Source organism: Condylura cristata, unplaced genomic scaffold (assembly GCF_000260355.1).
Source record: "Condylura cristata isolate star-nosed mole 26May11 unplaced genomic scaffold, ConCri1.0 scaffold00001, whole genome shotgun sequence".
Lineage (NCBI taxonomy): Eukaryota > Metazoa > Chordata > Mammalia > Eulipotyphla > Talpidae > Condylura > Condylura cristata.
The window spans coordinates 51091292-51163380 of record NW_004567102.1 but is presented as its reverse complement, the minus strand read 5'-3'; the positions used below and the strand labels follow the sequence as shown (position 1 = coordinate 51163380).

At 42.5% G+C, this 72089-nt stretch overlaps 2 protein-coding genes across 2 annotated transcripts in view; one reads left to right on the top strand and one right to left on the bottom strand.

Moving 5' to 3' along the window:
- The window catches only part of SNX3 (sorting nexin 3), a 38827-nt gene extending 26639 nt beyond the window's left edge, over positions 1-12188 (top strand). Inside the window, exons 2-4 of the mRNA XM_004673749.2 lie at positions 3031-3126; positions 9657-9781; positions 11112-12188. Of these exons, the coding sequence (XP_004673806.1) occupies positions 3031-3126; positions 9657-9781; positions 11112-11217 (327 nt within the window). The 3' untranslated portion in view covers positions 11218-12188. The remainder of the gene's footprint in view (positions 1-3030; positions 3127-9656; positions 9782-11111) is intronic.
- A 14917-nt stretch (positions 12189-27105) lies between these two features.
- On the bottom strand, positions 27106-48539 carry NR2E1 (nuclear receptor subfamily 2, group E, member 1). The gene is made up of 9 exons (XM_004673748.2): positions 47799-48539; positions 42944-43089; positions 39095-39182; positions 37353-37588; positions 35951-36097; positions 33829-33925; positions 33292-33441; positions 32932-33037; positions 27106-28563 (listed from the first exon to the last, which is right to left on the bottom strand). Exons 1-9 carry the CDS (start codon positions 47821-47823, stop codon positions 28401-28403), a joined length of 1158 nt encoding a protein of 385 aa, XP_004673805.1. The 5' UTR covers positions 47824-48539; the 3' UTR covers positions 27106-28400.
- Between the last annotated feature and the right edge of the window lie 23550 nt (positions 48540-72089).

The window sequence follows — 72089 nt, the reverse complement described above, 5'->3', positions numbered from 1 at the left end:
AGTTTATCATATTTTTAAATGTGTAAATTTAACTTTTTATATACTTACAGTCTCTGTAATATTAGCTTCATAAGGGCTAAATTACATCCTGTGTTTCATTCAGTTCCCTACTTTATCTAGTACTATGCCATTTTACGGATGTTCCCAAATTGTAGTAAGAGTTGAATCCTCCCAAAACTGTAGGGAAAGAAAATTATTCTTAGCTCTTCTCTCTTTAGAAGACCAAAATACAACATTTTATAAGAATTAAGAAAATTGAAAGTGACCAGTCAGTGAGAGTTTTGTGATTAATGGTGAAAGCTCATTGGCTTTCACAAAAAACTCAGCATTTTCTATGTGTGTATGTTGAATATCATTGTGATGATTAGGAAGAAGTAAGTAGACAAATTTACTATAAACATAAAAAGAAAATAGAATTAAGAATTGGGCCTCTCTAGTGGTGCAAGGTGTTAAGTCTCAGCACTATGAAGCAATTGCTAGCTAGACTAGCTTCATGACCCCACCTCGCCAGGGAGCTACCTAACCCACGCGGGACCGCTGACCTCTGCTGTCTCATTAACTGCACCCTCAGCAGTGTATTTCAGTAGATCTGCCTGTTTAGCTCCCCAATCTGTCTATGGCAAATCTTCCCACTCCCCCTACACCCTGGCCTAAACCCAGCTCTTGTATGCATAAATAAATAAATCTTAAAAAGAAAAATAATATCAACTCTAAAGCAGTCCTCATATAAAGAGAAATCAGCTATCTGAGAAAACTAAGAGAATTTTTTATATATGATCTATCGAATGATTGATCTTAGAAAGAAATGAACTTCTCTCACCCACCCCTCTTCTATTAAAGTGAGATATAATCATGATTGTGTCAAAAGTTCAAAAGGGAAAATTGAAGGTAAAATGAGCTGAATTGGCACTCTTCCCTCAACATTGTACCTGTAAGCTTGATATGTTGTTTCAGAGATTAACTTTATAGACTTCCGTACCCAGAAGTATGAAAATTCTTAGGGAACTCTTTTCACAAGCTTGATCTTAACATTCTGAATAAAGAGAGCAGCTAATCCCTTTTGTGAAGTAATTTGAGAGGAGGGAATTCAAAATGTAAAATCTCACCTGCAGAAAACACTCAATTCTGTAAAGGCCTTTCTATCTTTAGACACTTACAAAGACTTAATATTTTAATGCGGAAGGGTGAACTTGGTTAAAAAGCCAATGGGTGAAATTAGAGAGAAATAATCCAGTGCTTTCTTTCTGGGAATTATCATCCTGCTCTCCAGGGGACCTAATTTTATTCCCTATAGGGAATGAGAATACCCCTCTGTACAGCAAGCCAGCATCTCTAAATATAAGCTTGACTTTTAGTATAATAAGAGTCTTGTTAGGTGCAATTTTGCTCTTAGTCATTAATACAATGAACAAATGTTGTGGTTACCTGGGAAAGAAAATTCAAGTGCTTTTAAACCTCTTGTGAGATTTGGTTTCACGATTGAAACCTATACAGTGTTGTGCCCAATACCATTTGTAGAAGATTTCAAGCTATAAGGTATACAACATAGAGAAGTTAATACACTTTGGGAAAAAAAACGAGGCTACTACAAAATGGATTTGAGGTCCTGAATAAAAAGCTTTTATCTTTTGCTGAATGACAATTACTTACCAAGTGGCATTAAGTTTAACAAATGATTGAGAGTTTCTTAGGAATGAATTTTATGATGGAGCCTCTGTATACAAAATAGGAAACCTTTTTAACCTTTTTTTCAGCTGTAAAACAGTTTGTAGTTCTGCAAATGCTTAATTAAGTAAAGAATATAAGGGCACATAATATTAAATGTCATTTTCAGTGTGGTATGGCTTTACTGATGACAGATAATTTCTGTTCCTTGTAAACTTTGTGATATGTACATTTTAAAGTCGATTCTTGATAAAGTCAAGAACTATTAGCTTTGCTAATAGTTCATAATCACAAGCCATGTTAAATTGGATTTGGCATGACTTTTCTTTTTTATAGGGATCAGCAAAATATAATAGGAATCTTGGTATTTTTTTAAAGTTAATAGTAGTCTTCATAATTTTTTTTAAAGATTAATTTATTTATGCTTACTGGGGTACAGGCCAGAGGTGTGGTGGGTGAGAAGATTCACCAGAGACAAAGTGGGGAACAGAACAGGTTGATTGGCAAAGTACACTGCTGAGGGGAGCAGTGGGCAGGTCAGAAGAGGTCTGCCACGCCATGTGGGTCACGTCACCTCTGGGGTGGGGATCGAACTCATGCTTGCAGTGCTTCTGAGGGCTTTGTAATGTGGTGTTTTAATCCATTGCACCACCAGGGAGGAACCAGTCTTCGTAATCTTTTATAGGACAATATCAAAAAATTTTCTTCCATTTTTATGTAACTTTAAGGTCCTGGGCATTACATTTAGTTCTTAAGTTTGCACTCAGCATGTAAAAATATGGATCTGTGAATCTTATCTAATGGTGTCACTACTAGTTTCCATCTGGTGAAGAAACGTACTCTTTTCCACTCCTTAGTAAGATTTTTAAGACAACCATGAAGAATAATCCTCGATTCATTTCTTTCATTATGTATTATCTAATTTAGTACTAATCAAATATTTTGATTACCATTTCAATGTAGTTAAGGTCTTCTTCACCTGTGAATATTGTACACTAAGGTACTGTCTAAACTGGCTAGTAATCAGAGCTAGATGTATCTCACCCTATTCAGTGACATTTTTATAGCTCGTTGAAATAGGAAAAATGACCTTTATTTATGTAATGAACCTTAAACAAAATGACATTAAAAGCATATTGCAGACATTCATTTTAAAAGTTGTAATCTAGTTTAAATAACATACTTTTTAACAGCCAGGTTTTGTTTCTTTTGAGGTAAAACTGTCATATTAATAACGTGATGTTTTTCTTATCTTAAGGTACCTGAGCATGTTATGTTATTAATTTGACAAACAGGTTCCCCTTCCCCCTTTTTGAAGTCCCTGTAACGTGTTTCAACTTGGAGTGACATTTTTGTTTATTTCAGACAAATCTACCTATTTTCAAGCTGAAGGAATCTACTGTTAGAAGAAGATACAGTGATTTTGAATGGCTGAGAAGTGAATTAGAAAGAGAGAGCAAGGTAAGAATTATTTGTAATGTGATTTTTTTTCAAGATTTATTTATTTATGCATACAGAGTTGGGTACAGGCCATAGGTTCAGGTTCAGAGGATTCACCAGAGACAGATTAACAAAGTATACTGCTGAGGGGAGCAGTGGGCAAGACAGGAGAGGTCTGCTGTGCCATGTGGTCACCTCCAGGGCTGGAATCGAACTCATGCTGAAGTGGCTTTAGCTCCTTAGTACTGTGCTTTAACCCACTACGCCACCAGGGAGGGCCCTGTAATGTGATTTTTAAAGCAAAACATTATGAATTTTAATGTTTAGGACATCTCAGGAAAATTATCTTGAGTAAAGTTAATAAAATCAATGATAATTTCCTTTTTTCCCCCTCCCAAATAGTCAGTTTTATCATATTTCACGAAGATGGGGGAAATCTTTGTAATTTTTCTTACAACTCTCTTCTTTCTTTTGTTTACTTCAGTGAGCTAATGGAGACCTTTGCTGACTCACACTAGGGTAATACTTACATATTTTTAAAAGATTTATTTTACTTATTTTTGAATAGATGAACTAGAGTATAGGCCAGAGGGGTAGTAGGTGGTGAGAGGATTCATCAGAGAGAGTAGGGAGCAGAACAGGCAGATCTACTGAAAAACACTGCTGAGAGGAGCAGCAGGAAAGACAGGAGAGGTCTCCTGCACCATGTCAGCTCCCTGGCCCAGGATCAAACTTGTGCTGCAGTGACTGGTGATAGCTTGATAGTGAAGAGACTTAACCCCTTGTACCACCAGACAGACTCTGGACACTCCATGTTTAGTAGTATGAGGAACCTTCACACAGCTTCCCTTAGTGGTTGGACCAGTTTGCTTTCCCACCAGCAGTGTGGGAGAGTTCCTTTTTCTCTACATCCTTGCCAACATTTGTTGTTTCTGTTTTTTTAATATGTGCTATTCTCACTGGTGTAAGGTGGTATCTCAGTGTAGTTGTGATTTGCATTTCCTTAACAACAATGTTGAACATTTTTTCATCTATCTGTTGACCATTTGCATTTCCTCTTTGAAGAAATGTCTTTTTAGCTCTTCTGCACATTTTTTGACTAGATTGTTTATTTTTGTTAAGTCACATCAGCTCTTCATAGATATGTGTGATCAGTCCCTTATCAGTTGTGTGCAAAAATTTTCTCCCAGTCATTAGGGTGTCTATTTGTTTTGGTTAATGTCTCTTGCTGTACAGAAGCTTTTTAGTTGGATATAGTCCCAGATGTTCATCTTTTCCTTCACTTTCTTTGCTTTGGGGAGGTGTCTTTAAACATGTTACTGAGTTGTATGGTAGTATTTTGTCTGTATTCTCTTCTATATATTTTATGGTTTCTGGTTTTTGTGCATGGTGTGAGGTAATGGTCCAGCTTCATTCTTTTGCGTGTAGCAGTCCAGTTTTCCCAGCACAGATTATTGAACAAACTTTCCTTGTTCCATTGCCTATTCTTTGCTCCCTTAAGAGTAGTTGTCCATAAGCATGTGGGTTTATTTCTGGATTGTCTATAGAATATTCTCTTTTTAAAGATTCATTTACCCTATAAATATTTGAGAATTCATTCTGTGTGTTTCTAAAAATTACAGCTAGAACGTGAACAAATTATGGCTTCAAATTTTATAGTGCTTATATTCTACTTAGTAAGCTGAGGTGATGGTAAAGGGAAAGCAGGAAAAAAAGGTAGAATGCCGTATGCCGATGTCCTCTAAAACAAACAACAAACAAAAGTTAAGGGAAACAGGGATTGGGCACCTGGAGAGCTACTCTCATTTAATAATGTGGCCAAGAAAAGACTTCACTTAAAGGTGACATTTCGCCTTACTGCTGATAGCAGTAAGGCAGTAGCTTCTAGCTTACATAAATTTATAAATTTCAAATAGAATCTTAGTGGGGTCTTTATAAACTTGTGGATTTATATGTGAGCTTTAGAATCAGATAGCTCAAAAACAAAGTGTTGTCAACATATTGAGCTGTAGTGATTAAAAACTGTGGTATATTGCTTTAGGAATGTTCAAACAAATAAGTGAAATATAATTGAATTTGGAAGCTTTGCATTTATTGAAAGTTTAATTCACAACAAAAATAATGTCAGTTGGGGCAAAGGAATTATATTTAATAAGCAGTGTTGAAACAGGTGTCCATTTAGGAATAAAGATTTTTAACTCACTGTATATGAATCACAGATGGTTCAAAGGTCTAAATGTGCCAAACAAGTTAGGAGAGTTTTGGGTAATGAAAATTTTTATGGTGCTTTGCTTCAGTGGCACATATACTAAAAATGAAAATTTTTATGATCATAGTAGAGAGTTTGTGTGTGGATGTTTTAATGTTTATTTGTTTATGCATACAAGAGCTGGGGTGTAGGTCAGAGGTGCTAGGCGGGCTTGGGAGGGTTCACCAGAGACAGAGTTGGGGGGCAGAAGAGACAGACTGACTGAAATACACTGCTGAGGGGAGCAGCGGAGCTTGAGACAGGAGAGGTCTGCTGTGCCATAAGGGCTGGCTCACTGGCTGGCCAAGATTGAACTCGTGCTTTAGTGGCTGCTAATAGCTTGATAGCACTGTCTTTAATTCTGTGCCACCAGGGAGGTCCTTTGGTATTGTTGTTTGTTGAGAATATTTAAGAGTTTCTCATACCAACTTTTAAATATACAGTTCAATATTGTTAACTATGTACTGTGCTGGGACATTAACACAGAACCTATCACTATTATAACTATGATTAAGCACAATGGAGTGCTTAATAAACATTTGGTGAATGTATGGGTCTCTCTGGTGTCACAGGGGTTAAAGACAGTGCTATCAAGCTATATAGTTAGCCCCTGCAGCTTACATTACATTCTCCAGGGAGGTGTGACCCACATGGTGCAGCAGACCTCTCCTGTCTCGACCGCTGCCCTCCTCAGCAATGTATTTCAGGCAGTTCAACTGTTCTTTTCCGCACTCTGTCTCTGGTGAACTCTTTCCTCCTGACCCCAGCACCTCTGGCCTGTACCCCCAATTCTTGTATGCAGCAGTAAATAAAGCTTTTTTAAAAATAAAATTTAAAAAGTAGCAGCTTTAGGGGCACTCCTTAGTGGCACAGTGGGTTAAGGCACTGTATTATGAAGCTCCCCAAAGCCACTGCAGCATGAGCTCAATCCCCGGCCAGGGAGCTGACCCACATGGCATGGCAGACCCTTTCTGACCCTCCCACTGCTCCCCTCAGCAGTGTACTTTGTCAATCTGCCTGTTCTGTTCTCTACTCTGTCTCTGGTGAATCCTTTCACCCACCACACCTCTTGCTTGTACCCCAGTTCTATAAGCATAAAAAAAAAAGGAACAGCTTTATTGATATGTAATTCACATGTCATATAATTAACCTTTTACAATATACATTTCAATGGTTGGAAACCACCACTACATTCAATTTTGGAACATTTCAGTCACAACACAAAAAGAAAACCATTAGTGGGCACTACCAATTTCTTTTGTGTTTTTTTATTTTTTATCTTTTTTTTTTTAAGATTTATTTATTTATGTATACAGAATTGGTGTACAGGCCAGAGATGTGCGGGTGCAGGGTGAGAGGATTCACCAGAGACAGAGTGAGGAGCAGAACAGGCAGATCCACTGATATACACTGCTGATGGGAGCAGCGGGCAGGTCAGGAGAGGTCTGCCAAGCCATGTGGTCACCTCCTTGGCAGGGATTGAATTTGTGCTGCCATGGTTGTGATAGCTTCATAGTGCTGTGCTTTAACCTGTTGCACCAGCAGGGAGGGCCTAGCACTACCCATTTCTTTATGTAGTTGCCTATGCTGAACATATGGTGTAAGCAGAATCATGGACTATGCAGTTTTTTGTGCCTAATTTCTTTTAACATTGTTGGTACTTAATTTCTTTTTATTGCCAAATAATAGTCTTTTGTATAGATGTACATTCATCAGTTGGTAGACATAAGAGTTTTTTTGTTTCTTGCTCTTCAACCATTATGAATAAGGCTACTGTGGACATTCATATAAGCCTTTTGGTCTAAATATATATTTTTATTTCTCTTAGGTATAGCATTATGAGTGGGTTTACTGGGTCATATGCTAACTGTGTTTAACCTTTTCAGAAACTGCCAGCTGTACAATTTTTTTTTTTTTACATTCCTACCAATAGTATATAAGGGGGTCCACTTTTCTCCATGACTTCATCTGTCTTTATAATAACTATTGTAACTGTGAAGTGGTATCTCATAGTGGTTTTGGGTTTCATTTTTCCTGATTGGTATGATGTTAGTGATCTTTTAATTTGCTTATCAGCCATTCATATATCTTCTTTAGGGATATATATATATATATATTTAGATCTGTTGCCAAGTAATTGTGTTATCTTTATTATTTAGGATTTAGAATATTTTAAAAGGTCTTAGAAGTCTTTTATTATTATATGTGGTTTACAAAGTTATCCCATTCTGTGGCTTATTTTTTACTTTCTTTTTGGTGTCATTTGAGACACAGTACTTCATTTTTAATATTAGACCAAACTTAGTATCGTGGGTGCTTTGGTATTTGATCAAGTTATTTTCTCTCTATATTAGTACTTTTAACTATAATCTATTATACTAGTCTAGTAAGTAGGTGACATTATAACTAGTAAACATTACGGCTAGCTTTAATTTTTACTATGCTTTGACTTTAGCTTTATTATTTTGAGCAAGTATCCTTTCTGTTTCTGTCCTACACATGCATATATCTTCAGATTCATGACTTTTATATTGGTGTAAGAATTCAGACTAGTTCTCTTCAAATTGCTTAACAAGGCAAAAATAACTTGACATTGAAGATGATCTTTGGAATTCTAGTGTGGCAAGCCACTCATGGTCTTTGTGGGTTTATTCTCATGTTTACCATCCATTTTATGACTATTTTGAGTATTATGTTAAGAAGGTTTCCATAAATGATAATATTAGGAATCTTAATTTCTGCTAAATTCTGTAGCTACAGATGTTTCCCCTGACCACCAGATGCCACTTTAACTAGAATTTAATAGTGGTCATGAGACTTGTTTCTCAATTGTAAGGTTCCTTTGGACTTTAATTCTCAACTTGGCAAATGCTAACACAGGGAGAGTCAGAAATGCTAAAATAGACTTACAGAGACAAATCTTTAGATGTCTTCATCACTGGTCATTTGGAGTTACAGTTTATGCTAGGTGTTCGATTTAGTAATTGCTTTTCTGCTTCTATTTTGTTTTGCTAATCTGTGTGAAGTTGTGTTGATCTTGCCCTTTTTCCATCCTTATTTACATAAACTCTGCATCAAGTGTTTAAGTTTTGTCTGGATTAGAATATGTGTGCTTTGTATTCCTGTAGTTTACTGTTCATAGTTCTCCTTATTTAAGTTGGTACTTACACATTTTCTCAGTATTGATGTAAACTAGGGCTCTACCAGCGTGGTTAGTTATTTAACTGATACTTGAACTTCTGTTGTATGCCTTGGTTTTCTTAAAATGACCATAAGAAATCTAAGGCCCTTGATTTGAAGACATTAATAAGATAGATTATTTGTTTTTCATCAGGCACAGTTTTGTCCACCAGGAAAGATTTACCAGTGTTTGGAGACATTTTTTATTGCCACAACTAGAGGGTGCTACTGGTGGCTTCTAGTAGCTGGAAGCTTAAACTGCTCTTAAATAGTCAATAACGTAGAAGAAACACACATATAAGTAATTATTTGGTTCAAAATGTTAATGATACCTTGGTTGAAGAAACCCTGGGGTATAGAAACAGAATAAACCTGTGAAATAAAAAGGTGTTATATAATTCAAATATTTGAGCTCCAGATAATGGGGGGGAGAGGGGGAAGGGGGATCAGTATAGGTTGACCCTAAGAGGATAGTAGGCTTTAAAGGGAGTTTGGGAAGTTCTTAGGCAATGGACAAGAAGAGATCATATCTTTGGGGGAGATAGGGTTAAGGGAGTTAAGAGAAAGTTTGACTCTTTCTTAGCCTAGAAAACAGAGAGGCAACAATTATCATCACCTCAGAAAATATAGGAAAGACTTACTTGCAGGTGGTAGGAAGTGGAAGAAGTTAACCACAGAGTTCTTTTGTGCCCATGCCAGAGAGAATGTTATTATTTTATTTCTTCGTTTCACTGAGAGTTGATTTTGATCTCTGTAGCTTCCTTTGAAATAAAGCATTGTCTTTCCTGAGTGGCACCAAAACTGTCTGAGAGACATGTTTCAGTATTGCCTGAATGTTCTTTTTGTATAACTATGCATTGATAAGTTCAGGAAAAATGATAAGCTCTCGGCCCTGCGGCCCTGACACCGTGGAACTTTGGTCTGATGAGCTGTTCTGCATTTGGTTATCTTGCCTCCAAAATATGGGATCTTTTTTCAATATGTTTTCTCACTGATTCCCTTTTATATTTAAATGGATAGGGGGACTACTCTTCAGTGAAGATATACTTTAATTTCATGTTGTATTCTACAGATAATCACAGCCTGCACATTTCAAGAATTTCCTTTCCTTATGTTGCTCTAGGTTGTAGTTCCCCCTCTTCCTGGGAAAGCATTTTTGCGTCAGCTTCCTTTTAGGGGAGATGATGGAATATTTGATGACAACTTTATTGAAGAAAGGAAGCAGGGGCTGGAGCAGTTTATAAACAAGTAAGTACTTTCAGCTCCTTGTGTGAGAATGGATAGTGTTTTGAGATAACTTTAGATGACTACTAGTAATTTAGGTACAAGTTAAAACTGTGGTAATACTTTTGTTTTTGACCATTTCCTAACTAATTTTTGGTATCATTTTAACAAAAGCATATAACAATTAAATATCATGTGATAAATATTAACACACTTGAGTGATTGAAAATGAGTATCTTCCAAGTTGACCTAAGTTTTGTATTTGTGTTTCTTGGTTAATTTATGCAAATTACATTTAAAATTACACCATTTAAAAAATACAGTTTTACTTACAATTTTTTTCTGATTTAAGGTATGTTCTAGTGTGAACAATAAAACTTATAATATACTTGGCAATCATTTTATTTGTTTGCAGATGGAGGTATTACCCGCATGTCAAATTTTCATAGCAAAATATATTCTTTAAGTGCAGCTGAAAATTTCTAGCTTTTAATTTGATTCCCATTTGAAATACAGCCATTCGTTAAAGGCCAAATAATAGGAAGAATTATACCAAGAAAGAACTCATTATAATTGTACATTGGCCTTAAGTTTGACCACAGTAAGATCATATCCTAAAGAATACAGTTTTGTTTGAGTTTCCTTATTAGCAACACTTTGATTTTAATCTCCAGTGATGTTTGACATCTGTGAGTGATAAACAGGAAGGAGAGTTACACAAAAGCCTTCGAGTTATCACCTGTAGCATACAACCTTCATTGTATTTTTTTTTTTTAAATTTATTTATTTATTCATACAGAACTGGGGTACAGGCCAGAGGCTCAGGGGCGGTGAGAGGCTTCACCAGAGACAAAGTGGGGAGCAGAACAGGCAGATCGATGAAGTACACTGCTGAGGGAAGCAGCGGGCGGGTCAGGAGAGGTCTGGCTCGCCATGTGGTCGCCTCCGGGGCAGGCGGGAATCGAACTCATGCGGAAGTGGCTTCAGATTCTCAGTGCTGTGCTTTAACCCGCTGCGCCACCAGGGAGGGCCTCATTGTATTTTTTTTTAAATATACTTTTCCTTTTGGAGATGGTAGTACTAGCTTCAATATTTTTTAATTCTGAAAAGTCCAGTTGCCCAATCCATTCTTATGTTTAAGTTTTTTGTGGAGACCTTTAAAAGCAAGCAAAAAACAAAAAGACTAAAAAAATTATAACCATACAAAAAGGGAAAAGCCATGGGCATTTGTGCTTATTTCTTAGTATTTGGGGTTTTCTTCTACTAGATTTTATGTGCTCCTTATTCTTAAAATATGTGTTGACCCTTCTCTCTCCCATAAAGTATGGAACTAAATTTGTATTTTTATTCCTAGGGTCGCTGGACATCCTCTGGCACAGAATGAACGTTGTCTTCACATGTTTTTACAGGATGAAATTATAGATAAAAGTTATACGCCATCTAAGATAAGACATGCCTGAAATTAAGCAAGAAGGGGCAGAAAAACTTTCCTGTGACTATAAATGATTCATATGCACCAGTGAAGAAGTTCTAACTAACTTTAGCATGCTGCACAGAAACTGGTATAACATGCCTTCAGTATACTAACACTCATGTGCTCAATTTTGTTTTATTTTGTTTTGTTTTGGCAGTTGACAAGAAGTTAATTTGCTTTAGTGGAAATCCCTCATTCCAGCCTTTCTGTATAAATAGCTCTTCCTTGCTGTTTTAATGTGGTGCACACTATAGCCTCACCAACCTGTTACTCCAGTATATTCTGCAGTGTCCTAACTAAAGTTACTGACTTGGTCTTATCTGCACAGGTTTTTGTGTCATGTTTGCTTCTTGAATCTGACTAACTAGAATATTTCTCTTTTACCCTTTTTAATACGTGATGCCACTTGACCTAAGTTATGTGTAGGAGCACTACACCACTGGTTTCCAGTTCCGTGGACGCAAGTTACACACTTGTGTGCAGAAAGTATCTCCCTTCAGGCTGTTATATCCTTCACATGGAAGATCAGTGAGGGAAGTCTTTATATTCCGTATAAAAACAAAATCAAATTTATATACTAAGATCATTTGTCTAAAATTTTAAGTTGTTTTCAAATAAAAATAAAAATGCATTTCTGATATGCACTGATTGTGCTGTCTCCGGCTTTTCTTTTCTCCCTCCATAGCTTTACTACTTAACTCACTCGTTGAGAGGGATTATTTACTAATTATATACTTCTCATTCCTGTAACCCCATTCCTCTTTAAACTGTGGTGATATCAAATATGCCATCACCCTTTGAACGGGGTATTTTCTTTTAAATAACACAAAAAGTGATGTACTGAAAAAAAGCATTCCTTAAGGCTTATTGAATCGTTATGAATCACTGTGTATTTGAAAAATGCTTTATAATCTTAAGTTATTCTTTTTAAAAGACCTTTTAAGGTAAGTCAGTACCTTACCTTCTGTTTTTCAGAATTTTTTTCCCCACTTCATCTGAGTGACTTGTTTAAACAAACTTAGCAAGTGTGTAATAATCCTTAGTCAGCAAATTCATTCTTTTCTCTTTAATTTGCCTCGGTAGAGTGGCACCTTTTATCCTCTTTAACAGAGAAGATAAGAAACTAGAAAGTGCACAGCTTCTTGTGGCCAAGCTTCGTTTTGACCAGACTTTTGCAGCCAGAATGTGGTCTCTAACTTGAATCTGCACCTCTGGTGGTTTGGAAGCCATTATGACTTAGAATTTGACCCCACAATAAGAAATGTTTGTCCTCCTGCTCAAGAGGTGTATTCTGCAGAGATGAGTGAGTTCATTTGAGGAGAAACCAACTTAGGTGTTAGCCAAAGTATGGTGTACACAAAGCAGGTTGGAAATCATAGGAAGAAGTCAGAGCTACCTTATAAGGCTCAAGTAACATTTCACAGTCCCATAATACTGAACATCTGAATTACTGTAAGAAGGTACAAAGCTGAGCAACATGGCGTTTCAGTGAAATAGAGAAGTAAAATCAAATGCTGTTAGTTTGGGGTATGCAGAACCAAGTAATGGTGGCTTTGCTAAACTGATGACTTAAGTATTGATTTGCAACTGGCATGATTTTGTTGTTCTCATACCCCCTTCCCTGGGGGTGTGGGTGGGGGGAGTAAGACATTTGCCTGTGTCTTGAGATATTTTTGGTTGTCAAAACTGGGAAATGCAGGAGTCTAGTAAGCAGATGTTAGAGATGCTACTAAAACTACAACACACAAGTCAACCTCCAAAGCAGAAAAATGTCAACAATGGCAAGGGTTTCTTTTGATTTTGATCAGTTACTGACAAATAATGTGGTTTAGGATGGGTTATTCTAGCCTGCTTACTTTTTACCTCACCACAATTTTGTAAGGACAGGCATTCTCTCAAAAAGCAGAAGGTTTTTTTTTAGTAGTTTTTTTTTTTAAATTTTATAATAGTTTATTTTTACATCATTTTGTACGTTTTTTTTTCCATCTCAATTGTAATCCCCGCGGGTTTCCCATCAGCATGTCACCCATGTGCCATCACCATAATCCCATGCACTTCACTCCCCACTCCTCCACCTCCCCACCCCCACCCCCGTTTTTGATCCCATTCGCCACTCCACCCCCGCAAAATGTCTCTGGTATATGGTTGCTCATTATTTTTGTTATTTTCTCGCCTGTCCATTATACTCCAAAAAGCAGAAAGTTTTAAGCTAGGCAAATAGTTGGGATATTCCAACTGTCTGCCTAGTGCAGGAAGGTATTTCTCAATGTCATTGCCTGTAAGAGCATTGAAACTATAATTTATGTAAAACTACACCTTTAGCCCTGTGAAGTAAAAATGCAAGTGCTGTTAATGCTAACCACATAAGAAGAGGTCCTAAATGCTAGTGCACCTCTTCCTAAAAGAATAGAAGTTAATTTGGCAGTGAAAGTCTCAGGCCCTGAGCCTTGTCTCAACCCCTGCCAGTCATAAAGTGGTATCTTCAGTAACTTACAGTGGTGGAGAACTAAATGTGAAATCCTCAGACAGCATAGTTTGTGGTAGGGACGTTCTTAGTGAGAGTTATCTGGTGACCGTAGTAATCAGATATAATAATAGTAGTAACAGATGGTACCCTAAGCCCACCGCAGTTCCTGGATAGGTTTATCTGGTATTTGGTTTCCTGTTTGGAGGTTCAGTCATCATGACCCTCAGGAGTGACCCTGAGTGGGAGGTGACTGGGCAGCATCTCATCCTTCCATCCTCAACGCTCTTAATTTGGATCATTCTTAATTTGGATCATGTCTTGTTGCATGTTGCTTCCTTTTGCTTTTGTTAGGGGTATAAGAATGAATGTAGCCAATTAAAGGAGGAGGCTACTGCTCACTATATCTTTACAGATAAATTTATTTGAGGTATGGCTGGACAGAGGCCAGCACATGGCCTGTCATACATAATGTGCTTAGTGAATGCCAGCTGTAATTGCTGCAATATGCAAGTGTTTGGACAAGAGGTTGGGGGACATTTTAGGAGTATAGAATATATCTTCCTTAGTAGTTCCTTTGCCTTCCCTTGTTGTCACACTTTCCCTGTCAAATAAGTGTTCTTCTTTACAGTGGAAAATACTGAGGTTCTGCAAAGTAATCCAGGATGTAAGTTCTCTGGATTTAGACTAAAGGCCTATCTGCCTTCTGGGCATACAGGGGCCTGTGGCTTGGTACCCAGCCTTTACTTGGTGCCAAATAACTTAATGAATGAAAGGGTGGATAGATTTTCAGTAACATTGCTTTTGTCCTCTAGGTTGAAATAAGTGAATGGACAGATAAGATTTGTTTTTTAGTACAATTTTAAGTGAGTACAAAAAACACTTTTAGACATTAAAAGCTTATTGATCAGAAGTATCTTATTTTTCCTAAACTTAGCTGCATATTATAGTTACTCTCTGACTGACTCTGTTTTTAAAAGCTTTCAGATAATTCTGAACCTGCCAGGTTTGGGCTCTTAGCTTACAACCTTTGATATCCTGGAATTTGGTCAGATTTGATATTAACCTTGCTACGTAAGTCATTAGGAAAAGGAAAAAGTCAGGACTTACCAGATTTGACTAATTAGTTTTGTAAATCTTGATTTACACTAAGTGAAGGGTGCCTTATTGCAACCTTGCTAAGAAAATACAACTTTGATTTAGAGACCAGGAAGTTAATTCAAAAACACACAAGGCTATTTTGAAGATTCTGGTTAACACCTTAGCACAAACACTTTTATTACTCTCCTAATGAATGTCATAAATACAAGTAAGCCAATAAAATCGACCAGCAACACTAAGGATTTTATCTGTGCAAAGTCCTCTTATAGACAAAAGAAGTCAATCAAACACCGGCCCTTAAGAACCTCAATGTTCTGTGTTTTCTTCCCCCCCCCCCAAGGAAAAAATATTTTTTAAAAAATTTTAATATATTCATTACATCATCATTTCTGTACAGTGTATGAACGCTATCATCAAAAGATACTGGCGCTGCCAGGCAGGAAACATGGCAAATATAAAGGCAAAGGAACATGTTGTTTCTAATGGAGGGTAAGGGTGGTCATTCAAAGTAAAAAAGAAGGTCTGATGTCCCCCTCACATCCTGAGTAGCTTTAAGGTTGGCACCCTTGTCCTTATAACAAAAAAATGGACCACTGAAAATCAGACCCAATCAGAGAATTGAGGTTGCAGGGTCAACCACCACTCCCAAGCCTAGAGACAGCCAATCTTAGGGCAGATGTTGCTGGGGTCATAATAGAAATGCTTGTTTGGTGACTGAATTGCTGCAGATGGGGTACGGACTAGCTGGAGCTGGAGATTCCTGGGCCCATGATCTTAAAGGGGTTTTTGCTGTTCTGGGCTTTACCTCTGGGAACCCCACCAGATTCCATCTTGTAGATCAAGAAAGATCCTGTGGCTGTAGTAGGGAGAAATGAAATACTGTGAAATACACCCAAAATCTAAGAGAGACCTGCTCTCCAGGGTAAAAGACTGCCAGAACATTATCCCAGCTGGAGAAGAGCATTGTTTCCACAATAGTCCCCTCCAGCCTTCCTGTGTCACCTGGGGGAGGGAGGAAAACCTCATTGTTAAGAGGCATCCTGATGAGGAAAGAAACTGGGGATACTGTAGCCAAGGCGAGGAGGGGCATCTGCACTACTGGGGGAACTTCACTTGGGAGGGTCACAGACCACTTGAACACTAAAATTTAATCTGGAGATTAGAGTCCCATCCTCCCCTCCCTGTCACTGTACAGCCATAAACAGGGCTCTGGGAGCCTCACAGCAGATTACAATGGAAAGCTGCAAGGCAGATGCTGAGGAGGTATTTGGGGAAAGGAAACCCAAAGTGAAAGAGTGACAAAAGCAAAGACACTAGAGGAATTTGAAGCCTTTGGTATCTATAACTACAGCAAACATTAAACAGCTCCCTAGTTGGGTTACCATAAATCTGTACTCGTAAGTCCTGTTTACCTCAGTTCCTATTATCTGGTGCAACATGTCTGATGTTCGATTAAAAAAATGACAAGGTATGCTGAGGGCAAGAAAAAATTCTGAAGAGATACCCAACACTCAGATGCAGAGTCAAATATGATTGGGCATGTCAGGGAATTTAGGAACCTCTGGTGGAAAGGCATTTGAGCCCTCCTGTCTGAAAAAGTGCAATTGGGATGTGCCTTGTATCTGCATTATGTGGGAATGGTGGCTTGATGTGCCGGTGGTGGGTGCGTGTGCTTGAGAAAAGGGGATCAGAGGAGATGAAAGCAACTGATTTGCTGTCTGCTTCGGCTTCAGCCCTGAGCCCACGTGTGCTACATTTTCTCATTCTTGTAACAGTTTTATTTATGTTGTTATTTTTTGTTGTATTAATACACATTTCACATCATTGTTCGTTTCTGGACGATGTTTGCTTTCTCCTCTCAGCTTAGTTCTAGAAATTCATCTGTGCACCATCGCCATAATCCCTTGGGCTGTTCCCTCCCCTGTGTTGATCCCACTTTCCTCTTCCCCCTGCAGAATGTCTCTGGTTATAGTTGCCTATTAATTTTGGTTTTTAATTTATTTTATTACTTGTTTCCTGATCCCTTATTTGGCTCCCCTGTATGCCTAGAAATGAAATCATCTGATATTATTCTTTTTTCTTCTGGGTAATTTCACTGAGCCTAATCCTTTCCAGCTCCATCCACATTTTACCAAGAACTGGGACAGAGTTTAATTTCCCCAAGGCCACACACACCAGCAAAAGATGAAACTGGGATGCAAACAAACCCCAGGTCTTTCTGATCCTGAAGCCTGTGCTGTGCTGGACTGTGGCAGTTAGGGAGACCTACACCAGTGTTGACCCAGACAGTCGATGTCTGCAGATTCTGGTGTCCTGGGCCCTTCAGCCCCTGGGTCATCTGTGCCCCTATTGCACACTTGCCTTGATATCAGTGTTGTTATCAAAGGAAAGTTAAACATTTAAGAGAATTTGGTTATAAAACTGGAACAACCATCCCTGCTTGGCACATGTAAACACTGCAGCTTTGTCATTACTTAGCTTTCTCGGTACATTTCCTTTCCTTTCTAGCTAGATTATACCTTAATCCAGTTGTTTTCATGTTCAGTAAATCCAAACCATGTTTAACCGGTTTATTCATCGGAGAGTCTCTGAGGTGAAGAAAGTTGTCCTTTCAACTGCACTGGGGATTTGCTGTCTTCTTTCTGCAAAGGGATTTTCCTGGACCTGTAATCTGAACACTTTGACCTGTGGGGGTTTTTTCCCCCCTTATGAGCAAATTTGTGAGGGTTGACCCTTTGTGTGCTGTGGCTCAGAGACAATGCAGTTTTGAAAAAGTCCTCTGCCGAGGACAGTAGTGACTGATGTTGGAAATGTTAATCATTTGACGATCACTTCTTCAGTCTTGTTGCTCCTGGTCACTCAGCTGCCACCTCCCCACTGCAGCTCCACACTTCTGGAAGGACCCTACAGTGGTCTATTCAGGAGCATTTTGAGAGTTGACAGGATGACTTAAGCTGAGGTGAAATGATCTCTCAGACAACAGTCTGGTGAAATGACTAGGTTCTTATGAGCATCAGGAGGGAGGGTAAGTTGGCACAGTTTTTGCCAAAGGCAATTGGGCAATAACTATTAAAATTATGAGCCCTGAAACTCCACTTCTAGGAATTTAACTTGTTTTCTGATATTTGTAGAATATATATAAAAATATATATATATACACACATATATTTTCTGATGACTAACTGAATATGTCTAAACAATTTATCTGAGAACAACATGGGTTTTGTGGCTTGGGAACCAGTGGCCTGAGAACAGAAACAAGAGGAAAACATTTCATTCTATACTGTTAAAAGGCTTTTTAATTTTGGAATCATCTAGATTGACAGAAAAAAATGTAAGGACAATGCAGTGTTCTGTCAGTTTCTCCTAACATTAACATCTTACACAACCATCTTAGGTGGTGTTTACATCAAAACTAAGAACCCAACTTTAGTACAATACTATTAACGAAGCTCCAAACTTTTCATTTTCACCTGTTTCTGTACAAATGTCCTTTTACTTTCCAGGGTCCAGTGCAAGAGACTACATAGCAGAAAGTCATCACCTCTCTTTAGTCTCCTTTGGAACTATGGAAATTTTTAAATGAAATAGGCAAAGAGAGACCAGAAGTTAGTTAGCATTCGAATACTAGCCTCTCCTTTTTTTGACATAGAAAGAGACTTGTCCAAGAGTCTAACACCCCACCCCCAGCATACCCTGAGGCCCACCCAGGGGAGAGGTGGGGTAGTCTGGAGCCAGAGAGAGCAGAAAAGGCATAAGCTGAAAAGTTACCCAGTCTTGGATTCAAATACCCTCTCTGTGTCTCTGGGCCATTAGGTACTTTTTTTAAAAAAAGATTTATTTAGGGCCCTCCCTTGTGGCGCAGCAGGTTAAAGCACTGCACTAAGAAGCTTAAGCCACTTGCGCATGAGTTCGATTCCCGCCTGCCCGGAGGAGATCCACATGGTGCGGCAGACCTCTCCTGACCTGACTGTGTACTTCATCGATCTGCCTGTTCTGCTCCCCGCTCTGTCTCTGGTGAATCCTCTCACCCTTCGCATCTCTGGCCTGTACTCCAGTTCTGTATGCATAAATAAATAAATCTTTAAAAAAAGAGATTTATTTATTTATGCATACAGAGCTGGGGTACAGGCCAATGGCACAGGGGTGGAGAATTGATTCACCAGAGACAGAGTGGGGAGCAGAACAGGCAGGTCAAAGAAGTACACTGCTGAGGGGACCAGTGGGCGGGCCTGGAGAGGTCTGCTATGCCATGTAGGTCACCTCTGGGGAGGGGATGGAACTCGTGCTGAAGTGGCTTTAGCTGCTCAGTGCTGTGCTTTATTTAACCTGCTACACCACCAGGGAGGGCCCCAGTACGTACATTTTTAAAAATACGATTCTTTTGTTCAGCATTATGTTGAGAGTCAACCATGTTGCAGCATGGAAGGAGTTATGGTTCCTAAGAATTTATTGAGAAAAAAAAAGTGGATTTTTCCACCCTTGATCTCTACTTCTGTGTAGAAATATGTCACTACTCACAGGCTCTTCCTTCCCTGCTCGGGTGCAGCTCCCCTGAGGGGGAGGAGCACAGCTGGGTGAAGCCCACAGAGTGCCTTCCTGCCTTGAGAGAGGGAGTGAGAGAAAAGGAAACTTCTGCTATGGGACTAGGTGGATACTTTCCATGTGAACAGGCAGGGCACTTATCTCGTCTATGACAGCAAAACTCAGTTGTAAATCCGAAGGAAGAGCCAGAACTCTGGATCCAGAGCAGCTGTGCGACCTGGGAGATGACTCTTACCTGCTGGGGCCGCTAGTGTAAGATGATGGGAGAGGACAACCCACATCTAGTCTCTCCTGTGGCTCACTGTCATTTCTTCACGACCACACCCCCCATTGAAGCATTTTCTTCACCTTCAGCACTCTTGATTTTCATGGCGCATCCCCGAGACACCATGGGTAGGGAGATTGCGCCTGGACTTGCACAGGAATTGCTGAGAAAGCAGACACCTCCTTATTACCTTTCAAACTGCCTGTGTCTCCACAGATCCCTGGCATCTGTGAATTTCCTGCCTACAAGATTAAATCAGTGGAAGCGCCAACACTGGAAAATGTTTTTAACTTGATCATTATAGCAATAAATAATAAAAATCTAATACAAATATAAACGCAGTAAACATGTCAAGCTTTTAACAATAGCAAAATCACTTTAGAGAGTCTTTGGAAAATCGCTGAAAATGTAATTTACCCATAATCCCACCATTTTTTCCTATGCACATATTCATGTCATAATACTTCCACAGTACACTTGCAGCTATAAAAATAAATGTCAAGGGTATAGAAAATGTCCCTGTGCTATATTCTTTTGGAGATTTTCATTATTTCAAGATGAAAAAATACAACACTGTGGCAGACACTTCCACATGATAAAGGCCCCTGCTGAGGCAAAAGTATATCAAAAGAGATGGCCTCCCTGGTGGCGTGGGGGTTAAAGGCAGAGCTGTCAGGCTATCTGCAGCCCCTGCAACCAAACCCCAGCCAGAGAGGTGACCCACATGGTGACCAGACGTCTCCTGTCTTCCCCACTGCTCCCCTTAGCAGTGTGTTTCAGTGGATCTGCCTATTCTGCTGCCCAGTCTGTCTGTAGTGAAACCTCACACCTCTGGCCTGTACTCCACTTCTCATATGCATGAATAAATAAATCTTTTTAAAAATTAATGTTTCCAAATTTCAATAAAAATTGAAATTATATTCTAAAAAAGATCTGACTGAAGACCTTTGGCTATGATACCAGTTGCTCAATCGTTTTTCACAAGAATTGTACCCCAACTTACTGCCATGAGCACTTTGTAAAAATGCCTAATTTGCTGTGTACCTTTTAATTTGGGAAAGATGCCTGCACTGAAAGTGTACTCTTTTGGCTGGGAGGTAAATTTGGCATTCTAATCCCTCTGCTGGCTTACTCGTTGGAAGAGAGATACTATTTCCAGGTCTTAGCCAACTATTTGGGCAACATAGCTGACGACCTTATCCCCTCTGGTATTCACTGCTCATGTTTCTGGCCTCTCATGGAGACAGAGTTATACAAGGGGCTGCTACCATTTTCTTTCCATGGCAGTGTGTGAGTTTCATTTGCAGGTGAGAGGAATTGCTGCAAACCACAAGTAAAGAGCATTGGCACCCATGAGACAAAGGAGTTTCATGGAAGCAGGCTCAGAGAACTGTGGGTCATCAGAATCCAGTTCTAGAACCCAACCCTCCTTCATTCTAGAGCTGATTCTCACTTTTCCGTGTTCCTCCCCCACACCACATCAAAGGCCTAGAATTTGGGGCACAAACCTCAGCCTGACTCAGTCTACCTCATTCTTTTTTTTTTTAAAGATTTATTTTATTTTATTTACACATACAAGAGTTGGTGTGCAGGCCAGAGGTGCAGGGGAGTGGGCTGGGTGGTGAGAGGATTCGCTAGGAAGAGAGTGGGGAGCAGAATAGGCAGATTGATTGAGACTGAAATACACTGCTGAGGGGCAGGACAGGGGAGATCTGCTGCGCCATGTGGGTCACTTCCCTGGCTGGGAAAAAAGAATACACAAGCAGATATGCAAGAGCTAGGGAAAAAAAACAGGCAAAATAAAACAGTTGTGTTAGGAAGGTGAAATGTTATAGATTGTCTTCCCCTCTTTAGTTTCTTACGGTATCAGAACAAACAACCAAACACATTCTGTTTAATGTTGTTCTTCTCTGGGGTGGAGAAGTGGGCCCAGAGTGCTTTGCTCCTGGTTCAGCTGCACTGTATAGAACTCCAAGACATCTCTAAGGAAGAAGGCCAGGGAGGGCTGTGTCTTGCCCTTGGGCTCTTGACAGAGTCAACTCTGCTTTTAAAATTCACAAAATCTGGACCCACAGCCCCTCCCCTACCAGTGTAGGGGAGTTGCCCAGTGGATAAAGAATCCACTGATCTTCCCAATCTAGTTTTCTGGAGGTGTCTTCCTTTCCACCTCAGGGAGATAGGGGTGAACAAGGAGTAACCTCAAGTGCTGTCGATAAGAACTGGCTTTTGACTTTCAGGGCAGACGTAGACGGGATGTAGGTGGCCCCTGTAGGGAGCAGGTCACAAAGAACTTGGGGATTTGGTCAGGGGGTGCTGCTCCTCCCTCACACCAGGCCCTCCTCCCCTTCAGCCTCCCCACAGCCCTTGCTCTGCACTGAATCTCAGGCTGCTGCCAATTACAAAAGGACTCTTAACTCTGTTCCGCAGCCCCTTGATTGATAGCACTGGTGAGTGAAATTATAAGCCTTAATGATCACGTTAATTTCTGGGGAAAGGGAGGCGGTCAGAAGAGGCTCTCAATCATAAGCTCCACAATCAACTGGGGGAGTTCAATGACAGCCCAGGGCAGGGAGGAGAGAAAGAATTAACTTTTTTAAAGGTCACCAGCAAATAGAGGGAAAGTAGCCAGGCCTGAGGGGTGAGGGGCACAGAGATCCTGGGGCCTGAGCACTGATCCTACCCTGTTCCTGACACAGGCCTGGAGTCAGTGTCCCCGACCCTTAGCAGCACAGTGGAGTCATCAGGAGCTTCCCAGCACTGGACTTCTCCCCAGATGGGAAAATTGCTCTGGGCTGTGTTCCCAGGTGATTCTATGTGCAACCAAGACTAAGACTTGTCTAAAGGAAAGAATTGGGAGGGGCAGACAGCCAAGGTTGAGCACTAATCTGATTAATTCTGGGAGAATTTTTTCTGGTGGTCTCCTTGGCCCCACTTAAAGGTAACAATGAAAACAGGAGAGGAGAGCCCTCCCCGGTGGCAAATAGGTTAAAGCGCAGCACCATGAGGCTGGCTGCAGCCACTTCACCATGAGTTCGATCCCCGCCCCAGCGGTGACCCACATGGCACAGAGGACCTCTCCTGACTCGCCTGCTGCTCCCCTCAGCAGTGTACTTCATCAGTCTGCCTGTTCTGGTTCCCACTCTGTCTCTGGTGAATCCTCTCACCGCTCCAGTTCTGTATGCATAAATGAATCATTTGGGTGCTCCCTTGTGCAAATGAAAACAGGGAGGTGCCAAGAGGTTCACTGACTTGTCAGATCCTGCTGGTCGGGGCTGAAAGCCCCATTCCTGTGTTAGGGGAAGGATGTTCCAAAGGAACTCTGCAGACTTGTGGACCCCACCCCCTACTCCAGCTTTCTCGACTCTACCCCCTACTCCAGGGATTGGAAACTACAACTCCCAGCAGTACCAGGGAGAGAACTGCGAGGACCCAAGGGTGGAACTAGCAGGAATTCTGGGATATTTGGGGGATAAATGGGCTGCAACTGCATCTCTCTCTCTCTTGCTCGGGAAACGGCTCTCCGACCGTGTGACTCGGTGTGTTCAGTCAGCCTAGCCGTAAGGTATTCCAGTTACTGTGTATCCCGCTCTCTTTCCCTGAGTTGTTTCCTATTCCTTTCCCCTTTTGTAAGTAAACCCGTTATTGACCCTTTTGTGTGTGCCTGCAGTATAACTGAGTTGTGAGTGCGCAGGCGAGACCCCCAGACTGGCGGCCCAGTCCACTCTGGGCTACCTTGTAACACCTTCACCCTGGCCTAGGTGCCTCCCACTAGGCTCAGGACTGGGCCAAGATGAAGAAGATGGCCTCCTTGGCACAGTAGCTGGCAGCTGTTCTCAGCTTCTGGTCCAGGAGTCCAGGCCTCCAATGTCCTTGCCCATTACCCAGGACATAGCCACTAACACATATTACAGTGACCAGAGACACACACTGAATAAGGCGATCTCCCCTGAGGAAGAAACCTATGACGTTGGCCTCCTCCAGCCATTGACTCTTCACCATTTCCTAGCAGAGCTGGAAAAAGTGTTCTTTGGCACATCAGGAAGATCCCCAGGCTCTGTGGCAATACCAGTTTCTCAATGGAAAGATTGCACTCAGCACATGGCCAGTATGCCCAGCTCAGAACCAGCTGGAAGTTCTGATGACCATCTTGAAAGATCTATGTTCAGATCAGCAATATTGAGAAAAAGTTACTTCATGTTCCAAAGTGAGCTTCAAAAATATAAACACATGGGTTAAAATACCAAGAAGAAAAAGAAAACAAAAAACATTTGCCATTTGTGGTCAAGGTACCGAGTTATTAAGTTAGAGAGTTATTGTTCTCCAATTTCTTTTTCTTTTTAGAAGATCAGGTTATTTATTTATTTATTTGTGCATACAGAACTGGGGTACAGGCCAGAAGTGCAGGATCAGTGAGAGGCTTCACCAGAGACCCAGTGGGGAGCAGAACAGGCAGATCGATGAAGTACACTGCTGGGGGGAGCAGCGGGTGAGACAGGAGAGGTCTGCTGCGCCATGTGGGTCACCTTCCCACCCACGGATCAAACTCGCACTGAAGTGGCAGCGGCTGGCTTGCAGTGTTGCACTTTAACAGGTTGCCCCACCAGGGAGGGCCTGGTCTCCAATTTCTTTAAGTGATTGTTTCAAACTGTGAAATGTTACTGTGAAATGAGAGGCTTGAGATTCTTAGAGTGGCAGGGTATCCACAGAAAGGGTCTGGCAAGCCACTTCTGCATTTCGATTTATCCACTTTCTCTCAACCTTTATGGTGCCAAGGATACTCCCCAAACTTTCCAGAAGTGGGGAGGCCTGGTCTGAGAAACTTAGAGAGCAAAGCTGGACCACTGGGCCCAGGGTGAGACCTACTTAACCAGTTCAATAAGCATGTGTGACAGGGGAATATTCCTAGCGGAAACATATGCGTCCTCTGTATTTTTCTAACAGCTTCTGAAGTGTTCATCAAGCCTGTGTCTGATTAAGCACTTTTAAATTCTGAGCAATGAAATGGGCCCTCTCATACCCTCTTGGCAGGAGTGCAAATTGATACAACCCTTTTGGAGAACCATTTGGCTGTATGTATCAAAATCAGAAATGCATATAATCTTTGACCCAGAAATGCCACTTCTAAGAATTTATTGTACAGAAATGTCTCTACAAGTCTACAGAAGTATACAAAGGATAGTTTTTGCACTTTAAATTGTTATAGTGAAAAAACTACAGCAACCCAAAGCAATCAATAAGGAATTGGTTGGATAAATTGTAGTTCCATTCATAAAATGGAACACTAGACAGATACTACAAAGAATGAGCTAGAGCTCATAAGAACCCCTGGGAAAGAGAGTTATACACAAAAATAACATACGTACAGAAAAGGGGGTTTCTATTTTCAAAAAAAAAATGATTAAGGATGGCACTCATAGTGTAGGTTTGGGGCTAAAAAGTTTGGTTCTTGGGTTCCTCAATTGTATTATAAATCTTGAACTCTCAGAGAGGTAATTTGGGAGTCTCAATTTAGTTCCTGAACTCATCATTCTTTCTCTTCCTTAGCATTAAAGAGCAACTAACAGTCGCTCAAACACAATGTGAGACTCCCATTAGTCATAGTACTTAACTATTCTTGCAAAGTGACCTTTCTCAGATTTAGGAAACCAGTTATCAACCAAGCCCTGAAGACTGCTTTTCGAGGACAGTGACAGTGATCGTTTAGCTGACTTCACCTTCTCTTGCTTGTATATTCAAGTTGCATGTATTGGAAGTATGTATCTTGAATGTGTATATTCAAAGACCACTGTGGTACCTCTTCTACACCAGCCTCCAAATCGATGCAGGCGGTGACGTTGTTAAAGTACCTAAGCTATACCCCCCAGAGATGTCAGAACCCCAGAGGAGACCCACTGGGTTTTTAATCTGGGCCTTTACAGATGTTGAAAGCCAGGTTTGGTTCTTGTTTGTAAGGGCCCCTGACTCTCCAAAAAGACACTTCCAACAGTCAGGGATGATGTGGTTGTCACAGGAAACTTGCTCCTTTTAATTTGTGTTCACTTTAATTTTACTAACAATATTTTAAATATACTTGTGATTAATTTTCTTATAGATCAATTGTGATAAATTTTCTTATAGCCCACCCTGTGCAAAGTGAACAAATCTGGCCTGAGCAGGAGTTTTAATTATGTTTGCATGGTTTCCCTCAGCCTCTTGCACTTCTGCATACTGCCACACAAAGAATTCTGAATCAGGAAATAATGGAGCACTTTGTTTACTTATTTGAACCCAAACTGCAGCCAGGACTAGGCCCACATGAGTCTTTGGTGCAAGGCGGTGCCATGAACAGAAAACCACGTGTGTCGTGGGCTGGAGGAGTATTTGTTATTCAGCATCACTGGGGCCAAGCTTGACTAATACAGGATGAATGGCCTTATGTTGGGCTCTGCTCATTTTTATTTCTGATTCCTTTTTGCTGTATAATATAAACTTTCAGAAGCGTGTGAGGGCCTCCTGGTATCCTGCCATCGTCCTACTCCTGACAGGTAACCACTCCCAGGCAAGTATTTTCTAGCCACCTCGTGTTTGTTTTAAACATTTGCCATGCAGTTACATGTCTGTAAACACAGTCTAGTATTGTTGTGTAGGTTGTAAAACTTGATATAAATGCCACAAATATCCTCTGCCAATCACCTGTTACTCACCCCCACCATGATATTTCAGATTTAGTCACTCACTTTAACTACTGTAACACTGACACACCAGAATATGCTCTTCTCTTTTGGGAGACATTTTAGTTGTTGACCATAGTAGTGTTGCAAGGAACCGTATTGCACCATCTCTGAGTACTGGCTTTTCTTTAAGATCAACTTCCTCTGTGGAATCAGGAGACTGATCGAAACTCCCACAATCTGCACGGTCAGCCATGGGCCCTGTCAAGTCCCTTCTCTGGCCTTGTGGGAGCTGCTGTCCAGAAAGAGCCTGCAGACCATGGACTTAGCCCCTAGAATTTCTACCACAGGCCCCTGGTGATGGGGTCAGTACCGAGATTGGCTGGGGGCATCTGAACATACTTTCTTTTGCTCCTTCCACATCTTATATACACATATATATTTTTTACATCATTCTTCCACATATTATTCCCCACTATAGTACTTCACACTTCATCTTTTCGATCATTATATGATTTCAAGTTCCTGGTCAGGACTGAAATGTTGGCAAGAGGGTTAGAGACAGAGTGAGTGAATGAAGACTCTGTTAATCGGCCTCTTTCTTCCTCACACAGCAATTTTTCTAACAGATGCAATTACATTTGAGAGCTGCAGAGAACGGAATCTTATGTTTTATTTCTTTATTCATCATTTTACAAATGGGATTCACTGTAAAAAGGAAATTGCCTTTGTAGTTCAGTTCTTCAGGCTGGAGTACTCGGAGCTTCAGTTTCACACCAGCTGCTGCTGCCACCTTGTATCTGGTGGGAGAGAACCAGCTAGGGAGGGAGGCCAAGAAATCAGGCAGAGTTCATTTAAATCCAATATATTTTTATTCTTTGTAAATACAATGAGTACAACCTTTTAACTTCACAAATCAGTTAATTCACTTTGTACAAGAAAAGTTTTACTCATCCTATGATAGTCCAAGTGCTGAATATTTTTCCTCAGTGCTAGTACCTAATAAATCAAAATGTGAAAAGTACAGCAGCTATTTTTAAATGTTTGTTTCTACATTTCCATAAGTATAGATTCATACCAAAGGAGCAGCTTATAGTGTAGGATGATGATGTGTGTGTGTGTGTGTGTGCGCGCATTCAAGGCTTTACTAGAAACCAGTTTTCTGAAAGGCATTGAAGAGTCTCCGGCTGTTAGCAATGGATCGATCAAGAAACCTCTTAGTGCTCATCTCCTTTCACCCCATCTGTATTCATTTACTGTCTGGTGTGACTCGCTGAAACACGAGTGTGGCCCTTCATTGCCTTTGGTTTCAGCACTGTGTTAATGGGACAGAAATCTGCCTCACTCAATCACTCGTCTCCACTTTATTTGGTTTTGCTGTTTTCATCCTCCCTTGACTTGTGTTGTTTTAGTAAAGCTCTTCTATTTTTTTATCCAACTGGAAGTCCTGGTGAGAATATCATGTGCATCCACCAATTCTTTTGACAAGGTTGCCTGGCCTATGGTATTAAAAAAAGAAGAACGAAAGAGAGGAGAGAAAAAATATAGAGAAAAAGCAAATCTCACAGCATCAGCTACCTTTCACGTATTAACTCAATTCTGAAGGCCACTTCATGACATATTACAATAGAAGGGGAACTTTGATAAAACTTTTGATTTGAAACATAACTGTTGTTTTTTAAAGGAATTCTCCAACATGGGATAGTTCTGAGGGCTGCTGTAAGATGTTACGTACAGAGCTACATTTGTTTATCCAACTTTATGTGCTAAACAGGAAAAGAGAGTTCTACTTGTGTTGCAGTTTTTGAGAGTTCAGCCCCATTTTCCAGGTGAGAGGCAAGATGGCTTGGCCAGGCAGCCCCTGACTCGGCCCACCCCCACGAGGGCTCCCCAGCAGAGAGTTCTCTCTGTTCAGGTGGTTCTGTTATATGGTCCCCTTTACTGCTGGGCTGCCCCACCCTGGTGGAGGCAGCAGGTCTCAGCTACTGGAACTGTTTTTTGCCTGTTGACATCTTTTTCCTGAAGGCTACACAGGCTGTTCCCAGGCTTATGCTTCCTGAAGGGTTTGTTAGTTGAGGCTTGTCCTCCGTGGGTAAAAGTTCATCAGATACTGTCCCATCCTGAAAAGTGGGTACTTTGCGGGCTTAGATATCGCTGGATTTGTACATGTCTGAAAGCAGTCTTGTAATTGGCACATTGCCTATGGTTTTCTTGAAAAACACTTCTTCAATAGTGGATGGGCTAATAGAACGTAAAGCTGGCAAAAGCAACAGGAGTTTTCCAAAGCGACAGGGTTGAGTGGGATATCTAGAATATGAGAAGCAGTGAGAGCAAGATCAGATCCATTACTAGTGGAGATTAATACTTCATACTTGAACACATACCATCTGCAGCATAATTTCCTCACTGGGTCTCTAGGAAGGTGCTATCCAGTAACACAGTCCCAGATAGCTACTACTGCCACTTTGTGCAGGTGAGAGAAGTGAAGCACGGAGAACATAAATCATTGCCAAAATCCCATGGTGCCTGTCTTTATGTCAGCAAAAGGGTTACATTTTGCTTGGAGGAAAAACAAATTTTAAGAAGCATGGAATTAAGTTTAGGTCAAACAATACACTCAGAGTTCCCAGTGTAGAAGACAACCATGCTTTATGATGAATCATAAACCGTGCAATAGCACCCACTCTTTCTGAATGTTAAGTCTCCTTACCAAGGATATTTCCCTCAAATAAAATGGATTCTTTTTTAAAGCAATTCTACAAATTATTATTCAGGCATTATACTTAGTCACTCTGAGGAATAATTCCATCCTTATTACACTGCAAATTAAAGGCAGTGCCACCCAACTTTCATGTCAATGAAATTGGCATATAATTAAAGATGTGAGAAATTGCTTAACAATTTCCTCTCTTGATGTCCAACATACATCTATGTTCAGATTGCAAGTTTAATTTGCTGCTGCTTTTAGATGCCTATAAGCCACCTCCTTATTGTAGCCCTGATGCTTCTTCAGTCAATAGTTTAGAAGCAGGTACCAGCACCCTTCACAGGCAAGGTTCCCTCCACGGGAAAAAAGCACATAACACACTAAGCTCCAGAGATGTGTATCGGTGACAGCAGGGCTCAGCCTGTGGCCACCAGGTAGCAGACACTGACAGGTATCAAATTCCTTCATAGGAGTCAGGTAGTTGAAGACTGAGTTGAATTGTCCAATGACTCTATTCGTCCATCCTGCAAACAGAGTCCAGGTAAGCAACTTTCATGTTTGTCTCTTAGCTTTGAGCATATGAAGACACCTTTCTTCCACCTGATTCTAAACTGATAATTCATTTTGGGCACAGTAAGAGTTCATTTGGCTCTTTCACTGCCCAGCTTCATCACAACCCAAGGACAGGGACCACCACATATACTAATGTAATGAAGATGGTGAAACTTAGCTACACTAAAAAATTATACCGGTCCCCCTGGTGGCATAAGGGGGTAAGCCTCAGTGCTATGAAACTATCTGCATTCACTGCAGCACAAGTTTGATCCCTGGCCAGGGAGCTGACCCACATGGTGCAGCAGACTTCTCCTGTCTCGCCCACTGCTCCCCTCAGCAGTATGTTTCAGTCAGTCCACCTGTTCTGCTCCCCACTCTGTCTCTGGTGAATCCTCTCACCCTCCACACCACTGGCCTACATCCCAGCTCGTGTATGCATAAATAAATAAATCTTTAATTATTAACAACAATAATTCCTATATTCTACCACTTGCTCGCCTTGCTGAAAGCAATTCTTATATTTCCTGGAAAGTAAGCCTAAAACCTGCATCACCTTGGCCTTTTACTCTGTTCCACAGCTGTTTCCCTTCTCAGGATCAGCAGAGTAGACAGTCCTGTCTTGGGTGTGGGTAAAGGCTGTCTGGACAAACCTCTGCCATGCCTGAGCATCCATCCAACAGCTGAAGTTTCTCATGGTGAGAAACCACTGTGGGAAAATACTTCTTTCAGAAAGAGTGGGAAGAGTGGGTATTTGGAGAATTCATAGGCAATTAACTCTTGATTTTCTATGAATAGATTATCCACTTACCTACTCACCCACTTGTTTTATTCTGTAGTCAGGAAGGGGCTGGCTAGTCAATCAACAAGAATTATCTATTAGGTGTGGAGTACTGTACTACCCAGAAACAATAACAAGGTGATGGGTGTGTATGTGTGAGTGTGTGTGTGTGTTTGAGACACACACACAGAGACTTAGCTCAAAATGATCTTTTAAGGAGATGAATGCCATTAATAACAAAGTTTACTCCTCAGGTGTTTTGGGTCTGTCACAGATTCATGTATTTGATCTTCAGTTATTATTATAATTTGTGTGCTACATCAATTCCTAGCTTTCTCCTTATGTCCTAGATAGAGAAATAGCTTACAGAGCTAACAATCAGCTCCGTTTGCAATGTGAACAATTAATGTACAATTAGCTCAGTTTGCAATGTTAACTTCTCATTTCAATTTCAGATTTTATTTTTCTAGACAGGAAAGTGCTAGAGGAGAATGTTCACTGATTTGAAGGAGCTAAGAAATAAGGCATAGTCAGTTTTGTCACATGCATGACTCTAGATATTAATATTAAATTATAGCTGTAGCTAGTATTATGATAAAGAATTCCTTGTCAAAGCAGATGTCTCCCTACCATGAATAATTTCCTTGTTTTGAGGGTGGTGGAGAATTAGTATACTTGCATTCCTCTAAAATAGATTTTTCTTAATTTGGGGTTTAATTCTCCCCATTAGCACCTCCTGGTATATCAGGGCTTCCCTAAGTCTCTGTACTCACCTCTCTGTCAGCCTCTCCACAACAAACTCCCCCTTACTGATGCGGTCAACTTCCTCCCCTTTCTGAAATTGTGCTAGTCCACATTTTGCCTCCTCCATCAGTCAGCCTTTCTGGATGTTCCCTCACCCCTTCCCACTAGAGTCCTCTTTCCTCCTCTCCATCTTGTTTCTCTTTTATTTAGTCTGAAATGAGTCCCACTTCTGCCTACCTGCCATAAACACAAGGGAAATGTCTTGTCCTGTGACATCCACATTGTCAGCAGGAGCCCCCCACACAGTGAGTACTCAGGGAAGGCTTGTTGAGTCAAAAACTGGATTGTTCTTTGTGCCTTGATGGTTCTAAATGTTGAAAGTCAGTTACAAGACACAAGTTTGTCTTTAGTGGGGGAAGTGTCTAAATGATGTACTGCTTCACTTTATAATCTTACAGTATTGAACAAATATTAAGCATCTACCATATACTTTCCAAAAGTCAATATGGATTTACACTTAAAAATCAAGGCACTGGGGCCTCCCTGGTGATGCAAGGGGTAAGATGCAGCACTATGAAGCTATCCACAGCCACTGCAGCACAAATTCAATCCCTGGCCAGGGACGTGACCCACATGGTGCAGCAGGCCTCTCCTGTCTTGCCCACTGCTCCCCTCAGCAGTATATTTCAGTAGCTCCACCTTTTCTATTCCCTACTCTGTCTCTAGTGAATCCTCTCAACCGTCCCCCCCACTCCCTCACCAACTGTGGCCTACATGCTACCTTGTATGAATGAATAAATAAATAAATCTTTAAAAAAAAAAAAAAAGCCATGGCACCTTAGTTTGTAAAAGTATAAATACATGCACTAAATTCAATGTAGCTTTGATGCTAATCCTTGGGTAGGAGATGATTTTATTCATTTGTATTCAAAAGAAGCTTTATAATGAAAACAAGGGGGGATATTAGCAGAAGTGGTACCACCCCAAGTGGACACAGTTGACTTGGATTTCTTTGACTCTTCAAGGAGGGAGGCCATTAACCCATTTGATTTAGTTACTTCCCACACTATCTGTGGGTGATGTTGAGACCAAAGAGGCAAACATTCATGGGTTTCCCTTCAAAGTCAATGCAGAGAACAAACGAGAACAGTAACTCTATTCTACCCTCAGATCTACCACAGTCCTAACTTAAGTTAGTTAAGTTCTACAGCTCTTTACTACCAGCCTTGCTTTTGTTCATCTAGAAATGGAATCAGAGAGTCTATGCCTGTGGGTGGATTTTTCCATTTGGTGGACCAGGAACAGTATTGCTGGTACCCAGTAGCTGAGCATTTCTACATAAGGACAAGACAGCTTCTGCTAGTGGGCCGTGTGTGACTTGAAGTAACCTGGTGGGTGTTATGGATCAAAGTAAGCCCAACAGATAGCAGTCCCCAAAGTCAAACAGAATGAAAGGGGTCAACAGTACCTCTCTAGAAAGTTCTCTGGTCCTTTCATTTGGAAAAAGCATCCAGAGAAAAGCACTTACCTTTTTTAAAGGATGACATGACTACTCGCTATTATATCAACCCTAACATTTTAGCCTTCATTTTTTTTGACCTTTCCATGTCTGGGTCCGGACCCACAAATATGTTGAACTATTTTTGACAGATCAACTTCTTCAGACTGGACAGCTGTCGTGTTCCTAGCGACACTTTCATTTTGATAATCTGATTTGATTTGTTCCTCTCACCCATCCTGAGAAAGAGGTGAGGACACCACTTTAAGCTAAATTAACTGGCTGGCAACAGGATAATTAGTCACACTGTTAGACCTGGTTTCTTACTACCCGCTCACATGTTTACAATGGAAGCAATTTTCTTAAGTACAAATTCAAGGAAACAAGAGTCACCTGGTATGGATGTAGCTGTTGAGTGTTAGCTGTGCCTCATCTTGAAGAGCTGCGATGGCAGCAGCATTCCGGAAACTTCTCAGTTCAGAGCCACTGTGTGTGGGAACTACAAATGAAGACCAGGAAAGAGTGACAGGCAGCACAGGGGATATAGATGGGGACAGCACCTCTTTGGAAGTGGATGGCCAGCAGGAGAACATGGAGGTACCCAAGGCTATCAAAGCTAGGACCAGACTAAGAGAATTAGCACCCTTGAAAACCATCACCTCTGTTTGCAAGGGTCAGTCTGAACTTTGAGGTGGTTGAATGAGTGAGGTGGCAAAACTGGAGGAGAAGAGAGCAGGATTTATGTCTGCTTACCAGCTTTGAAAGTGACGATGCATTTTAGACAGGCGAATTCAGTCGCATCTAACCGGAGTTGTCTAAACCGAGCCACCACCTCTTGTAAAGCCTGTATTTCAGAAATGATCTTGTTCAGCTTCTGGGAATCTGTGTTGTCACCATTCATGCCTAGAATAAAAAATATGGTATAAATGCTCTAATATGAAGGCATTTCCACAATTTCATATTGATTTTTGACAAAATCCTGATATCAATATCTATTCAATTGTCACTCTAAGATATTTGATTCCATGTAAACTGGCTATATTGTATGAAAGTTAATATAAAATCTTCTCTTGGATGATAACAAACACAGTAATTTACATTTAAATAACAATGCAAGCAGTCATGAATACAACAAAACAACATTATTTGCATTTAAATATAGATTTATAAATGACAGGTATACTCTATTGTTCAGCAGGAATTTGTTATTCTTTACATGTTGTTCTTTTTTCAGTAATGTATTTTTATGGTAATTTCTACAACAAAGTCATTAAATTGTGCAATTCTTACCAGATACAGCCAGTAGAGTGTTAGCATCAACCGGAATGGCCCATTGTGCTATTCCTAGAACAAACAGTTCTCTCCAAGCATCTTCCAAAAGCATCAGCTGTCATACAATAGATGTATAATATAATATAGTGTGTAATTTATAAATTTATAAACAATTTCAATATGTTAATTTCCATTATTTAAAAAAGTGTTTTAAATGCCTAGCTTGGTCATTTTTCCTCTGAATATTTTAGCTTTCCCTTTCTCCCCCTTATTTTCCTTTTTGAAAAGGTGCCTATAGATAAGCACATGCAGTTGACAGTCATTCCAATCGCCCAAACTTTGCTTCTTTAGGAAAAGGGTTTACTCTTATTGTCCTAGCATTTGTTCCTGTCCACCTAGAAACTTCTCCCCAGACCCGGGCTCAATGAATGCCACCAGGAGCTCAGCAGACAGATGCCTCTCATCTGCAATGCTGATATTATCAGGGTTGAGGATTCCAGACTAAGCTTGCAGACCTGGGCTTCCATCTCCCTGGAGGGTTGAGGGGGCTGGGAGCTAGAGAGAAAGATCACTAATTCCCAAGAGGCATGCAGGGAAATCAGGGTGTAATTATGTTAATCGGGGTTTGCTGAGTTTACCTCATCTCACTGCCTGATTTTTCTGAGACACATAAGTGGACAGCATCAAGGTGCTTGTCATTTTCATTCTAATAAAATGTGTTACTGAATATTTAAAATGAAGATCTGGCTCCTTTTCCAAATTAATATACTGGATTCCACTTCACTGCAGTTTGCTTGTTGTTGAAGGGTTTCCACCGAAGGGCTAAGTGGCAGACAGTAAGTAAATTTTGTTTGGATTAAAGAGTCTACAAATACTTGTTTTGAGAAAAAAAATAGCCAATTCACACACACACACAAAGTTAATGGTTAGAACCAACCATTAAACCTGGTCAAACCTAACCATCTTGAAAAATATGTTTTTGAAAAAAAATCTCCCAAAAAGTAGTGAATTCTGGATGGTTCCTGTGAAAGAACTTCCATTGGAGTGTTAAAAGGTGAATTATGAAGGTTTATGACCAAAATTACAATTGGGCCAAAAGGTTTACTTTTCAAAATGGTGTTAAGTTTTATTTCATTAACTACAGAAAAAAAAATACTTTACAAATACAAGGTAAACAGTATCTAATTCTGGTCATGTCTGAAAGGTCAGGCCATGAAAAAAAGAACATCCCCTGCTAGAAGATTAATGTTTTGAGCACATTACCAGACCTCTCTGTAGGAAATGCACTTCATATTCAGGGGCATTATTATGTTTTAATTAGATATAGTATGAATCAAAGAAACAAATCTTTAGCTTTGGGAACTGCTTATTAGCCTTGGGGGAAACTCTGTTGTTCATTTCCACCCATGCACTGGGGACAGTCACTGGTTGTAAACACTTTTCTTTCTTTCCCTTAAGGATAAACAAATTCTATCGGAAGCCATTGCTGATATTCCTAACAACAAAACTCCTGGATTTGGGTAGGATGCAGTTTTTATTGGCACTTTTCTTCCTGGCAAATGTCATTTACAACCACAGAATTTGCACAATGCCTATTTGTTTACAAAATCTCTAAAAGCACTTACAGAGTCAAGAGAGAGCCTAGCCTGCAGGCTATGCACCCCTTTAATCCTACATGCTGATAAGTCAGTGGCCAAAACTGAATTTCACAATGACAATAAAAGGCTGCGGATAGAAAAGCAGCAGGCTAGATCTGGAAATCTCCAGAATATTCTCATCACCTTTTTTCCCCCTCAGTTTTAATGTTCTTAAGAAAACAATGTTTATTAAAATTTTCAAAAATCATTAAGATTCTTAAATTTTGTGATTAAATTTGATGTTTCAATTAAACTGAACAGCGAAGGTAAAGTTCTTATATGTTTTTCATAGACCAGATCCAACTTCTATAAAATAACATCATTTTGTATTTTTAGGATCCCAGAGCTATAGATTTTGGAAGGCAGTTAGAAGCTACTAAAAATAGTTTTTCTCATTGTTGTTCAGATTGGACCCCTGGCATTGGTACTTAATCATAAAGCTGACTGCTGTTACTTCTTTCCCAAACCCTTTCCCCAACACCTGAGAGCCTCCTTGGACATACCTGGTCTTGCAAAGACAGCGTGGAGAAAGCAGGCACACTCTTAGCCCACTTGATGCTCATAAACAGAAGCCTGGCAGCTGATTCACACACGGACTCTGTTGCAACCTCATAGAGATACATTGGGGTCCCATTCACTTCATGAGGGTACTGAGCAGGATAGAAGACAAGCATCAGGGAGAAGCCATAGGTTACAAGAAGACCCAATCATCCTTTATTTATTATTTTAAAATTTTTTTTCATTAGAACAGGGCAAGAAGTAAGCTTTAGGATGTTCTGCTTAAACATGCAGTTGCCGTAGGTGGAACAAAAAGAAACATCTACATCTACAGATTCTAGGAAATAATAATTGTGGGGAGAGGCCCATTCCTACTCTTTGGGGGCCTGTTCTTCCCAGAAAGGCATCTGGCTTTTCAATACTCTGCAGCAAATTTTCCTCAGGCTGAGCCAAGTGCCAGGCCTGTCTCCCAATTTAGACAAGAGCTGCTTGCGTTTGTGTAAATAAAAATAGATGTGAAAAAAGTATAAATTAATAGGCATCCCAAACACAAATATGCATATGAGTATTTTTAGAAAGGATTAGTATATTATGGAAATATTTCAATTAGACATCTTAATCATTCACAGAGCATTCCCATTCATAACTGACAACATATTCATAACACTACTTTCCCAAGCTTATTATACACATCAAGGGTAAGAAAGCAATATTAAATATTGTGCGTGTGTGCCCAGGTGTTTGGCTCCCCTGGAGCGTGGGACTGCAGCTGGCCCTTCTCTCAGGGAGCTCCTGCGCCCCTCTGGGCCTGGAGTGCAGGCTTTGGGTAGGAACCAGCTGGAAACCAGAAGGGTAGTTCCTAGGGGGCAGGCTGGGGTTCCCCAGTGGCCCTGCTAGTACAAGCTCCATCGTGGTGTAAATCCTTGAGGCTCAGGAATGAGTGAGGGGCCAGCAAGCCAGGTTCCTCAAGCTGTTCTAATAGGGTGAGCGCCACTTTTTCTCTGTTGCATGACTTTGCTCAAGAGATTAAGCAGCCTGAGATCTGCGAAGATGCTGGGGTTCTTCTGCCAGGCTCAGACAAGTCCTTTCTTCTAAAAGCAAGCCTCTGTTCTTCTGGTCTCCAGGGACACTTAGGCTACTCTCTCATTTAAAGGTACAGTTTCCTGGCCTCACTTCAAAGTTGTTGAGAGGAACAGTGGGGGTGGGCCATATTCATGGCCAGCCCACACAGTGACTTAAGTACATACTCAGATTTGAGCATCCCTGGCTGGATGCACATTCAAGCCCACTGCCATGGAGGGGTGCCTGTTGTGGCTGACTCCAGTCCAGTTCAGAAGGAACCATTTGCTCCTTCCCACCCTCTGCTCAGTCAGTACAAGTCTCCCTGGGCCCAGCAAGGGCTCTGACCTTGGGTGTAGGTTGAGCCAGGCTCACGAGGGCCTGCCGCTCTGGGGTGGCCGACACGGCGGCCAGCTCCAGGCTGTGCGGCTCCAGTTGCGTGACTGCAGTGAAGAAGGCCGGGGCCGGCAGCGCAGCGGAGGGGAAGTGTGCTGCTGCCCCACTCTCCTCTTTGTGTCCGCGGAAGTAGAGAGCCACCTGCTTGCGGATGGTGGACGTCCGGGGCCCCCGTTCATGCTGCACAGCTGTAGAGAAAGGCAGAAGGACACAAGCTCAGGATCAGGGACTTAATGATACTTAGTCCTTGGGCACTCCAGTGCCAAATGCCACATCTTGGCAGGCACAGTCACCCAAGAGGTCCAGGGAGGAGGAAAAAGAAATGTGAGCACCAGGGGAGCTCAAAACTCCATCTAACGCCTACAAAGTGTATGTTACAAGCTTGGGCTTGTCGGCCCAAGCTTGACGATAATGGTCAACCCCCAAGCAAGACTTAGTGGGTCTCTTTGCCATTCAGGGCTGCTCCCCATTCAAAGGAGACTGCAGAGAAACCAGGCAGGATTGGGGAGTATCCTTGTCAGCAACCTGGAGAAGAGGGAGCATTGCACAAAACGATGTTTCTGTGCAGACTTGCTCCTCCCTCACCACCCCAGGACTAGTCCTCTTTCCTACTCCCCCACCAGTCCCTAGGGAAAGACTGTTTGGCCAGCCCAAGAGGGCCCCCAGGGGTTATGTTGGGGGATGGCCTGAGGGGAGCCTATCTCAGACTGTGCGGGAGGAAGGCAGGGGAGATGTGACAATCACTATCAACAATTTAAACAAACAAATGAATTCAGGATAATCTTCTGCTTTTCAAGCTTGACAATGTGTGTCAATACAAAGTTCCACAGGTTGAACTCTTCCCTCCCGCTTCCTGTGCGGAAGGAACGCTCCCAGTGAGCGCTGTGACTGAACCAGCTGCCACCTGGCTCCCAGGTTACCTGATTCTGTGGCTCCATTCCTTCTTCCCCACCATACCCCCAACTCTGCCAGCCTGGGGTGCTCTGGAGCCAAGCCAAGACACGGGTGAAGCCTGCGTTGCCCTCTGAGCCCAAGAAACCTGCTGCGTGAGTTGCTACTCTGGTGTATTGAAAAGTAGCCTGGAGCTGGGTGTCTAAAACACCGGCAAGTGGAAGCCTGCTGCCCTAATTCTATAAAACCAAAAGTCCTGGAAAAGCCTAAATGACCACAGTGGACTTACTGCTTTTCAAATCTCTGTGAACTGGCTGGAGTCTGCATCGAATTCCATGTCTTTGTGTCTCCCCTTCTTCCCCTAACATGTGTCCCCTAGCGCCTACTAATTCCTCTCCAGAAACTATTCCAGACCTTGAGATCCTGCAGGAGACTAGCAGGCTCGGGGTCGCCCACCCAGGGTTGTAAAGCAGGTAAGAAGTGGAGTTAAGACCCTATGAGAAAATAAATGGTGAGGTCCCAACAGAGCGGGACTCCTGAGAACGCTGACTTCCAGGGAGTGGTGTGGGGTGCAAGTTTCATATATGGGCCTGGCTTTTGTGCTGGGGAGTTCACTGAGTCAGGAAAGGGCTTATGCTGAGAGATAGGAAGGCTATGACTGAAAGTCTGAGGCCAATTCCCAGCATCTGGAAAGAAGCTCTGGGGAGATGATTTACATGCATAGGAGTGCCATGTATTTTCTGTACATATAATTTACTTACTACCCAATCAACATTAGAAGAATAAAAGGATGTGCTGATTACCATCTTTGTTCATGTTGACTTCCAAACACTTCTTCAGTCGACACGCCCTGCACTGGTTTCTGTGCGTCTTGTCCACGGGGCAGCCTCCCTGGAACAGAGCGCAGGCGGTCAGCGGTCCTCAAGTTTTTCCGAAATGGAGACTAGACACGGTCTGGGTGGGGGTGGGGGTGAGCGGGGGACTGGAGCAGACCCTGCTACCGACCTGGGTCCACAAAATGCAAGGGTCTTGGTACAGCAGGACCAGGTAGAAATGGGGCTGGGATTCTTGGGTCCACTTTAGCGGACCAACTCCTGGCGCTAGGAAAACGAACGAGAAGTCTTCCTACAAGAAGATGAAGCATCAGAAGCGCAGGATTTGCGCAACTCACAAGCTAAACTTTCGCCAAGTCTTGGTGCGAGGCTTTTCAGGACCGAAGACAGCGACCTGTCCTAGAGAAGGCCTCAGAGGTCTGTGGAGAGGGGACTTATCTGCCCGTGTCCCTGCAATCTCTCTTTCCCGCCAGCTATTCTTCCTGGTTTCAGATCTTAAGTTTGCCTCATTTTGTCATTTTCTGGGTGGGCCCACTTTATCTCTCAGAAACACCTCTCCCATTTAGTTTTACTTCCCTCTTTCCTCATTCTTGTCTTTATTCTTGAAGCCAGCATGTTGAGAGTTGTTTTAAAAACTAGCCTCACTGAAAATTACTGCTTTGCATATCCAAAATTCTTAAGAATATTCTGAGTCCTTTGGGGATGGCATTTGTTAACCTGAGGGAAAAGATCTCTCTAATCTGAAAAGGGGAAACAATCTTTCTAAGCTGACAAAATCCTGAGTATGAACATTGGCTTGCTGTTAATAAAAAGTGTTTCATACCCCCCCCCCCCACACACACACAAAAACTAGCCTCAGTTGGGATTCATGGGAAACACTGCCATCCCCTGAAGGTCCTCCTTGCAGGATGGTTGAGAGGGCTAGGCCTAGACAGGGCAAGAGACCAAGTCTGCAAAAAGTCTAGACATGCCCACCATGTTCAATATGACCAGAAAGATAATGTGAGATATGGGACAAAATGATAATATGGACTGAGAATGTAAGCACAATTAACTGATTAAGGGGAAAATTTCTAATTGCTGCTTTAGAAAATTTATCTGAGCCGCATAAGAAAATAAATGTTTTACCTAATGCAACTTTCTGGGAAAATATTGTCCATTCAGAGAGGAAATTTATAGAGAAAACTTCTCATGGAATTAATTCAGTGCTGCTATACATGGGAATATATGCATAGATACATAGTGAGAGCTATAAGCGCATTTTGTATACAGAAAATACGTAAGAATTCTGTATTCTCCTGTGTTTAAATGATTTGCTGCTGTTACATATACAGTGGGAAGAAAGAACAAACTGAATGTATTTTTATTTGGCATCATAATCTTATAAATTCATATAGTCTAAAGTTGAAATAATTTTTTTAAAGATTTATTTATTTATGCATACAGAACTGGGGTACAGACCAGAGACTCAGGGGTGGTGAAAGGCTTCACTAGAGACAGAGTGGGGAGCAGAACAGGCAGATCGACGAAGTACACTGCTGAGGGGAGCAGCGGGCGGGCCAGGAAAGGTCTGCCATATCATATGGTCACCTCCTGGGCAGGCGGGAATTGAACTCATGCAGAAGTGGCTTTAGCTTCTCAGTGTAGTGCTTTAACCCACTGCGCCACCAGGGAGGGCCAAGTTGAAATAATTTTTTAAAAATAGTTCTTAGGGGAAAATTACATGTTAGAAATATAGTTTCATGAGATTACATCTCTCTGGATTAAAAATATACTGATTTGGCCCTCCCTGGTGGCGCAGTGGGTTAAAGCACAGCACTGAGAATCTAAAACCACTTCCGCATGAGTTAGATTCCCACCTGCCCTGGAGGTGACCACATGGCCTGGCAGACCTCTCCTGACCAGCCCACTGCTCCCCTCAGCAGTGTACTGCTCCCCACTCTGTCTCTGGTGAAGCCTTTCACCACCCCTGAGCCTCTGGTCTGTACCCCAGTTCTGTATGCACAAATAAATAAATCTTAAATATATATATATATATATATATATACTGATTCGTCTAAGATAAATTGTACGATAGAGATTCATAACAATGTCTAACTATCCTCATTTCTGTCAATATTAAGTTGGAATATCACTTATCTAGTCTTAGAATAAAAAGTTCTGGGTTCCTGAGTAAATTTTTCAGGGCATCTTTGCTGGCCAGTGTTAATAGATTCAGGTAAAAAGTTTTAAGGGATTTATTACTAAATGCAATCATGTTTATCCTCAACTATTTTCCTTCCAGAATGCAAAATGAAAAACTCCATTCCTTTATAAGAATGTCTTCAAAGCAGGTGATACGTATGTAAATATCTGGAGCCTGGGAGAAATGTGAGCATCTGAGATCAATCCATTTATTCTCTGTGCAAGGAGAGGACCACCAAGCCTGATGAGTCTATTATCACCCTTTACAAGTACTTGGACTGACATCAATAGGTTTGAATTGATAGTCAATCCTACTGAAAATATCAGTGATAACATCTGAGATTTTCACTCCCCAATTTGGTGCAATGCATAAATGTAAAAAAATAATTAAATAGATGCCTACTCAAATATGATGACCCACAGCTATTAGGATTGAGTCTTAAGAGTATATAATAGATGTCTCTATGGGTGAAATTAAAAGTGGATACTGAACTGTGTAACTACTTAAACAGGACTGGAGAGTTCAAAATAATCTATCCAGATGCAAGTATTTTCTTGTTTTTTTTTGCTACTATTTCAAATCTATCAGAAATTGATACAAGAAGACAAGTCTTCAGAAAAAGAATTCACTAGCACTATACAATATATATGTATGTACATGTATAGATATAGTAATTGGTGAAAACATTTTCTACCTTGGTTACCAAGGGATGACTTCTGACTTGCACTCTCCAGGGTCTACTTGAGAGTCAAATGGGGGCTCTGTGCAAAGGGTCTGTATGCCTGGTTAAAGAGAAGGCAAAGTGCCAGAAGGTAGACATAAGGAAAGTAGATAGAAATAAGACCATTACTGAGTCAAGGGCCTCTACTCAGGTATTGTGGAAGTTTTGACTCACACACAGCTGTGCCCTGAAACCCCTGTCTCTCTGAGGCATCTGCCTATTTAAGGTCAAAATACAACCAACCAGGCACACCTTCTAAGCAGAAAAAGAGGAAATTTGGACATCTTAGAGAGGGGGCCAGTTACTCCCTGGAAGTCTTCTTTTCTTGTTCACAGTGCCCTTTTCCAACAAGGCCTACCTAGAATCACCTGGGTACTGAAGGCCCAGAGCCCACTTACAGCAGTCCTGCTTGCCTACATTGAAAGGGCAGAGCACTCCTCTCTGTTCCAAATGGCTAACATTCACTTTTGGGTCTCAACCTTGATTAGACCATACTGTGCCTTTTACTTCTGCTAATCTAGGCAGCAATGGGAACACTGAACTTGGGTGCTGCTGGGTTGGGGGCAGGGAACAAGGGCAAGCAACAGATTATAATGGCCCTTTGCTATTTGTGGTTTAGATTCCAGAGTTCCTTAGGTCCCGGGTAGGCTTTATAGCCTCTGGTGTGGGCCTTGCCCAGTGTCAAAATCTGTCAGAGGATTAAAGGGAGATGGAGGGTGTAGGGAGGCAAAGGGATTTCAAACTTCCTTCTGCAAACTCATCAGCCTTCCCTTACCTCCTTCCCTCTTTCCCAAGCGAAATGGCCTCTGCGGAGGAAGGAGGGGAGCTTGGAAGACTCAGAGGAGGCCTAGGCACGAACAAAGGAGGGGGAGGCGGCAGAGGGAAGCCGAGCCGTGCAACCCTGACAAGATACCTGGTTTCCAGATTTGCAGACATAGGTCCTATTCCTTCGGATACTTCGTTTGAAAAAACCCGAGCAGCCGTCACAGGCGTAGACTCCGTAGTGTTTCCCCGAGCTGCGGTCACCACACACTTTACAGGGGATATCTAAAATGCGGCCTGAAATAACAGGGAAGACGGGAAGGGGCCAGAAGGAGAAGAGGGTGGAGAAGGGAGAGGAAAGGGGAGAGGGAGAGAGAGATGCTAAGCAATCTGACCTCTGAAGGGATTAGCACCGAAGCTGCGGTAAAAGCAAATAATGAAGTGATTTTATAGCCAAACTTTTTTTCCTTGAGCAAGTGTCAGTTTCCTACAATGAGCATTATTCATGCACCGCTACATGTATTTGGGTCTGCTCTAATCGCCGAGACCCATTTTGGAATAAAAGATTACAGCAGGCCGGGGCGGCAGCACGGCCCGCCGCTGCCTTTCTGCTCCGCGAAAAGTTTGGGCCGCCTCCCTCCCCCGCTCTTGCATTTAACAGAGAAAGTTGTTAGTGAGCGCGCGAGGAGACAAACTTGAAATGTAAAAGGGGAAAGAAGAAAAACAAACACGGCTGGAACCAGGGATGGCAGCTGGAAGGCAATCGAGTTTTCTCTGAGCTGCCGGGTGGTGGTTATTATTAGGATTATTATTGTAATGCTAATACTAGGATTATTAATGATAATAAGGGTAGTGGTAATTGCCCAAGTTTCGCTTTACCTATTAAAAATAATGCTTGGTAGATCGCTTTTAAGAAATGATTTCTTTTAGGAAAAAAAAATTTTCACCCCAAAGTAACTAGCATCCGTCCTGCAAGGGAAAGGAGGGTGGTGTAAATCTGTCCATTCCCAGGCAGGTTAGTGGGGAACGGTTTTTCCTCCACTCCCTAAGCTCTTTCCTCCTCACAGACGGGCTTGCTCCATGAGATCCTGAGTGGGTCTCTTCCACCCTATATTTTCCCCACCACTGTCTGAGGCTAAGTTTTGTAAAGAATCTTGACTGTTTTCCCAACATTGGCCCTCCACTTCCACTGCCTCAAGTACTGCCCTGCTGAAGACAACTTTTCCTGGATTTTCCTCAAGCCTGGAATGGCTGCGGACCCTGGAGGGGCGTTAGGAAGAGGGAAATAATCGAAAATTCAAAAGGGAGGGAACTATTTTTCTCTAAGGTTCAAGAGTGCCACAAGCTGGAGCAGTTTACCAGGACTTAGAAATCCTTCTTCCCGCAAACAAAGAGAACATTAAATATAAAGCGTTATCTTAATTGGCAACTTAATAATAACGGATGGTGATGGTTAATAAAACTTGTTAATAACAATTAATTTCTTGACATTTCATTTCCCAACCGAAGGCTTCCAGTTGGGGTTGGGGGGGCCTCCGGCCTGCAGGGAATTCGACGGCTGCTCTCTGGAGCGGGGTTTGGGTATCGCCCTTAGGCTGAGGTGCAGAGAAGCTGCTGTAGAAACAACTGGACAAGAGGTGTGGGGGAAGGCAAGGGCGCCGCGTCCGGGAGCCCTACCCCGCGCCTCAGGCGGAGGAAGTAGATTCTGAGGCTCCCAGGTGGGCGAACACCCGGGTCCCGGTTTTGGATGGGCCGCTGGAGGTGGGGAGGGGGGCGTGCAGAGCAAACGCGGGCGGTCGGGTTGCAGAGGGGGGGCTCGGTAGCCACCAGGCTCGGCCCGAGTAATTACAACCCTGCGGTAGCACCTGCCTATAGAGCCACCAGTGACCCGTCAAAAAGAGTAGCATGGGAATTCGAACGGCGACAAAGGCCAACTGGGGCGGCGCAGGGCGCGGCGACCACCGCCCGCCTCAGCGCCCCCTCTCCAACAGAGTGGGAGGAGAAGTTGTGTTGGGGGGCGGGGAGGGTTGGAGAGAACCAGACTGGCCTCCCCGCGTCTGGTTCCTCACCCCCTGTGGCCTGTCACTGCTCCCAAGGGAACTCAGAGCTGCCCAGCAGCCAGAGAAGCAAGTTGGCCTGCACTGCAGTCACTTTGAAATCCCTCAACTTGTTTCCCGTATTTTGCAACCTTTCTCCCTGTCTAACACCTACCCTGCGACAGAGCTTAGGGTCCATGTTTGGGGTCCAGCAACAATGTTTGGGGTCCTTGCATCCTCTTCCCCTTTGGTGATGCCAAGAGGAGTGCATGGACCGAGCAGGAGCAGTGGTGGGATTTCTTTTCCCGTTTCCCACCCAGAGAAGAGGCCAGGGATACACGTCCCTAGGGAACCCCTAAGGGGTCCAGGGTGGACCAGTGTGGGCTGAGGACCAACTTCGCAGACTGGGAGGCGGGGTTCCGGGACCATCCCTTTCCCTCACCTCTGCCCAGGGGTGCCCAGGCAGCCAGGACTGGGTGTCTCCGATGCTTCCGTGCAGACTTTGGAGCATCAACTCCTGGTGCGGGAGGGACGCAGGATGGAGGGACGTGAAAATTCCCAGCTTAGCGGATCTAGGTCCCAGACTCCACCACACAACCACTTTAAGGTGACTTGGGGTTACCAGAAAAGCTGTTTGACCCTGTTGCAAAGCTCGCTAAGCGAGCTCCGACGTGAGGCTCGCGGGAGTTTCCAGAGGCTGGAAAATCGTTCTTAACTTCCCTCGACAGGGGGTCCCCTCTGGGCTTTTTGTGTGTCATAATTGCCTAAAGATATATGGCAGCTTCGATTACTGTAATTACCATCAGAGACTGTTGAAAGAAGTTAGTTTAGGATGCAGGGGTTACTGGCCTGAGTCTGGTTACCACCCAGGAGGGCTCCCGGGTGACATCGCTGCTCAGCAGTTGTGCGAAGCCGAGCGAGACGCGCGTTGCAGACCTTGCTGCCTGGCTCGGCCTGACCTTGCCGGCTGCGCGCCGACCTCCTTGCCATCAGGGCAGAGGAGCAGCAGGTTTCGGGCCTCGCTGCCGCCATCAGTCATGAGAGAGAGAGCCTAGTTGTCGCGGCGCGGCCCGTGGGGGTTGCTGTCCTGCGGGCCTGAGAAATCTCAGCAGCGGCGTCCAGACTCGCGCCGGGGCTCGAGGTTTCAGAGGTCGAGCTCAGACTCTTGGGGAGTTAGAGAGCGTCCAAGTTTCCCCAGTGCGTCCCTGTGCCTTTTCCCCAAAAAGTGCGAAGGCTCGCTCGGTTCCTAGTCCAAAGAGCTCGGGCGCGACCCCCAGGGAATCCAGCCTAGCGCCCGCCCCTTCGGTCAACTCCAAAGCCTCACTTTTCAAGCTACCCCACCCCACCCCGCCCTGGGGTTTTTGCACACTAAGTGGGTGCAAGAGTCCGCGGCTGTTTATTTCCAGAGAAGAAGGTGAAGGCCTGTCATCCGACAGGCCTGGCGAGGCCTGCCGAGGCTGGGGGGCTCCGGTTTTTGCAACCGAAGTTCGGGATGAAAGGTTATCTTTTGCACTTCCTGAGAAAGAGCCTCACACGTGGGAACATGGGCCACAAAAAGCGAGCTCGCAGCGGTTCCCAGAGATTGTAACAGCAAGGACTAGCCTCCGCCCCAGGCTAACTGCAAACTCCGGTCCTGCGCAAGGATCAACTCAGCTTTCTGCTTGTGGTTAAAGATTCCTTTTTTCCCTCCCTCGGCTCTGGGTCTAAACGCGTTTCCCTGTCCCTTTTTTTATACTCTAATTTTTTTTAAAGGCGCCACCAAATCCAAGCAAAATGGACAAAGTGAAAACAACCCACTTTTGGGGTTGTTGTTTGGGAGGAGGTGAAACTGCATCCCACTTTAGTGTGACTTCATTATCAGTCCTCAGAAGTATCTCGGACTCTCTCAACTTTCAAAGACTCATGACAATGAGGGCGAGTGAGGGGAGGAGGGCTGAAGGAAAGCACAGAGCAACAAAAATACCAAAAGCGAGAAAACAAAACAAAACAAAAAACAAGCAAGCAAAAACAAAAACAAAAAAAAACAAGGGCGGCGGGAGTACCCCAGGATGTGGGCACTGTGGCAGCGACCACCCCCTGCCTTGGACCTTGGAAACTGTAACCCCGGGCCACCGGAAGGCGGGAATTGAAATGCCCCGGGGACATTCGAACGCTGTAGTGGTGCTTGCCCAAAGCCGGCTCAGGCCTGCACTCTCGGATTCTGCACGCAATGTACTCGTAGTACATCGGCATTCTGGCATCGAGGGTGGCTAACGGTCAGTCGTATCTTGGCCTTCGGAGGAAGAACCAGCAACTAAGGAAGTTTGAGGGAAGAGAGAAACGCGTGAGGAGAACAGGCCGCACACTTCTGCCTCTGCCTAGCTTCCACTAGGCAGAAAAGTCCTTAGGATTAGGGATTCGTTGCTCTCTTTGCTAGCGCGGTTCCATACTTTAAATTCCCCAGTTATGACCTACGAGGATTTAGGATTAAGGAAAAATGTGACTTTAAATTTTTTTCTGCTTGCCAGTTTGCAGGATTATTTGAAATAACTAGAAACGAGGCGCAAAACATTCCATTCAAATCCGCTTTGCGCAGAGTTGCTTTTGCGCGCTCGAGCCTGAGTTTTGAGCGTCTGTATTATTGTGCTGCCTGGAGCTGCGGCCTAGTTCCCGCCCCCGGCGCTCCCCCCACCCTCCGAGCAACTGGCAGCTAAGTGGTGGCAACACGCAGGACTGGTGGGCTGCACGGGTCGCAGCCGCCCCACTAGAGAGCGTGGGAAATCAAGCCACCCTGAGGTAACGAAATTGTTCTTCCCTCACCACGAAACGCTCCGACTCACGGTCCGCAAGGAGCTGGGCCCAAGCCCACACGCCGTTAGAGTTCCTCTCTGGGCTCCGAGCGGCAAAAGCTGAGCGGGAGCGCCCGGGCCTCGCGTCCCGCCCGCCCCCGGCGGCGCGCCTGATCCCCACAACGGCCCGAAAGGTACCCACTTGTTGATCCGGCCGGCTTGCTCATGCTGGCGGCCCCGGGGCGGAGCGGTTGGTGGGCACTACCCGAGTCCCGACCGGCAGCGCCCGCCTCGCCGCCCGGCGCCGCTGCTCTCCAGCCGCCCTCCAGCCTGCAAGGCTCCGGGGCGGGACAGGTGGGTGTCGGTGAGGCGCTGCGCTGCTCCCCGGGCACTCAGAATTCGTTCCACAGTGGAAATTTAAGCATCCTTAAGTTTCTTCCCGGCTCTTGCAAAACCTCAGCTGCTGGGAATGTTGCTTGATACAGACACAAGCATGGACAGACAAATGGAGAGACAGACAGGCTCGAGGAAGAGGGGCGGAGGGCAGCAAGAAAAAGGTATTGAAGGACAGAGATGGAGACACGAAAATGGTCTTCCTATGGAGCCAAAAGGGCAAAATCCCTCTCTTTCCCCATTCCTGTCTCAGTCTTCAATTTCTCCCTCTACATTAGGCATGCAGAATATGGACGAATCTCTAGAGACCGTTGGTCTTGTGAGGAAAGAAGGAAAACACAACCGCAGTCTCAAGACAGATTGGCTTGGCGCTGCCGGAACCCGAGCGGCGTGTGGGAAAACTAGATAGCTGCAAAATCTTCGGACGGAACAGGCGGCCAGGTCCGGGTATCCCGGGAGAGCCGCGCACCCAGCGGCAAAGGGTCCCAGAAGTTCATTACCCCGTGACTTTGTGCCTGTCGCTGCGGGCTGGGTCCCCTGTAATATCTCCAGAAGCGCTCTGACAGGCAGCCGCGGGGAGGGGAATAGGGCGTCCCTGGCCCACTTAGCTTTTCCCCCAACTCCTGGCGGGGTCTGACGTCAGCCATGTGCGGGGAGGGGATGGGGAGAGGGAGGGGGGTTAAATGCTAATGATATTAATGAACCTCCAAGCGGCTCCCAAGGAAAATGCAGGCGCTCTCAGAGCTGACGAGTTGGAGCGTGAATATGGGACTGGGGCTCTGCGGGTGCGTGGTGGTGAGGACCGAGCTGCTCTTGTAATAAAGATGAATTATTATATTTCATGGCGAGGGGAGGGGGGAGCTGGAGCTTTCTCAAAACGCTTTCCTCCTTCTCTCCAGAGTGCCAGACAGATTCGTGGGAGAAACTGGGTGGCTGTGTGTTTGTGTGACTGTGCGCGCCGGATATGGCCATGTGAATTGGCTCATTCTTGGTCCCGTGCCCCGTCTGTTGGGTAAAACTTGGATCTGGCCCGAGGTGAGTAATTATTCATTTTGCAACTACCTACGGAAAGTTATAGCTGAGGACGCTGTGTGCGGACTTGGGGCCTGGGATGGGATGTGAGCGAGGCTCGGCGTTCCTGCGGCCTTCTTGCGGTCTGCTGGGGCACCAGCCACAGGGAGGGTGATTCCCACAGCCGCCTTCCCAAAGCAAAGACGCTTCGGAGAAGCGTCTGTAGCGACAGTTATTTGCATAGGAACTGAGGGTGTGTGTGTGTGTGTGTGTGTGTGTGTGTGTGTGTATGCGCGCAGCGCGCCAAGATTTCACCCTGCAGGTCTACCCCAGCGGCCTTCGCGGTCTACTTCTCTCCCAAGCAGAGGGATTGCGGAGAGCACCCCCAGACTCAGTCTTCCACCCCCACGGCCCCCCCGCCAGCCTTCCAGCGACTCGGTGCTCTCGAGTCCTGGTCCCCGCGCCGCGCTGCGAGAGAGCGCAAGCCGAGCAAGCAGTGATCCCGATCTCTAAGAGATTAATTCTTATTTAAGCTCTCCCAGCAGCTTGAACTTGTTGAACAAGAGCTGGTCAGAGCGTGGGCCCGGTCAGAGGTCAGGGGGTCGCACCTTCTGCTGCAGCGCCCGGCGCGGCGCTTCCCGGGGAGCCGAACCTAGACAGCAATTCCGCCGGCCGGCTCCCCACCGGCCCCACTCTTCCTTCAGACTTTGTGTCCACCGGGCTTTGATCAGGCTACATCTGTGGAAGTCTGTGCTTGCATCCCCCGAGTCCTGGGACAGCGCCGCAGCTCCCGGGCCTGGCGTCACCGGGGCGCGGGCTGTGCGCTCCTGCGGTGGCCAGAGCACGTGACCTCAACTTTGCGCTGCGGCTTCGCCTGGGTCTGGTGCCGGGGCAGCCCACACCCTCACACCAGAACCCGTGTCCCTGCAAGTGCCGCGCGGCGACCAACGCTCTGGACTAAGAACACGTAACTGTTTCCCGAGTCTTACCTTTGCTAGTATTTTTTTTTTCGAGTTGGGACGAGAATTTTGGTGTGTGTGTGTGTGTTGTGTCTAGAACAGCACAAGAACTCAACATTTTAGACAGCCAGTTTGGGCAGACGCCAGCGCAGCAATGTAAGGCAAATTTGAACTCCTCGCTCAGAAGAAGTGATTTTCCGAGGGTGGGGGGCGGGGTGGGAAACTTATTGCTGTGGTAGGTTCCTTTTTGGAACCTGGGGTTCTGCTTCCCTTCAGAAATCCACTTGCCGCCCTCAACAATCTCCACCACTCCAACGAACATGCGGACGCCATGGGGGAACCTGGTTGAGCACAAAGAACTGCAAGAGTTCAAGTAATTTATCTCCCGGAGAAGACGAGGGTCAGCGTTCAAGGCTACACCTCGGCCTGTCTCCAGGGGGGAAGTTTAGGTGACTTTGGCGCGAATAACCAGAAACAGCTTCACGTGCCGGGAGGTGGGGCTTGAAGGTAGGAGTACTAAAGCTCTCCAAGGCTCCCTAACACAGACACTCTCTACCTTCCCTTCCCTATCCCAGATACTCTGGCCCTGTTGACTCAAAGCATCAAAACTTCTAGAAATCCTACTGAGACCCACCAAATTGTCCTAAATGCAAAATGAGACTGTTCTCCTTTCTCCTGTCATCTAATCAAGGAAAGTGTCAAGAAGTGGAAGGAAAGGAAATACACACACTAGCAAAAAACAAGACTCACTCTCACACACACCCCCAAGCATGTTTGTTCTGAGTTATGAATGCCCAGCTGTAATTATTCATGAGCTTTGTATAACACACAATGCAGTTCTGAAATCATCATGATGACTTTCTGGAGTGATTGGCTTGGTGGCAATGTGTAGCCACAAGATCCAGATAGGTGGGAGGGGGTGGGACAGCGGGGCTACACCCAGGTCCAGGAGGAGCCTAGAGCAGGAAGCCTTCCCCCAGCCCTAAACTTCTGCTTATGGAAGCTGCTGCATGCTTTGGGACCTTGGATCTAAGGTGATAGAAACTCAGGGAAGAAAGCCTCCTTAAGGAGTGACTATTACTTTTCATCTTCCTTCCATGGGTTTCCAGAGTTCTACCAAGTATAGTGGATGCGTAAATTTCCTTCAAAAGAATGAAGGAAAATCATCTGCAAATTTCTCAGGAAGCTGCTGGAGCTACAGTAAGGCTAACTACTGGAAGGAGGGGATGAGAGTTCAGCCTATTTCCCAGCAAACTGCCCAACCTAAGCATGGGGCTGGACATCTCTGGGCTCCAGGTGGTTATCTGTAAAAGGACTACTACTCTATCCAACCTCAACTTCCCAAGATTATTTCTGTTTTCTTGAAGGGAAATTGTTGACAAGAGCCAACCAAATGCCACCTATCTCAGAATACCTTTTAACAGAGACAGAATATTAAGTTTAAGAGAAGTTTATAATTTTGGCCTGAGGGATGGAATCACACTGCAGAGGTCTCCCACCTTTCTAACCAGCTTCAGCCTCTTAAAGAGGACTAATTCCCTCTTTAGTCTCCTGTGAAAATGAGCTCTCAAATGAAATCAAAGCCAAAAACACAGGAAAGACCTATTCTATCAGATAAAGCTCTTTTTAAAAAAAATTATTTATTTATGAACATATGAGAACTGGGGTATAGGCCAGAGATGCAGGGACAATGAAAGGATTCACCAGAGACAGAGTAGAGAGCAGAACAGAAGATATACCGAAACACACTGCTGAGGGGAACAGCAGATAGGTCAGGAGAGGCCTGCAAAGCCATGTGGGTCACCTCCCTGGCCTGTGGTCTAATGCAGACAGCTTCACAGTGCTGTGCTTCAACCCCCTGTGCCACCAGGGAGGGCCCAGGAGGAGGTTTAATTTTGGTTTAGGAGGAAAGAAATAAAATCATAAGAAGGACCATGGGATCCAGGGGTTTCTCTGTCTGTATATCAATCCAACCTATTCATTAAATGTGGGAAACCCAGTATGTGCCAGACAAGGAGACTATAAGACATTATTGGCATGCCTCCCCCACCCCACTTCCCAAGGACACTACAGAGAAAACAGACACATAAAATGTGATAAGTGCTTTGAATTGGAGTAAAACCTGGGGAATGCTGGAAAAACATACAAGGAATCTTAAAGCAGTGTGGCATGAGGTAAGCTGTCAGGGTATGCCCTGAAAGTTGACCTTGTGTTAAGAGGATCTACTGCCTCTGAAAATGGTATTGTATTGTAGCTCTGTCTTCTGCTAAACCTCCTTCCATCTGTTTATAAAGGGAAGTAGGGTCCTGTTCATCCCTCAAGCATCAGGTTATCTGAATCTCACTCCTACCTTTCCATTTACTAGCTTCTCTAAAAATGTGGTCATTTTCCCCACTAACTGCCCCACTGTTCTTATTTTTTTAAGATGTATTTATTTATGCATATAAAAGCCAGGGTTCAGGACAGAGGTGTGTGGGTGTGGGGGGGTGGTGACAGGATTCACCAGAGACAGAGTGGGGAACAGAACAGGCAGATCAACTGAAATACACTGCTGAGGGGAGCAGTGGGTGAGATAGGAGAGGTCTGTTTCGCCATATGGATTACCTCCCTGGTCGGGGATCAAACTCATTCTGCAGTGGCAATGGGATAGCTTTATAGTGCTGTACCTAACCCCTTGAGTAACTATGGAGGCCCCTGTCCCACTATTCTTTTGAATTAAAACAGTAACGGAGAAGGAAAAGCTTACTTATCAGTTAGCAGAGTTGAAGTTGGTGTGCAACAGAAATGCACTCTACAAATCCCTTTTAGAAGCTTTTTTGAGAATCATTCCTTTAAAACTCCCTTCATCTCACTTACAAACAGGGTTAAGAAATACCCAGATTCAGAACATGTCTGGAAAACCTACCAGTTGAGCTTGGCTAAAGTTTGATATTCAGTCTTCAAAGACACACAGACCCACATTTTATTTATTTGTTTACATGAAGGAAAAAGTTGATTTTCATTTGCTTCCAAATCAGACTTCAACCTCTTATTGATTGTTGCACCCCACTGGGTGGAGAGTGGAAAAGAAGGTGGGTTGCAGAGAAAGATTTAACATGAAGCAGGTGCTCAGTGAAGGTTTGCTAAGTGACAGAATGAAAGTCAAGTTTGTTCCTGATTTTGCCATGGGCTTCTCTGCATGTTGTTTTATTTGTTACCATGTGTCTTTACTCAGAAAAGACACACTGCAAGCACCCAGAAAAGAGACCCAGGTACTCTTGAATCCAGTGGGTGCTGAGAGGGAATTTTTCCTTGACACTTTCCCAGGCTTGTTAAGCCTTAACTGTTACTCCCCGCAAAGGAAAAAAATAAACACTGTTAACAACAGCAATGAGACAATATTATGTGTAAGAGGCCCCTTTCTTATTGTGAAATCACATCTGCATATTTATTCACAATCTTCCTGGGAATCACATCAACAATGGAAATTCAGGTTTATTGGTTGGCTGAGGAGTTAGAGACTTTAAGAGTCTGACTGCATTTTGATGTACTTTTACACCCCAAATATTCACCCATATATCTACTCTATAGAGTATAATCTACTATATAAAATATTTGATTTATTTACATGCTTTCTTGTTCCACGAAGAAAATATCATGGCTTTCATGTAAAATGTTTTAATTTGTGACCTGGGGTCCTTCTCTATTGGATATATTTAAAACAGAAACAGAGATATATGTAAAACAGACACAACCAGGGCATCCCTAGTGATACAAAGGGTTAAGTTTCAGCACTGTGAAGCTATCCAATGCTGCCCAGCAGGCTTTCCATCCTACCAGATCGGTCTGGGCAGGGAGGTAACCCACAGGGCACAGCAGACTTCTCTCACCCTCTGCTCTCCTCTGCAGTGTATTTCAGTCAATCTGCCTGTTCCACTCCCACTCTGTCTTTGGTGAATCCTCTTACCCCCTTCCCACACTTCAGGCCCATACCCCAGCTCTTGTGTGCATAAACAAATAAAATGAACCAGAAAAAATCAGAGAACTTACCAAGAACAAAGGAGCAAGAAGATAACTTGGCCTCTTCCTCCCTCCCGGCCAAGATAGGTCAAAAGTGACAAGGTTGCCTGGTTCTTATTTCCTTAATGGAAAAAGTTAAAAGGTTGGAAAAGTTCAGAGTGGACACCCCACTCTCCAACAAGACAGAGATAGGGAGCTCCTTGAGGCCAGAGATTGTTTCATCTTTGCATTCTTGGTCCCAGTACTTGTCACTTAGTGGAGCTGCATAAAGGGGGACCGTCTGAGAGGTCCTGTCTGATGGGACTCAGCATAAAAGTGAGGAGGCTTTGTGGGCGGGGCTCCTCTTTGCTCGGACCTAGCAAAAGGGAGGGTAGGTAGGAGGGACAGATCCTTTAGTTCTCCCACTCTGAAGGAGCAATGTAGGTCATTTCTGAAACAAAAGTAAAACAAGAAAGCAGAATCTTAGAGATCAGTATTCATCTAATTCCATCATTTTGCAGATGACAAAACTGAAACGCATAGAGACAAAACTGGCCTGAGACAGAGGCCACCCCAGAACCCAGATTGCTTGCTGCTGAGTCCAGTGTGCTTTGAAACACTTATTCCACTGCATTCAGCTACCTCCCATTCCCCAGAAGGACTTCTAGAAGCTCAAATTAAGGCAATTTCACTCACTCACTCATTAGTGAAGTAATCAGAATTAAAGAAAGTGTTCTGTACATCTTAAAGCAATAACTCAAGAACTGGAAACTTCTAATTCCTTCATTTCACAGGTTTTTCTCTAAATGCCCTCTCTGCTAATACTTAAAATTTCCTGGTCTCTTTCTGTTTTGTGTAAGGGGGTGATATGATATATAAGAGGAACTGCTTAGAGACACTAATTTTAAATGCCAAAAAAAGGTCAATGATTAGACTGAACAATTAATCACTGAATTTGATCTCATGGATTGCCAGCTTGGGCCTTTCTATTTTAAAACAGCAATCTCTTCCCTTCAAAGCAGATTTAGAACCTCGTTTATCTAGATTACTGTTTCAACACTAGTAGAAACAATTGTTATGTAAAACAGGGTAGCCCACTTTAAATGTGGCTAACATATTTGAGAACAAGCTACTATTCTTTATTTTGTGAATAAGTGTATGAGGACTACATATTTGATCTCTTAACAATGCAATGAAAAGCATCATACATTCTAGTATGCTTTGTTTCCAAATGATCTAGTTCACACAGTACTCTGTTGTCCTCTTCTAGTAAGTAATTTCAGAATTCACATCACTTACAAAGATGCCGAGTGGCTATTTAGGGAAGTCTGCTTCAAAAAAAAAAAAAAAAAAAAACCTCCAAAACAAAACAAACCTCCCCCTCTCTTCTTCCTCCCCCAAACCCCACGTGCTTTGTGCAAGACGGAGTCAACCAGTGGGATTCACAGGAGGTCCCCAAGTCAAATGCTGCAGCTGCGTTTTAAAAAAGGGTTGGATAAACTACAGCCGTTAATAACATCTGTATCTATGCAAGCTAAGATGATGATAGGGGTAATCAGATCTCATGCTTCAGGGCATAAGATGATTGCCTGCTGGGAGGAGGAGGATTTGGCCTTTCAGGTATAGCAGTTCACAACTCAGGAGGTAAGTTTTCAGACATTTCTCCCAGTATCTAAAATTTCAGGTGTAATTGACATGATTTTGGGGAAGATAAAATAGTGATTTGAAATATAACATTTCTATCAGATCAGGATATTAAATAATGAGATATTTGAAATATGAAATATTTGAAATATGTAACTTTATTTTTAGAGTACAAATATTTAGATGTCGTTTGTGAAGGCTAAGGTTCTTTGATATATTTTTAACATCTTTTAGAGCAAAGTGGATGCTTAATAAATAGTAAACAGCAAAAACAGTATAGGCAATTCCACTTCAGCCTCTGCATTTATGACTACCTAAAATAATGTGCAATTATCCAAGTATTCATAATTGTACATATTTGGGTCCCTAAATACATCTATAGCTATAGACATATATCATTAGCTAAGTAATTTTGCATGTTTGGTGTGTACAAGGAATGCATCCATTTTAATGTTCTGATCAGTAAAGTCATTTAAAAAATAGTATTTGTCTGGACATGAGAAAGAATTTATACAAAATACCTTACCTTCTTTCTTTATTTCTTTAATATTTTCAATTCCCAGGAGAGTACACTTTTGTACAGTTGTACAATTTAATAAATTTTGAAAACACTTGCGCAAGTGTAAGTAGGGCTAAGAGTTCCATTTATTTAGACACGTTAACCCAGATTGAAGGACTTACAACATCAGACACCTGTTCCTATTTCAGAGAGATGTGGGATCTTTTAAAGGAGTTTATTTCTAGCACTGTGGTTAGAGTACTTTTGGCATGAAAGACATTCTTATTACTAAACCATTCACTTCTGTTCCACATAGAGGGAATGCACTGAAGGGAATGGTTAAATACAATTTTTTAAATGATACATATATACAGGTTTGGGAGTGGGCTGTAATCCTGCAGCTGTTTGGCTGCAGACAGGCATGGGGAATCACTGAGAAGCCCAAAGCATCATAGTTAATAACAATTATTCTGTTATCTGGGATGTTTGTTTAAATACTATTGACACTGTGTGTGTATTGTCATCTTCTCTAAATTGTAGCTCTTAACCACTGAAATCTTGTTAAAGACCACCTAGGGTTTCCTCTGTATGATGCTGAAGTGTGTATTCACCTGATGGGTAAACAGAAAACAGGTTTATTTTTGTTTCAGTTTTTTCTCTAGTGCAACTAGCAGGAAATTTTGTGGATAAAAGAAAGAGATTGCTTGAGTACAGTAGAAATAGACACGGAGGAGTCCCATCCTTTATATTTTTCCTCTAGTGATAGAAAATGAACAAACCCATCAACTGATTAATACAATTCAGTTCTGCTTAAAATTCACAGATCTGTTTGGTGTAAGACTGTATTTTAAAAGACTCATACTTCCCATTAAGTGTGAAGAAATCAGTAACTATTCTTTTCATCAACAGCATGTTGGTTTCTCCCCGCCCACCCCCACCCTCCTTTTAATTTTGCTTATTAAGAGAGGTCATTTGGGAGAAGAGCCCCTCTGATGGGTGGTGGTGGTGGTGGGGGGAATCTAACAGCCTGACTCCCAAGTAGAGAGCTCCAGACCACGGGGCCATTCAGTACCAAGCGTTTTATATCTTGACTTATGAGAGGACAATAGCCGCCCTTACAAAGGCACCACCTGTGATTTAACACGGTTGACATCTTTGTTAAGGACAGAGCTGGAGAGCAGAAGAGTCAGCACGTGCACAATCCGGAACTTGTTACCGTGACCCACCTTCAAGGCTGTTCCAAATCTTCACTGCGGCCTCGCCAGGTATTTTGCTTACAGGTTGTAAAAAAAAAAAAACAAAAAAAACAAAAAAAAAAACCAAAAAACAGGTGGGCTTTGAGTAGGGAAAAACAGTGACGGTCGTCCACACTTCCTGACCCAACGTTCTGAACTTAGACGGCTTGCGCCTGCGGGCCGTCCCATGTTGCAGATGGGCAGATGGAGGTCAGGTCCGCGAGTCTGGCCAGCAGGGGCGTGGGTCGGGACCCCACCGGCTTCGCGGCTCTGGGCCCGGGCGCCGAGGGCGAAGCAGCCGCCGCGGGTGGGACGTCGGCAAGTCCCTGTGTCCGGCCCAACCTTCAGGCCGGTGGCTTTTTGCTTCCTTCCCGAAGGTCGTTTCTGACAAATCTATCTATTTGGGGCAAATTGTCAGTGAGAAACTTCCGCTCGAACTGCCCTGGACAAAACCGGCTGTTTGAAAAGGGTAAATCCCGCGGCCCGGCGAGGCCGAACAATGGGCCGCTGGTGCTGCTGCGTCGGGGCGGCCGGGCTGGCCGCACAAAGGGCGGATTAATTGGGGCCGCGGCTGAGCGATTCGCACTAGCTCCACTCAGCCCGCACCGCAGGGCGCCCCATTGACTGGGCCCCGAGCCCCACTTTTCACAAACTCCAAACAAAAGTCAATTTCTTTTTTATAAGGCGGGGGAGGGGGCGCGGCCAAGATTCTCCACTTGCTGGGTCGCCTCACTCTTGCTGCCTGAGGGGTGGGGGCGACTGGAGGAGGAGTTGGAGTGATAGGGGTGTGGGGGAACCTAGCAGTGAGAAGGGGAGCGGGGTGTGGCTGTAGCGTCCCTGTCCCCGCCTCCGCTGCCGGTCCCGACACTTGTCACGCCCTCCTGGCTGCACCTACATTCCAGCTTGAGTTTAGAGCCCCGCCGGGGACCTGGTGGGAACAGAGCAAAGCAGAGTAATGGGGTGGGGGCAGGATCAAAGTAAGGGATTGGGGGTGGGGGTTGTCAGGCTGAGGAGAGTACAGGCAGGTGACTGAAGTTGCAGGGGAAATAGACATTCCTTGGGTGTCATCAATTCATCAGATGGTTATTAAGCAACTACTGTGTTCCTTATAGGAGGGGTTTCCCTCTGTTCACTCAAGCTGGGATGCTGACTCCTCAATCAGTCAGCAGCAGGGGGAGTTCCAACGTGCAGAACCCAAAGGGAGGCCTCACTAGTCATCTGTAAAGTTATGAGCTGGACTTGTCTTGCAATATATGGGAAAAGATATCTAATTACTCTATAGACGCATATTTCTATGAGAAGTGGCAGTAATTTTTGTTTTAAATGCAGGACAGACATTGTCTCTGGACTGAAAACTACCTATTGGTGACATGCTCGGTACTGTTGGTGTTATTTGAACAACCCCCGGGGTGCTCACTACTGTCACTCCAGTACTAGGCTTTCATAAACACCAGTGTGACAGGCAGGCCTTGCACTCAGGCCAACTGTTTACGCAGCACATGGGTCAGGGAAGTGTGAATACAAGCTGCACACACGGCCTCTCCCTCTTCAGCTGTGGTCCCTATAAGAAAAAAAAGGAAGGACCAGGAGGTATCTCCTCTTGTTTGTCTTCTTTCAAAATAGCTGAGGGGAGGAGGGCTCTGTCACTGATGCTGAGAGGAGCAGGAAATTTCTGTAACAATAAAACTCGATGCATTGCCTTCCCACCCCACCCCCTAAAAAAAAAAAAGCCTCTGTTATAAACTGGGTTAGCAGTGGTTGCATGCAAGACAAGACAGTCTTTGTGGTTAATGTAAAGACCACATTTGTCTGGAAGGATGGCTTTCTCAAGTAAGTCAACAGGGAGGAAGGCCAACAGAAGGAAGCTATTTGTTGAATGGAGGCCTGAGCCCATGTGTGAAGAGAGAATATCTCAAGGATTTTATTTTTATTATTATTATTTTTTTGTCTGCAGTCTTGTGTGCTGGAGGGCTGGCAGATTGAAGTTGTTAATAGCTAGACTTGAGTATGGAGTCTCTCCAAAGGCATCAAGCCAGAATACTGGCCCCCCTCTGGCAGACTCAGTGAAAGGGGAGTTCCGAATGTAGATGTTAAATCAGGCTTAGTAAAAGGGGTGGAGAAAACCTCCAAGGACAGGTCGAATCCAGGCTGGAAAAGGGACCTACATGCTGCCATCAGGGAGCAACAACAGCAGATGACCTGCAGACAGAACCCAGCCCCAGCCCTCGTCAACCACAGCATAAAGCTGTACATTTAAAGTGATATTCTCTGGGCCAGACTGCGAATACTTCCAGATTTCTGTTGAATCAGAGGCTGTGAAAATCAAGGGCAAATATTTATCTAAAGATGTCACAACTTTGAATTTCAATAATAACTTATCTGCTAATCTCTGATGGAAATCTAGAACAGCTGTTACTCCATTGTCTATTTTGAATTCCCCAAAGATAAATTTGGGATTCAACATTTTCCTTCCATCAATTCTCTGTGTGCCTTTGAGAGTTCAAATCAAATAAGTGGCAGGACTTTTTGCTTATGATGAAAGCCATTAAAACTTAAAAAAAAAAAAACATATAGTACTCAACCTTTATTGCAAGTGTGATGGCCCTGAGTGAGGCCATGCCATCAGCAGTTAGTGAGTCTCAAGACTGAGATACTGCATGATTAGGGAGAAGGAAAATACAAGTGTGAGACAGATGATGAAACTTCCCAGTTGAAAAAAATCATTTAATAACAATGTGTAGGTTTAGACAAAATTAAAGACAAGTTTTGCCATTTATTAATAAAAGGTTTATGGCCACCACTTCTAGAACATCCGGCACCATAGCTTATCATTTTTGTTTTACAAAGACCATTAGGGAGGAGACATTAGGTGATTTTCATAAGGCCTACTGAAGGAGGGAACATTCTGGACCTTTCCATCACCCACTCTGGTTTTGAATTATTGTTTTTTAGAAAGAATTATTTTGGGGTCCTTCCTGGTGGTACAATGGGTTAAAATGCAGCACTGCAAAGTTGTCTATAGACACTTCAGTGCAAATTCAATCTCTGGTCAGGGAGGTGACCCACATGGCATGGCAGACCTCTCCTGACCTGCCCCGCTGCTCCTCTCAGCAGTGTACTTCATCAATCTATTTGTTCTGCTCCCCACTCTGTCTCCAGTGAATCCTCTCACTGCCCCCTGCACCCCTGGCCTATACCCCAGTTCTATATGCATAAATAAATAAATCTTTAAAAAATAAAAAAGAAAGAATTATTATGAAGTAATTCAATTTGGATATCATTAGAAAAAAGAAGCTCCTTTTGATTTGATTTGATGGCCAGAAAAGTATAGAAATCTGCCCACCAATAATGACAGTGCAGGGGCAAGTACAGCATTTGACCTAGAAAATGAAATAAAAGAAGAAAGAGCACTCAGTCCAGGGATAAGGAAGATTTAAATCATTAAGAGAATAGGGTCCTCCCTGGTGGTGCAATGGGTTAAAGCACAGCACTATGAAGTTACTGCAGAGTGGCCAGGGAGCTGACCCACATAGCCCAGCAGACCTCTCCTGATCTGCCCATTGCTCCCCTCAGCAATGTATTTCAGTAGATCTTCCTGTTCTGCTCCACACTCTGTCTCTGGTGAATCCTCTCACCCCCTGCACCTCTGGTCTGTACCCCAAGTCTGTATGCATAAATAAATAAATCTTTAAAAAAGAGAGAATAGGGCCCTCCCTGGTGGCGCAGCAGGTTAAAGCACAGCACTGAGAAGCTAAAGCCACTTCCGCATGAGTTCAAATCCCGCCTGCCCCGGAGGAGACCACATGGCGTGGCAGACCTCTCCTGACCCGCCCGCTGCTCCCCTCAGCAGTGTACTTCGTCGATCTGCCTGTTCTGCTCCCCACTCTGTTTCTGGTGAAGCCTCTCACCGCCCCTGAGCCTCTGGCCTGTACCCCAGTTCTGTATGTACAAATAAATAAATCTTTAAAAAAAAAAATAAAATAAAATAAAAAATAAAAAATAAAAAGAGAGAATAGAGTTTTTGAATGACTTCTTGAAAAGGGAAAGCAAAGGAGACATAAGCATGGTACCTAGTAAAATGAATAAGAAAGCAATTCCATGCCAGGGTTTATATAGCAGAGAAATTCTTGCAATTGTGTACCAGGAGGAATGCACAGGAAATGCTCAGAGCAGTATTATTTATGATTACAAGAGAATAAAAGAAAGGAGAGAGAGCGAGAGAGAAGGAGAGAGAGAGAGAGGGAAAGAGAAAATAGACACAAATGTCCATTCATGCTAGCAAGGACCCATCTCTTGTAGCAAATGTTAGCCAAGAAACTAAGTTGTACTAAGTATTCAAATATAATAAGTGTTAGATAAATATAACATATTTACCATTTGACAGTGAAATGAAAATGCTATATGAGTATCTATGCAACTGGAAGAATGAAGTAAAATGAGTGTGTATATCCTAGCAGCTATGTTTTGAAAAAGACAGAATCTCAATAGCATCTGTGGGGAAACTTCTTTGTGCACTCCTGAATTACTCTCCTTCCCACCAACACAGCCAGAGGCAATCTCCACCCTGAATTGTGTTTTACTCATTTGCTTGTTTTCTTTACAATTTTACTACTTAGTTAGGTGTCCCAAGTAATATAGCATGAAGTTTACATAGTTTCTAAAAGCTCTGTAAGATGAAGATACATTATATAGTCGCCAGTGATTTTACCTTTTAATGTTGACATTAAATTAATTGTGATCCAACTATACAATGTGATTTGTTCATTTTCCTTGTTGTATAGTACTCCACGGTGAGAATATGCTACAAGAGACAGGTCCTCGCTAGCATGAGTGGACAGTTAGTGCTCACTTTCTCTTTCTTTCTCTCTCCTTCTCTAAGTATTTATTGTGCATTCTTCTTGGTACACAATTGCAGGAATTCCTCTACTATATAAACACTGGTATAGAATAGCTTTTTTAGTCATTTAACTAGGTACCATCACCGTATCCCTTAATTGTTGTATTAATTTACATTCTTATCAGTGATATGATTTATTGCTTCTTCCTATCAATACTTATTAACTTATGGAGAAACATCCTTTTGTAATCTAAATTTGCATGCATATCTCTGATATGCTAATAAAGTTGAGTATTTTTTTAATTTTAGATTTATTTATTTATTTATACAGAACTGGGGTACAGGCCAGAGATGCGGAGGGTGAGAGGCTTCACCAGAGACAGAGTGGGGAGCAGAACAGGCAGATCAACGAAGTACACTGCTGAGGGGAGCAGCGGGCGGGTCAGGAGAGGTCTGCCATGCCATGTGGATCTCCTCCGGGGCAGGCGGGGATCGAACTCATGCGGAAGTTGCTTAAGCTTCTTAGTGCTGTGCTTTAACCCACTGCACCACCAGGGAGGGCCTAAAGTTGAGTATTTTTCAGGTGTTTGGGAGTCAGTTATATTTTCTCTCTTTTTTTTTTTTTTTAAAGATTTATTTATTAGGCATACAAGAACTGGGGTACAGGCCAGAGATGTAGGGGGTGAGAGAGGATTTACCAGCGACAGAGTGGGGAACAAAACAGGCAGATTGACTGAAACATTGCTGAGGGGAGCAGCAGGAGGGACAGCAGAGATCTTCTTTGCCATGTGGGTCACCTCTCTGGCTGGGAATTGAACTCATGCTTCTGTGGCTGCTGATAGCTTCATAGTGCTGAGATTTAAGTCCTTGCATCACTAAGAGGCCCCTATTCTGATAAAAGTTTTAAATCTATTTTCCCATTCACATGTTCCTTTTCTATTGCATCTAAACAGTTTCTTAAACTACCCTCCCTTAAAAATTAATTATTTTGTCTTTCATTTTCTGAAGTCCTGATTGGTCTCATTTCAAGTCTGTTTGGGTGCCCATGTATTCTCTTGTTCCTTGCTAATATTTTTGAACTCCTTTTAAAAAATGTCATTAAGTGTATGCACTTTGTTTTGGGTCACTGATAACACCAGTATCTCCTGTCTTTAAGGGACTGTTATTGCTGCCTGCTTCTTCTAGCTTTCCCCTCACGGTGCCATGTTCCATCCTGGATTTGTGGTGTTTTTCTTCTGTGAGCTTTAATTTGTCTTGACACTTTGTTTCTGGGGATTCTTTGAGATAAAGTTGAAGATGTATTTTTGTAGGGGAGATTTGCATTTGCATTGCTCTCCATTCTGTCTCTGGTGAATCTTCTCACCCCTCATACTTCTGGCATATATATTCTAGCTCGTGTATGCATAAATAAAATAAATCTTTAAACACATAAAAATAATAATTTGGGGGCAACATTGTTAGTATGAATCCAGATAGAAACCTGTGTGACACTTAGTTGTGGTTCAGCTTCTTAGGGGACATTTTCTTTTGTCTTCTTGGCAGCAACATCAAGATAGACAAATATCCTTGCTAACACATTCTTCTGTGGGTTAGGGTTAATTTTTTCAATTTATCTTTATACTGAGGATATGACTCATCATGGTTTCAGTTTTATTCTAGCAGGTTTCCCACCTTGGGCAGTCCCTAAGCATTATTGAAGTTGAGATTTGGGGGCTCCAAGCCAGACAGAGACTCTCAGGGTGAAAATAGTCTTTAGAACTTGCTTCCTATGGAGGTTTCTGTTTTCATTTACTTTTTCTTTTTAAGATTTATTTATTTGGCCCTCCCTGGTGGCTCAGTGGGTTAAAGCACAGCACAAAGAAGCTGAGGCCTCTTCCGCATGAGTTCGATCCCCGCCTGCCCTGGAAGTAACCACATGGCTTGACAGACCTCTCCTGACCCGCCTGCTGCTCCCCTCAGCAGTGTACTTCGTGGATCTGCCTGTTCTGATCCTCACTGTCTCTGGTGAATCCTCTCACCCTCCACATCTCTGGCCTGTACCCCAGTTCTGTATGCATAAATAGATAAATCTTTTTTTCTGGCCTGTACCCCAGTTCTGTATGCATAAATAGATAAATCTTTTTTTTAAGATTTTTTTAAGGCCAGAGGTGCAGGGGCAGTGAGAGGATTCACCAGAGACAGAGTGGGGAGCAGAACAGGCAGACCCACGAAGTACATTGCTGAAGGGAGCAGCGGGTGAGACAGGAGAGGTCTGCCGTGTCATGTGGGTCACCCCGCCCCCCCCCAGGCGAAATCAAACCCCCACTGAAACAGCTGCGGCCAGCTTGCAGTGCTGAGTCCGAACCTGTTGTGCCACCAGGGAGGCCACTCACTTACTTTTACTTGTTTCAAAGTCCCTCCCTTTTGTCTAGTACAGTGATACATTAAAGAAAATGTTTTATAAGTATTTTGTTCAAAATTTTATATTTGTTGAGATTGTCATTCAGGTATCTGTATTAGTAGGGGTTCTCCACGGGACTGTCCATCCATCCATCCATCCATCCATCCATCCATCCATCCATCCATCCATCCATCCATCGGAATTGGCCCATGAGAATATGCAGACTGGTAAGTCCAAAATGCACAGGGCAGACCAGCAGGCTAGCAACTCCAGCCTACAGTTTTGAGAGTAAAGACAGGTCTAGAGGCAAAATTCCTTTTTGGGGGATCCATTCTTTTCTCTTAAGGCCTTCCACTGAGTGAATGTGGCCCACCCACATCTAGAGGCTAATCTGCTTACTCAAAATCCACTTTAACCATATTTTAGAAATACCTTTATGTATCTAGTCTGGTGTTTCATCATAGCTTAGCCAAGTTGCTCCATACAATTAACCATTGCAGTGTCTAATTCACTGAAATGCTGGAAACAGAGCCAGAGATGAAATTTCTCATAAGATGATAGTGCAATAATGGGACACACACATAACATGCTTACAGGCATCAATGAAAAAAAAGTGTAAGCAGACATTGAACATCCTCTTCAGAGGTTGACAACACTAGGTTTTCACAGCCTGGTGCTTACTTCTGGTAGTATAGGCTGTGCCAAGTGTGCTCTTCTTGATAAATTATGGGAATAGGAGGAGACATAATAGACTTAAGTTTTAGGCTACAGTGATTCAGATATCCTGGAAAACTATATTTACTCAAACTTAGCAAATTTTAGCAAATGTCTTAAACTAAACTAAAAATATAAGGAGAGCCAGACTGAGGGGAGTAACTCTATATTGCAGGGAACCAGAATAATGGCCAGCCCATTATTAGAATCTAAAGGATGTTTTCAGATGGTTAAAAGGATTCTTTTCCTCCTCCTCTTTATTCTGTTCCTCTTTCTCCTCCTCCTCCTTTGACAGTTGTTCATGATTTCTTAGACTATAGAAGTAGATGATGATACAATGCAAAAATCTGCCTGTTACCCTCTACTCACATACAGAAAACTGATACTTCCTTTACAGTGAATAGTAGTGGTACTTTTCAGGTTTGGTAAAGCTTTTTTATTTATTTGAGATTTGGAGGAATACTTCTGGGGAAGGAAGGTGAGGGGGAGCAGAGTCAGCAGTTAGCAGGAAAGAAGGCAAGAAAATCTTATAGCTTTTCTGTTCTTTTTTCTTGTTTTTTCTTTTTATTTCTCCCTGTCATGAAAAATTGTGCCCTCCCTCTTCATGAGGCATTATGGCTTTAAAACAGAAGAGTGAAAGTCTCAAAAAGGAATTTCAAATACATGTGGAAAGAACAGGCTTGAAGAAAACATGGATAGTTACCTGGATGGTGGCATTATCATTTTCTTCTTTATACTCTTGTATTTTTCAAAGTTTCTCCAACAAGCATAAATAAGTTATGCTTAGAACATAAGTTATCTTTAAACTTGTTTTATAGATCCTCCTTTTGAGGAACTTTTATGTTAAACATATGGTTTTGCCTTCTGCAGAATGTTCAAGACTAAGCTTTTACACTATATAAAATCATACTCAAATAAGATATTCCAATGTCCAAAAATTTTATTTTCCCACTAGCCAAGGAAAAACTCACCAGGTGGTAATACATTAAGATCACTTGAAGCTTCCTTCTGCTCACCTGTGGCTATGCAGGTGCTTCTTTCCACCCACTCTCTGCCTCTGCAGGGCAGCAGCCTCCTGCCTACCCGTGACCTGCACCTGCCAGGACTTCTCTTCATTGACCCCACTCAGCAGAGGCCACTCTCCTCAAGGCCACCCACCTGCAACCACGCAGGCCTCTCTCAGCAAGCCTGTCCCTTTCAGTGCAGCTCTTCCTGCCTGCTTGTGCCTATGCAAGTGTCCTTTACTTTCCTGTCCCTTTCCCTAACAAACCTGTTTTTTAAAAAAACATCATTTGTTAAAGTTGTGTGAGAAAATGTAATATTTTATATTCACTTCTCCACTGCTTGTGAATTTTCTATTTTATAAGCAGATTTTTAAAATAGGACTTGCTAAAACTAAAGTTTTCCAACTTCAAATTTCAGCTGATGTTTGTTTGTGAAATATATAGCTTAATAGGTTGTAGTCTCTAACATCTGTTACCTCTTTCAAATTCCTATAGTCTATATACAGGTTAAGTCTTAGAATTTCAAACCATGAGGCAAGTTCACATGTAAAATCTATGCATCATGGAAAGGCCAGAAAAATAAATTTAGATTAGAGGCCCAAGGTAGTTCCTTCTGAGGAGTAATCACATAAAACAGATGTATGTAAATCTGGGAACACAGATAACTCATAAATCTCTACAGAAGGTAACTCTTACTAAAACAGAGAGAAATCGGTGTTAGTGGTAAAACCTCCTAAGACTTGAATAGCTTTTCTTGAAAAGAAAAAAGTTTAGGTAATAAAAAAAAAATGGTTCTGCACTGGCATTCCATTGTTCTTCTCTGGGGTTATAAGGATGGTGCTCAGTGACCTCTCTGAAATGTCACAAAGAGCAGTGGCATCTGGATTAGCAGAGAAATTAACATGCAGAAGAGACATCAAAGGCCCCTACACAGATCCAGAAAACTCTTTAATGTATATAGATAGATAACTTGCACGTATACTGGATTAAACTCTACAAAACATCTCTAGATAGATATATGGCCTCCTTATTTAGTGAATGGATATAAAAACCTGTCATTCTTAACATTAAACTGATCTTTTGTTTGGCAGAACAAAACTCAGAATCAAGACTAGAATTTCGTAATCTTGACTATTCTCTTTGATATGAAATGCTAAGTATACTACGAAAGATTGATACTACTAAAGAGAGAAGGGAAGTAGAGAGGAATGAAATCGAGGTGCAAAATATGAAGAGAGGAGAGAGGAATACGAAAGGGTAAAGGGGGGAGGAAAAGAAAACGAATGAGGGGATTAAAGGGGGGGGGATGGAGAATAATGTGTCACCACAGGATCCCTCTCCCCATGAACTTTTAAAAATAGTGAACCCTGGGCTTAAATAAGATGTAACCTTTCAACAGAGAAAACATTCACCCTTCTTAGTTGTTAGGAAGTTTCTTCACTCTCAGAGAGCTTCCCCCTGGTGGTTGGGTCGTATTGACATTAGAACAATGAGAAAGGAGTGTATATTAGGGATGGGATACAATGGTGAGGTTGATATCCATTATTTCCAGTCTGTTTTGGCCATATTTCACACTATTAATGACTGGTATTCTTACTTCTATTCTAAACTTTTTCTCTCTATTTTTTGTGGGGTGAGATGAAGGACAGTTAGGAGGTTGATGTGAATATATGGAATTGATTCTAACAGATTTTTTAAAGGAATATATATATTAATATATATATAATTTACATAATTTTTTACAGTGTTTGCTTTTATTTTCTCAGGTGTAGTCCCTATGTAATTTCCACCACCAATTCACCCATGCACCATCTCCATAGACATTTGTGCCCTTCCCACTTTCATTTTGATCCCTTTCCTGCAGAATGTCTCTGCTTTATAGTTGTCTATTTATTTTTGTTTTGTTTTGCTGTTGTTGTTATTATATTTGCCTTAATCCTTTATTTGGTTCCCCTATGTTTGCCCTATATGTGAGACCATCTGATGTTTTTCTTTTTCTTTTTGACTTATTTCACTGAGCATAATCTTCTCTAGTTCCATATATGTTGCTGCGAATGGCATGAGTGCAAATGTACCACATCTTCTTGATCCAGTCACCTACTTTTAGGCATTTTAGGTTGTTTTCAAGTCTTACCTATTATAAATAGTGCTGCAATAAATATAGAAGGTCGGCATTCTTTTGAATTAATGATTTTGTGTCCTTTGGGTAGATCCCTAGGAGTGGAATTGCTGGGTCATATGGTAGATCCATTTTTAGTAGTCTGAGGATCCTCAACACAGCTTTCCATAGTGGTTGGACCAGTTTGCATTCCCACCAGCAGTGTAAGAGTGTTCCCTTTTCACCATGTCCCCACCTCAAGCCAACATTTGTTGTTGCTAGCTTTTTTAATATGTGCTGTTCTCACTGGTATAAGGTGTTATCTCACTGTGGCTTTGATTTGCATTTCCCTAATTATGAGGAATGTTGAACATTTTTTCATGTCTGTTGGCCATTTGCATTTCACCTTTGGAAAAGTGTCTTTTAAATTCTTCTGCCCATTTTTTTTTTTTACTGTATAGTTTACTTTGTTTTTGTTGAATCTGTGTGAGTTCTTTGTATATCTTTGTGATTAATCCCCTTATCAGTTTTGTGGAGTGCAAAATTTTCTTCCAATCAGTGTGTCTCTTTTTTTGGTTAATGTGTCTTTTGCTTCACAGAGCTTTTAGTTTGAAGTAATCCCAGCTGTTTATCTTTTTCTTTACTTCCTTTGCTTTGGGGGATAAGTCTTTAAAGATGTTACTGAGATGTATGTCATGTAGTGTTTTTCCTGTTTTCTTCTATATATTTCAAGGTGTCAGGTCTTACATTCAGTTCGTTATCCATTTTGAGTTGATTTTTGTGCCTGGTTTGATCTAGTTTCATTCTTTTGCATGTGATGGTCCAGTTTTCCCAGCACCATTTATTGATCAAGTTTTTCTTGTTCTATTGCATATTCTTTGCTCCTTTGTCAAAGATTAGTTGTCCATGTATTTGTGGCTTTATTTCTAGGCTTTCTGTTCACTTCCTTTGGTCTGTGTGTCTGGTTTCGCCCCATACCATACAGTAACAGAGATTTCTAATCTGTATAATAAGTCAATTGCTCATCTCTTTCCCATTGTATTTTTTCCTTAGGACTAAATAGGAAGACTTATTGAAGCATATTGATCTCATGGAAACTTGTGACAATATAATTGATTATAACCTGAGTTGTAACCTGAAAGAAAGCCCTGGAAAATCATGCACTTCTCATTCTCCCTATATACCCTTTCTTATTTATTTGATGACAGGCTAGAGGGAAATGTGTGTTATAGCTGCTTGTTGTCTGTCCACTCTTTAGTCATGTGTTACCTGATGGAGAGATCTGGTGTATTGCAAGAGCAGAGGAAAAAGCAGCTTCTCCTGGGCTTTCCTTTCATAGTCATATTAACATGTTATAAGATACTGAATGAATCATTTAGTTACATGTTTCTGTAGATAAGAAGGGAGGACCATTTCCAGCACACCCCTGACTACTCTAAAACAATTGTTGTCTCAATCCTTAGCCTACCAGTATGTGTTAAAATTCCTGAAAAGTGGCTCCTTCCGTTTGCCTCTGAGAAAGCATGATGGGTTACCAGCAGCTCAACAATTATCTAAGAAAATCCCAGTGGGTTCTCCCTCTTTCTGAGACTACTCGAGGCAGATGGATCTGATCTGGAACTACATGCTACCCTGTTTCTGTCAGTATGCCATGGGTTTGGGGCTCATTAAGTTAGATAAAGTGACCCTTGTTGAATTAGTCATCTAAGGCTTTGCCTTACAGCAGAAACACTGATTGTTTTGTGTATATTGAAAAAGAAAATAAATTTTAAAAAATTCATGCAATGTGAAAAATATTGCACTCAAATTAGGAGCATGTCAATAAGTCAGTTAAGTACAGAGTACAGAAGTGAATGAGTTGATTGATTGGGAAATGATTTCTTTTTTATTGTGGTAATATGGGTTTATGATTCAGGGGAATAGGTTTACATGTCCCCAGATATATGTCACCACATTACATCCACTACCAAAACAAGTATAGTCCTTCACCTTAGACACTGGGAACTCTTCACTTTCTATCCATCCCCACTATCTCTTACCCTCTAGAAGCCTCAAATTTGCAGTTTTATTTTTAGGGTTTGTTTTGTCAATAACTTTGGTTTCCCCCACCTATATTCCACATATGAGTGAAAATCCATAAGTATTTGTCTTTCTTCTCACTTACTTCACTTGACATAACACTCTCCATGTTGTCAAAATACTTAGAGTTTCTTTTTTTTAATAGCTGGGTAGTGTTTCATTGTGTGTGTGTGTGTGTGTGCATAAAATTCTCTGCTCTGTCACTGAGCACTAGGTTGTTTCATGAGATAAGCTATTGTAAATAGCTGCAGTGAACATCGGAATGCATATGTGTCTTTGAATTAGTGTTTCTATATTAGAGGTAGATACATAGGAGTAGAATTGCTGGCTCATATGGTAGACCTATTTTTAATATATTAAGGAAACTCTGTTATGTTTCCCATATGGATTGGACCCATCTACATCCCCACTAACAGTGTGCAACAGTTCATTTTTCTCCGCACCCTCACCAACATTTGTTATTTTTATTTTATTTATATGGGTCATTGTCACAGGAGTGGTGTGGTATCTCATTATGGCTTTAATGTGCATTTTATATAATGTCTATATAATATACATTTAAAAATATACATTTTATATTTATATTTATTTATTATATTGCTCATATACTCATAGTCTATTTTAAAATCATAAGGTTTAAATGTGAGCCTTTAAGGCATATACAAATTTGTAAACCAACATTATCTCAATAAAATCATTCAATAAGTAAGTAAAATCTTATGGTTATAAATTCAATCTCCAATTATTTTTGTTTCAGAATCTGAAAATTGCTTTTCCCTTTTTCTTCAGTTTTACAATAAGAATAAATACATATTAAAAATAATCATTCAAGATTTATTCATTACAGATGATATGAAATTTCTATCTGTGTGATGAGTGGGTATAAGGCCTCCAGATTTATAACAATATCAACAACCAGAGACAACAACAGTGATTCAATTTCTCATTGACATTTATTAGGTGCTAGGAATTTTTCAAAGTTTTAATCTCACATCTTATTTAACCTATCTATTCCATAAGATGGCTATTGCTTAAGTCCCACTTTACAGATGAATTAACAGGTCTCTTTTAGGGACTGAAGCCACCATTGCTCATTAAGGAAGTGGAGCGAACTCTCTCTTACTCTATAATGTGTAGTTCATCTGGACATGCTGGTATTAAGCTCTGATGTGAGCCTTGCCCTCCCAAAGTTTCCAGTCTACTGAGGCATAGACTCACCTATTTTTGCAAAAATGATGGCAAAAATGCACATGTAAGTGGGGAAAAATTAGTCTTTCTATGTATTTTTGAGAGCTATCTCTTAGTTGTATGGTAATTCTAGGATCTTGTAAGACAAGTATAATTGTGGGGAGTATTTATTTTTGAACTTCTCATAACAGCTCTATTGAAATAAATAATTGATATACTATATATGGTAGTTCCAATCTATGCCAACTTTTTACCCTTTTAAGGGACAATTTAGTAGTCTTTACTTTATTCAAAGTTGTGTATCTAGCAACACTCAAAATCTAGAGCATCTTGCTCCCCCACAAAGAAACTCCATTTCTATGAGCAACTTCCCTTTTCTCTCACCCCCTGCCCCTGAAACCACTAATTTACTTTCTGTCTCCTATGACTTTGCCTGTTTTGGATACTTCGTGTATGTGGAATCATAGACTATGT

Excerpts from the sequence above, each read along its gene's own strand:
- NR2E1 (XM_004673748.2), bottom strand. The coding sequence starts at position 47,823 with ATGAGCAAGCCGGCCGGATCAACAA. Across the intron at positions 37,589-39,094 it reads AGTCAACATGAACAAAGATG|CTGTGCAGCATGAACGGGGG; the intron begins GTAATCAGCACA and ends CTTTCTCTACAG. Across the intron at positions 33,442-33,828 it reads CACTCTACTGGCTGTATCTG|GCATGAATGGTGACAACACA; the intron begins GTAAGAATTGCA and ends TTTTTATTCTAG.